General features: G+C 35.5%; 1 protein-coding gene across 1 annotated transcript; it reads left to right on the top strand.

The window, feature by feature from the left end:
* The first annotated feature begins 11,108 nt into the window (after nt 1-11,108).
* LOC123666165 lies at nt 11,109-49,275 on the top strand. The gene is made up of 4 exons (XM_045600370.1): nt 11,109-11,277; nt 29,000-29,140; nt 47,409-47,579; nt 49,117-49,275. The coding sequence occupies exons 1-4, from the start codon at nt 11,109-11,111 to the stop codon at nt 49,188-49,190; spliced, it is 555 nt and encodes a 184-aa protein (XP_045456326.1). The 3' UTR covers nt 49,191-49,275.
* The last annotated feature ends 8,627 nt before the right edge of the window (nt 49,276-57,902 follow it).

Raw genomic sequence — 57,902 nt, 5'->3', positions numbered from 1 at the left:
ACATCTATTTTTCATACCCCTAAGTTATAAGGCGGGGGGGGGGGGGGGTTTAAGAGGGTTAATAAAATATTATGAAATTTGGTGTGCATATCGGGTAGGTCTGAGAATCGGCCAACATCTATTTTTCATTCTCCTAAGTTATAACTTATAAGAGGGGGGGGGGGGATTGAGAAGTTTAATAAAATATATGGCAAAACAACGTTTGCGGGGTCAGCTAGTTATAATATAAAAACAATATTTACATAGCAAATATTGTATAATCGAATTAATAAATTTTAAAATACAAATTATGAAAAAGAATACAGAATACCAATTCTTTTCATCTATCAAAAAAATTTGTTTATAAAAAATATCAAAACATAAAAAGTTTGTATATCTGTGGACGCCACAGATGTCTAGTGACAGTTTCAAATTCACAGTTGCGGATATAAATATATGACAGATAAAGTTTAGTTTGATTATTAAATAAATATCTGTCGGATTCCGTCATATATCAGATATCTTTAACGCCAACCGGCGGAATCTATGTTTACAAATTATCATCAATGGTCAAACATGTGATCTATTCAAAAGATAATTTTATTATTTTCAATATGTTTACATAAAACCTATAATAATGTATGACAATACAAATGATAACATTACATTAATATTAATGTGGCTACCATTCTTGATAAAATCAAGTTAGAAATAGGTCTGTCAATGTTTAGTTTGTCAGCGCTTTTTAACCGACTTCCAAAAAAGGAGGAGGTTCTCAATTCGACTGTATTTTTTTTTTTATGTATGTTACATCAGAACTTTTGACCGTGTGGACCGATTTCGACATTTTTTTTTTAATCGAAAGGTGGTGTGTGCCAATTGGTCCCATTTAAATTTATTTGAGATCTAACAACTATTTTTCGAGTTATATCTAATAATGCGTTTTTACTTGACGCTTTTTTCGTTGACCTATGTTGTATTATACCGCATAACTTTCTACTGGATGTACCGATTTTGATAATTCTTTTTTTGTTAGAAAGGAGATATACCTAGTTTAGTACCATGATAAGGAAACCAGGATCTGATTATGGTATCTCAGAGAAATCGAAGGAAACTCTTGAAAATCCGCAATAACTTTTTACTGGGTGTACCGATTTTGATAATTTTTAATTTAATCGAAAGCTGATGTTTGTCATGTGGTCACATATAAATTTTATTGAGATCTGATAACTACTTTTTGAGTAATCTTTGATAACGCGCAGTTACTTGACTATTTTTTCGTCGATCTACGTTGTGTTACTCGTCGATGTAATTGAGGTCGGTTTTTTTCGTTTGCGAGCAAACACAATTATAAGTCAAATAATAATAATAATAATAATAATTTTATTTCAGACAAAGTCCATACAATTAAACAGCAGTATACAAACATAATTAAGAAACGGAGAAAAAACCAAAATAAAACATAGTAAAATAATAGAACATAGGATAATTATATCAAAATACACACACATATACAATATTCATAACCGATTAAATAAAATTCATGTCAATAATTTATTAATGCCAATAATAAGCAAAGTCAACCTATTAAATTAAATAATTAATTAACAAAAAAAAAAAAAAAAATCAGCAACTAAGCTTATTTTCATAAAAGAATTTTAACATTTGATTGATTTATTTATTTAATTTTTGTTTCGGCTCTATTTTTAACCGACTTCCAAAAAAGGAGGAGTTACGTTGTAATATACCACATAACTTTTTACTAGATGTACCGATTTTGATAATTCTTTTTTGTTGAAAAGGAGATATCCCTAGTTTGGTACCATGATGAGGAAACCAGGATTTGATCATGGGATCCCAGAGAAATCGAGGGAAACTCTCGAAAATCCGCATAACTTCTAACTTCGTTTGCGAGCAAATACAATTATGTGTGTCATAATTTTTAATTATTTGCACCGACTTTTATTATTTTGCCATCGAAAGCTGGCGCAACACACGACAGTCTGTTGATCGAGACCAGAGAAATACTTTTTGAGTTATGTCTAATAACGCGTACTTGCTTGACTAGTTTTTCGTATGCTTACGTTGTATCAGTTATCAATGTAATTGAAAACGGTATTTACCGTTTTTGAGCAACATAAATATCAAGAAAATTTGTTATAAAAGAAGTCGCTCAAATTTCAAATGGAACCACACGACAAGTACCAACTTTCGATTAAAAAAATTGGTTGTCTGTAAAGTTGGTTTACGGACGATAGTTTAACGTGACAATGTCATAACAAAACATCTCCTCGGACGTATATCGTAGGTCAATCGAATGGAAGAGAGTTAGATGAGGCGCAAGCGTACAATGAGCGTAACGGGACAATGAGTCATCCTTTTTCGTGCATGCAGCCGGCGTTAATCGATTTATTAGACGTTGTCACGTCAAAAAGTCTAATCAAAATTGATACACCCAGTAGAAAGTTCTAAGCTAATACACATTAAAAAATACAGTCAAATCAATAACATCATTTTTATAAATAGTAGAAGTTGTAACATGAAAACTACAAAACAAGTACAAAACACAGTACCCTCTAGCCACGAGTCGGTTAAGAACATAATCACGCGAATTCCGACAAGGCAAGCTTTATTTTTTGCCCACGTCCTGTTCGTTGCATTACATTATAGCGATAATTTGATTCAAGCTACAGAGTGTTCCGACTTGTTCATACGTATTTAATTTTATTTAATCACTTTAACCGGGTAGTTGTTGTTATTGTTTTTGCAGTTTCATCATTACAGTCTATACAGTCCACTGCTGGACATAGGCCTCCACAAGTTTACGCACAGGTGTTTTGCCCATAGTCACCACGGTGGGCAGGCGGGTTGGTGACCGCAGTATTGGCTTTGTCGCACCGAAGATGCTGCTGCCCGTCTTCAGCCTGTGTATTTCAAAGCCAGCAGTTGGATGGTTATCCCGCCATCGGTCGGCTTCTTAAGTTCCAAGATGGTTGTGGAACCTTATTATCCCTTAGTCGCCTCTTACGACACCCACGGGAAGAAAGGGGGTGGCTAAATTCTTTAGTGCCGTAGCCACACAGCACAACACATTTTTGCAATTTACTCTTTAAGAATTGATTTTCATATAAGGCCCCCGGTATGAAAAAAATATGAGGAGTTAAATCTACTGAACGAATAACCTCATTACGTTTTTGTGCGTCATCTATCGGAACGCTATAGTTTTAAAATTTTTTAACGATTTATTGCACGTACAGATTATCCTAAAACTTCCAGTGCACCGCGGTTTCGCCAGCGTTAAGCGTGTAAAAATGAACTAAAATTTTATATAGTCCAGCGGATTCCTCGGTAAATGAACGATACAACACAATAATAACTTTCGAATCTTTTATGGATGAAGGATCAGAGCTTAATCGACCACGCTACTCTGATGCGGGTTGACGGATACATTCCCTACTATGACTAACGATCGCTATCGGGTGTACATGATAACAAACGGGGCTGCACAAACACCCAGACTAAGGCAAACATCTGTATGGCCAATACAAATTTTTATCATGTGCGAGGATCGAACCCACAACCACCTTCTTTCTTCTTTTCTTTTATTCTTATATTTTAATCACTACATAGTATAAAACAAGGTCACTTCCCGCTGTCTGTATGCTTAGATCTTTAAAACTACGCGACGGATTTTGATGAGGTTTTCTTTAATAAATAGAGTGATTCAAGAGGAAGGTTTATATGTATAATACATGCATAATATAGTAGAGGAACACTAATAGTTTCAGAGGTTTCTAATGTGATGTCGTAAATAAACACATTTTTTTGCGGTTACATTGTAAATATTTATTTTATATAGTATCAGCATTGCACCCGTGCGAAGTCAGAGGGGGTCGCTAGTATTTAATAAAAGTACTTATTCATTTTATTTACACTTTCGCACACCAATACAAGGTTTTAACAGTATTACATGATATATAAAAATAGAATTTGCATCAGTTGCAACAGGCGGCCTTATAGCTAATACAGCGATCTCTTCCAGGCAAACTTTGGGCAGGGGACTAAATAAAGAGTATGGGATGTGGCGTTAAAACGTTATGTAATATATACATGAACATATTATACTCATATACGTACATGTACACCACATACATATACATACATATACATACACAAATACATATATATCTATAAAAAATACTGCTGTAACTATCAACACTGCCCGACCTTGAAGACACGGCTTAAATGAAACACACTGTATTCTAAGAAAGCCCCGCGGCACAGAAGGCCCCGCACTTCAGTACCTCGCGAGACTCCGTAGCTACGCCAGGACACCAACAGTAACTACCATAGAATATAATACACAGTGCCTAAACTAATACATTTAAAAAAAAAACTAATTAAATACAATATTTTATTAATTTAATTAAGGTATAAAGCAAATTATAATAATCGATTGAATAACCACGCGGAACACGCTTTATTTTATAAATCAATCTCGATTTGTTGTCTTTTTTTATTTAATTATGAATTGATTTATTAAAATTGATTTATTAAATTAATAAATAGTATTTCTATAAATATGTATTTTATAAAAAAAGACAATGGATTTATTATATTTTATTTTCAAATGACACGCAAGCTTATGTACACATAATCATGATTCATTTGTAATTTTTTTATTTTTACTTTAAGTACTATAAACTTTTTTAACAAATAATTATGACTTATATCCATACTACTGTTTGAACGCGCTAATCAGAAACAAGTGGTTCGAATTGAAAGATTATTTTTGTGTTGAATAGCCCATTCCGAATAAGGCTAACAACATCTAAGTACGTTTTTTCCTCAAATGAATCCGGTCAAAACCGCAGGGTGCTGCTAGTTCCATCAATTAATTTGAGTATTTATTGTGATTTTAATTATTTTGGTAATAATATAAATGCGTATTGATGGCAAATGTTTATATTTATTAATACTAATTGTAATGAAACGCGGTATGTAGACAGCTGAAGATCGACGTTCCAATGAAATCCCGTAGGGCAGTGATAGTATGAATATATCCCATCAACTTATGTTATCCTGGTAACGCAGAATAAATAGTTATGTAGCTGAAACTTAGGATTTTTTGAATGTATGTTTCCTAATAATCAATCAATATATACCAATAATAAAAATGTAAATGTATGTTTGTACACGCTAATCTCAAAAACGGCTTATCGGGTTTACATGCGATCACAAATATAGTGTGGTAAGCTTCACTTAACATTTAGTGTTTGTTTTATGTCAATGGGTTCATAAATAAAAAAGTTGTGCCAATTCAAAGAATCACGTTAGACATTCCAAAAGATTTATCCTAAAAATGCTGTTCAAAGTCACTATTCCACGCGGATGAAGTCGAGGGCACACCTTGTATTTCTGATAACAATGAAATTCACAATAATCTAAAATTGAGTAATATTTAATTATTTATATTTGTAATTTTTTGGTAAAAATCCGTCAATTTTCATCTCCACTTTTTTTAATTCTTTTAACCGATTACCATAAAAAAATTGACTGGGTGGATCGATCCCGATGGTTTTTTTTTATCGAAAGTAGTCCCGTTTAAATTTAATTAATATCTAACGATTACTTTTCGAGTTATATCTAATAATGCGTATTTACTTGACTATTTTTTCGTCTACCTACGTCGTGTTACTTGTCGGTGTAATTGAAGTCGATTTTTTTTTTCATTACGATCAAACACAATTATACACTCTAAAAATACTTAAAAATTTGTTATTTTTTTATAACTTTCTAATATATTCTAATATATCTAATAATCTGTAAGAGAGTTTATATGTTTTTCTAATATTTTTATATTATTTTGTTTTCCTAGTCATAATTCTTAATAATTTTTTGTTAAGTGTCTATCTGTCGTACTTGTTTCTATTACAATTTTACTTATTAAAATCATTTTCTTAATGAATTATAAATAAATAAAATCAGACACAAAAATAATTTTAAAATCAAAATAAAAAACGACTTGATTCAATTACTCCTAAATCGTCATTTTACAAATTAAAATAATATAATTATGGTCAAAAGTGAAGCTACCACCGATTCGGAATGTAGATCCTGCAGAGAAGAATCGACAAGAAACTCCGCAGTTACTCTTTTGAAAGTATTTTATTTAAAAATAGATTCCAATTTAATATATAACAAGTCAGAAGGTTTAGAAGTTCAGAGTTGTCGGAACATGTCCGTCGCTTGGATAAGGTCAAAGCAATTTTGAATCGAACTACACAATTATAATTATATCGTTTTATTACTAAAGACTTATAAATATTCTGAAACTAAGCTTAGAATAATGTAAACGATACTTTTTCCAATAAATTATGTGATTTAATTTTATGTGAATAATGTTGTAATTTGAGTATATGTGTATATGTGAAGGGGTCCCGTGGGTGTCGTAAGAGGCGACTAAGGGATAACACAGTTCCACTGCCACTTTGGGACTTAAAAAGCCGACCGATGGCGGGATAACCATCCAGCTGCTGGCTTTAAATTAAATTTTAAATTTTAAATACACAGGCCGAAGACGAGCAGCAGCGTATACGGTGCGACAAAGCCAGCCCTGCGGTCACCAATCCACCTGCCCGGCGTGGTGACTATGGGCAAAACACATGAGTTGGCAAAAATGGCGTGAACTTGTGGAGGCCTATGTCCAGCAGGGGACTGTGATAGGCTGAAATGAAGATTATTACCTTTACCATGAACGGAACCAGTTTATCAATGTAGCTCGTCTATGTAAACAAAGTTTTCTTTCACTTGGAACGTGGTAACACGTACAGAACTCAAGACTAGTAAACCGTTCCTCAAAACAACCAGAAATCGTCTTAGATTCGAATCGAATTAAAATATTACACCGACATTATGTTTTTCATGTTTTTTTTTTTGTTTTTAATCCCCAACATCAATCACATTCAGCCTAAACGCACGAAATTAAGTTTTTTTTGACGAAAAAGTGTTTATATCAACTGTGTTATGTAGTAAAATATCATATATTCAGTGAAATCATATTTTTCAAATTCTGAGTATATTATATTTTCTATTAAATGTAATTATATTATGCATATTATAAAAAATAAAATTAAGAAGAAAAAAAACAAAAAAGTTCTTATAATGTGCGTTTTGTAATTGCCGTTCCAAATTCAAATAATAAAAAAAACAAGATGTGGATTTTTAGTTTTAATTTTAATTAAATATAAATTCTGGTAACTATTTTTCTTTTTTTAAAGTATTTATAGAAATTTTAAGGCAGCACTTATATTTAACTAGCAATGTGTAATAAGTTTGTTTAAAAAATATAATATGTTGTTTTTATATGTAAAAGTAGTTACCAGAAGAAAATTATGTATTATTGCATCTTACATACCTAATTACAAAATACACATATTAGTAAAAAATCCAAAAAAAATGTATCCTAAAGAAATTTTCATATATTTTTGATATTATCATTTTAGTTGTATTTGCGTTTTTAATTCGGCCTCAAAGAAAAAAAAATAATAGACTTCTTTTAATCCTAAGATCGGTAATAATTAAAAAAAAAGCTGTCAAAATCGTTTGTTCATGAACTATTAATTATGTAACTTTGGTCCAAAATTAATGAATCTAATCATTTCTGTTTTATTGTTTTTATAACAATGAAAATCAATAACAGTAACACAATTTCATATAACAACTTCACACTCATTACTCAATTATAAAAACAAAATGGCGCCGACCGCCATCACGCACTCACACGGAACAATAAAAATATATTATTTATAAAAAAAAAACTGTTGAAATCATTAGTGCAAATATTATTAAAATTTTTAGAATTAATTTTAATAATTAGTATAAAGTTTTTATATTCAAGAAAGTGCGTATTTTTTATCGAGTTTCAAATTACAACAATTCTAGAGAACGTTGCTTATAATTGAATATAAAATCATCATATCAAAAATTTCGACCTAGCCGGTACATCGTTCCACAGCTTAACTGACCAAAACACCGACACAGTAAGTCCGAGATGCAGGTTCGATCCCCGCTGAAAACGGATTTTTGATATGATATTTAAAAAAAATGTGTCCCTAATGTGTAGTTATAGAAGTTTCAATTCAAAACATTTGTAAGGTTATGATTGTTAGTCTTTTAAAATTAAAACATCGATTATAATAATCTAAAACTAAATAAATAATAAAAATAAATTATTTTGAACTTTTTTACATACATATAAATTTTGTTATATTAATTTAAAAAAAAAAACAGAAAAAAATACAGTGTATTACAATTAGACGTCGCGTTGGCGCAATGGTCACAGCACTGTTTTATGGCTATTGTGCTGGCGGTTGCGGGTTCGATCCCCGCACATGACAATCATTTGTATTACCCATGCAGATGTTTGCCGTCGTCTGGGTGTTTGTGCAGTCCTTGTGAGTCTCCCCACCGTGCCTCGAAGAGCATATTAAGCCGTCGTTCCCGGTTGTTATCATGTAAACCCGATAGCGATCGTTACTCATAGTAGGGAATATATCCGAGAACCCGCATTGGAGCAGCGTGGTGGATTAAGCTCTGACCCTTATCCTACATGGGGAAAGAGGTCTATGCCCAGCAGTGGGATATTATATGCTAAAGCGTACAAGCGTAGCGTATTATTCGACAAAATAAAGGTTATATTTTATAATAGTATATTCAGTAATTTAAATATGAAACTGTTTGTACATTCGAAGATTTAAATTTTTTTTATTGATTTTTTATTGAAATTAATTAAGAGTGATGTATATACCTGTAATTGGCATGCATATTATCTTAATATTGTGAATTATAGAGTATTGTATTGTAATGTTTGTAATGCTGTTGGTGTGTCTATAAATAAATAAATAAATAAGAATTCCACATAACGGTCATATGTAAAAGTTATCAATATTAAATTAATAAATTTGCACTAATAATTTCAACATCCAAAACCAAAATCCAAAAAAAAAACAAAAAAAAAATCAAAATCAAAAAAGCAGGCAACAAAACAAAAATGTGGACCCGCAAGCTGGTGGTGTTGCTATCGACAATAATTCTCTTTAAAATCATGAAATGTAACGGCTTCGGTATATCTTCGTTCGGGAAAGCGAACACCGAACCCCCTCCACCGCCCCCCACCACTCCACCACCGGGTAAGACTACCTTCTATTTAGGTGTTTAGCTTCCATAGCCAGATACATAGTACCAAATAGGAGTCAATGTGTACTTCAATCGAGAATGACTCTAAAGGTTGTTATGATTTTGAAGGTGATATGGAAAAGGAAAAAGGTTACGAAATTTTTATTTTTTACAAAAAAGTTTATTTTGGATATAAGATGTTGGCAACAACTAATTACTACAATATTTGGATTTACAACTTGCGAATAGAAATGGGTAAAGATATTTCAAATGTTACTAGATCTATTAAGTTGGAATTTATCGCTAAGGTAGTCGTCAGTTAGTGAAGTCAGCTGAGAGAGGATTTCAGAAAATCAATTCCATGGAGGGGAGAATGCTTGCACGGAACTTTATTATTATTGGACTCAGAAGAACAAAAATTTGTATTTTAAAAGTTCACAAAAGTCAAACAAGGTCTGCTTCAACGTTTTTTCAATTACCAGGTTTAGGGGTTACAATGGGGATGAAATTTTTATACAGAAATTAAAGGTATAATTTAAACTTAAATAATTAAGAATTGGTATGTAGTGTTAGACAAGTTAAAATGAAGTAAGCGATAGTTTAATGCAGTACCTATTTCGTACTATGTATCCAATGTCAAACACATGCAACACATACATGTGCAAGCACACGAACATCATATACATACATCACTCACACGCAAGCGGTGCTATACAAGTTGTAACATGATTGACCATGTTTTATGTTAAATATTACCATGTTTGTTATTAGTCGTTGAGTGTCCGTAACCATGAAGCTTCAAATAATATCAAAAAATTGAAATTTTTTATTATACAACTATGCTGGCAAGCAAGCATCCACCCGGTAAGCGGTTACATCCGACCCTCCCCGGGAGCCTTCTACTTTACTCACCACACTGCTTGAAAGCAGTGTTATTTAGCTGTGATTTCCTGTAAGGTTGAGGTACTTTTCAAGTCGGGCCGCTCCAGATTTTGTGCAGGATATTTCCTACTGTGCCACATCCCAATTGAAACTATGGGTAACAAAAATATGATACATATTCTATTTTATATAAAAATCATAATGGCATAAGTGTCAATTTTCAAATTAAGATTTCGAAATTAAGAAAGTATAAGCTCTAATCCTTTTCCTTCATAGAGAAAGAGGCCAGCAGTGGAATATTGAATTAAACTAAAACTGTATTAATTAATTTTTTCAATTTTTTTCCAAAAAGAAAACATTAGTTTCTACAATTTTCTATGATTTTAATTATCGTTATTATCAGTTTATTTTTATTTTTTACAGTAAAACCTAATACAAATAACTACATAATAATCGCTATTATTTGTTTAAATGTAAATTTACTAAATTATTACTTTAAAAAAAAAATTATGTTCTGTTTGTACGCGTCTTTTATTGTTCATAGACAATAGAGTGACCTTCAGACGTACACAAAAGATTGTGATTTGACATTTCCTATTCAAAAGAAATACATTTTAAAATATTATTTCCAATTTCAGTTATTATTGTTCTTTAATCATTTTAGAAACATTAATTTCTATGCTTATTTTTGTAATATCTAAGTAAAAAATTTAAAAAAACATCAAAGTTTTAATAACGTAAAATTAGTATTAAAAATAAAACTACGCCACATCTTGTACGATACAATTTGACTTTGGATTGGCAACTTACTTTTTTGAAATAAAAAAAAAATAAAAAAAATTGGCACCTCACTTATTAGTCATTATACATCTGTGCGTTACACATACAAAGATACATTTAGACAGATACAGAATATATTACAAAAAAAAAAAACAGTTAAAATATTTTTTTAAAAGCAGGCAAACGTCTAACAACGTGAAGCCTAATTTTTTTTTTTAAAGTGCAATTTGATCGAGTGAGCTGTCAACTGTAATCATAGAGTACAAATTTAATAGCGCTAGTGCTACACTATGCATGTCTTTTCGCGAGTCGAGATGTGGTGCAGGCGTCAGGCAGCGGCGGCCATTTTGCCGTTGCTGTTAGCTGGATGGTTGACCGGAGAGTCCTCTGAGGCATTGACGACGTTCGGAAAGAGCAATACCGACCCCCCCAAGGAGGTAGCACCGACACCCCCACCAGGTAGGTATTTAAAAACAATTGTTTTGTGTAAACTTTATTCCAAATTTTCGTATAACACTATTGAAAAATATGACTTTTTAAAAATTAATTTAAACTCTGTATAACAGAATTATAGATGATAATTAACTTTCTCGATTACTTAAAAAGTGAATTAAAATAATATTAAATATGAATTACTTAATAAGTAAAAAATAAACATATAATGATTCATATTTCATATCATAGAATAAGCTTAGCATTGCTTCATTCACTTGACTGAAAAAAAATGTGAAAAGGAACCATGACATCTGTCATCTGTCAAATAGAAACGTCATTTAGTTGTCAAACACACAAACACAATTGCACATTATCTGTGACCTGTCACTGCACCTCTATAGCACCTGTGGTAAGTACCTGTTTATATTAATAGTTCTTTATATAATAAGTTAAAAATATAAATATACATATTTTAAGCCCTTAGACCTCTTTAACTCGGCCCTATTAAACGTTTAATAACTATATATATAACTATATATATAACTATATATATATATATATATATATATATATATATATAAGAACTTGAACTATTGCTTCTGTGACTGATGCTATGTGTATAATATATATCTTATAAATGGTTTGTAGTGTGTGTGGTTTAGTGCCTCTATCTTGTATATGTATGTGTATAAAATGGGCGTATGTTTGTATGTATGTTAGTGTATGTGAATTTTATAGTAAAGTTATGAATGTACTATTTGAGTGGATACTTAATTAAAAAACTGTAATTTTGAATGTGTTAATTATACGATGTGTAATTGTCATCTTATATATGCATGTAAGTAAAATGAGTTACATAAATGTACGAGATGGTTGTCATTTTGTGTCCATTATTGACAAGGTAGATTTGTAATAAAGAAATTCAAAATGAAAAAAAAGTTGTATGGTATCATGAGACCACGTTTGAAACTTTACAGCCATATCGGCTAAGGCTGTTCTGTCGAGTATCAATCAATGTTACGACATCCATTAGATAGATCGAAAAAATTTAATCATATGAATAAAAGTTATACTTTAAAAAAAAAAAAAAATATTAACAAAAGAAATATACGGCATATGTATATCATGGTTAGTAGTATGTAGTATAAAATCGACACCCCTGACTACCCCGGGGGTCGTCCCGGTCGCCCCTCTAGCTCCGGGCCTGACATTTACCAAATGCCTGCTAGAAGTGTTGTGTCATCCATTACGCGTGTGACACGCTAACAGTTAATTTTCAATTGTAACGAAATATTACAGTCCATAATACGTTGACAAGTGATTGATTATAATCAATCGACGTAGTTACTGTATTACCAATTAATACATATATCATATATAAAAAACAATTACTGGTCGTTTGTCTTGCTAAAATTCGATAGTGGCTGGATCGATTTGACTAATTTTGATCTTGAAATATTTGTGAAAGTTCAGGGAAGATTTGAAAGACGATAAACATAAAAAATAATAATTAAAAACAAAACAAAAAACCCGCCTGCGTGAAGAACAACTAATAGAAAATCAACTGAAAAAGCTGGAACAAGATAAAAAATTCAATATGCACACAAAGTCAGCGAAATAAATAGAAACAATATCAAACATTTTGTGCTGTACATTTAAAATATATTAATACGGTAGTCCTTCGAAACTTTATGCAACGTCGAGCAGTCTCATGCACAAAGAGAGAATGATTTGACTTATCCTTCAATTTCATGCCTCCGACTGCATATTATCTACGACGTTGCATAAAGTTTCGAAGGACTACCGTATTAATATATTTTAAATGTACAGCACAAAATGTTTGATATTGTTTCTATTTATTTCGCTGACTTTGTGTGCATATTGAATTTTTTATCTTGTTCCAGCTTTTTCAGTTGATTTTCTATTAGTTGTTCTTCACGCAGGCGGGTTTTTTGTTTTTTTTTATTATTATTTTATTTATGTCTTTTTAGTCAGACATATTACGTAATCGGTTCAATTCATTAAAACAGTTTACATCATGTGGTTGATTAAGTAATTTTTTAGGGTCAAGAGAACTGATAGCAAGCCCGGAGAAAGATCTCACTCTGCTCAAAGCAACGTAAGCCTGACCTTTAGCAAATAGGTGACTGCTTAAGTCAACAACTATTAGTTTTAATATAATGAAATTATTATGAAAATTATTTGTTTGTATTTGGTATTATGTATTTGTTATTGATTTTATTAATATAATTGTAAATTGGTGTGACATTATTTTATTAATTTTTATTTGTAATTTTAATTGTGTTTTTTTAACCATTGTATTTTATTAGAAAGGCTACACCCCGAAGTTGATCGTCGCCTAGGAGGCGAGTTTGGCATGGTATAGGCGTGGGAAAGAGCAAAGTCCACATTTTTTAAACTTTAATATTGTATTTCTTTATTAGTGTTGCGGTAATAATAATCATGATATACCTTTTTAAAATCCTTGTATTGTGCTCTTCAATTTGATACCCATATTGTAGTATTCGAGAAAAAAATTTTTTTTTCATTAACTACAATGGCTTCGCGCAGCCGCCATGTTTGATTTTTTTTTAATGTCACCTATCCAAAAACACTTGGGCAGCTAAGACGAACCTAACGATACCTCAATTATGTAAATCCGTTCAGTGGTTCTGGAAATATGAGGTAGTAAAGAATATTACATACAAATATACATACATACATACAAGATACGCGCGAAAAACATAACCCTTCCTTGGCAGTCGGGTAATAATAAGTAATGGAAAATTTTCCAATACAAAATGTTCCTAGCTGTGAAACATTAGATGTCTTTTGTCAAAAAGAATTGTCACTTGATTGTCAAATATTTGTACTGTGTGGCTACGGCACTAAAGAATATAGCCACCCCCTTTCTTCCCGTGGGTGTCATAAGAGGCAACTAAGGGATAACACAGTTCCACTACCACCTTGGAATTAAAAAAGCCGACCGGTGGCGGGATAACCATCTAACTGCTGGCTTTGAAATACACAGGCCGAAGACGGGCAGCAGCGTCTTCGGTGCGACAAAGCCAGTACTGCGGTCACCAACCCGCCTGCCCAGCGTGGTGACTATGGGCAAAACACATGAGTTCACGTTATTTTTGGCGTAAACTTGTGGAGGCCTATGTCCAGCAGTGGACTGTATAGGCTGTAATGATGATGATGATGTCAAATATTTATAGGTGCGTTCAGAAAGTGTTTTGTCCATATTTTTCCCAAACATATGTATGTGATCGAATTTAACCGGGATATCTAGTGAGAAGTAAAATTGTAGCTGCTTAATGTATGTACAAGAGATGTTTAGGATAAAGTAATTATAACTTTCTGAGTCTAGAAGTGTGCTTATTGAAGTGAAACTTCTGTAGAGTAGTTGTGGTATGAAACTCGATGAAACGAAAAATTCGTCACGATAAAGAAACAAAAGACAAATACATATAATGAGAATGAATACATTTGAGAATGAGAAATGAGAATTGAGAATGAGATGGAATACATTTTTGGTCAAAATGAGTATTGCATGGCGGTTACGACCATTTTCCACGAGACCGGCCTATCTTCTCACGACTTTTCATAAGTTTCATTTCAGCTGTGTGCGAATTGCACACACGTAAACTTATCTTGCATGTACAGATTTGTTTTGACGCCGCGTTGGCGCAACGGTTACAACCATGGATTGTACCTGTTGCGCTGGCGGTTGCGGGTTCGATCCCCGCTCATGAAAAACGTTTGTATTGGCCATACAGGTGTTTGCCGTGCTCTGGGTGCTTGTGCAGTCCTTGTGGGTCTCCCCACCGTGCCTCGGAGAGCACGTTAAGCCGTCGGTCTCGGTTGTTATCATGTGCACCTGATAGCGATCGTTAGTCATAGTAGGGAATATATCCGCCAACCCGCATTGGAGCAGCGTGGTGGATTAAGCTCTGATCCTTCTCCTACGTGGGGAAAGAGGCCTATGCCCAGTAGTGGGATATTACGGGCTGAAGCGTAATGTAGGGATTTGTATCCCCAAAGTAATATTCCCGAATTATATCCCCCATATATTGGAGACCCCAAGACTTACAATAAATATCCCCGTCTAATATAATAAAGAACATTACTCAACCCTTCAAACTTTGACGGAATAATTACAGCGGCCGCGTTGCGTACAATTTATATTTAGAATTAATTGCGGTCGATAGGCTGAAACCCTGAATATAAAGTAGTAATTAGATGTTTGATAACCTTACGGTAGCTACGTGGGGTATAAAGTCAACCCTTCTTTTGACCACTTCATGTATTTTATTTAACTGCAGGTTTTTTTTATTATTTTGCATTGTTTTATTATTTTATACTTTATTTTACACCAAAAAAGAAATAAAATAAACAAGCAACATTAACAATAATTAATAGAAAAATGTACAAGAGGCGGCCTTATTGCTAAAAAGCAATCTCTTCCAGGCAACCTTAGGGCAAATGAGATGATATATTGAAGGTGTAGGTGTACAGTTCCATGTTATAGAAAGTAATATGAAACAAATCAATACATACATACATATATAGATAGATTTTTTACACATACACATTTCTCACTCTGAATCAAAATTAAAAATTACTTTTTTCAAGTAGGTAAAAAGACTTTTGAAGTAAAAGTAAATTAATTTAAAAGTAATTTAATTATATTTACAAAAAAAAATAGTCAAGTTATAAAAAGATGATAAAAACCAAAAATAACAACAACAAAAAAAAACGCGATTTTAATAATGGTGTACTATTTTTTTTTTCTGTCACTAGGTCGGCAAACAAGCGTACGGCTCACCTGATGGTAAGCGATTACCGTAGCTTATAGACGCCTGCAACACCAGAAGCATCGCAAGCGCGTTGCCGACCCAATCCCCAATCCCCCCAGGAGCTCTGGTCACCTTACTCACCAACAGGAACACAATACTGCTTGAAAACAGTATTATTTTGCTGTGATCTTCTGTAAGGTCGAGGTACTACCCCAGTCGGACTGCTCCATATTTTGAGCAGAAAATTCCTGCTGTGCCCTACCTCTGTTATAGACATAAGCATATACTAGGCTTATGTATCATATAATTACGTACTGCATTACGCCTAGTGAGTTATTCAATCATATATTGTAATTTCAGCGCCATTATAATCTCATAGAACTAGAAATAGCGGCCATTTTGTTACCGGAAGTGTCGGAGCGTTAAAATGTCTGACGGAAAGCGTGTTTCGTAAATTATATGTGGCACAGAATAAAAATCCACTTTTTTGCGTTTCTATAGTAACTCTTTGCTAGCTGTTTTCCTGTGACTTCTTTAATAACTAACATCAAAATCATGTCTGTAACGTGAAGAATTCCAGTTTAATGTGAGCTGTGCGTTCAAAGTTTTCAGTATATTATAGGTTTCAAGTTTTTAATTTAGGTAATTTCTGAAGTGATGTATCAAAAATTTAATATATAAAATTCTCGTGTCGCGGTGTTTGTAGTTAAACTCCTCCGAAACGGCTTGACCGATTCTCATGAAATTTTGTGTGCATATTGGATAGGTCTGAGAATCGAAAAACATCTATTTTCATCCCCCTAAATGTTAAGTAGGGGTAGTAAATCCCTAAATTTTGTCTTTTTAATTTTTAGATAAATTATTCATTCTCTATTTTATTATGATTTGGCGTTGAAAAATACATACAACCCTAAATTTTCACCCTTCTACCACGAACCCCTATTTTTAAATAGCGTTTAGCGGCGAGACAACGTTTGCCGAGTCAGCTAGTCTAGCTATTGATATATTTTCGACTTTAGGATATCTCCTTTTTGAAATAGAATAATAAATAAAATTAGTCTAATTCTAGTTTACGTACAAGGTATAAAGTTTATAAAAATATTGAAAAGATTGTATGAGTGAATGTTAATTATTATTTCACGTAATAATAGTTTTTGTACTCATAAAGCAATTTTTATTTGTATCGACAAGTAACACTGAACAGATTGTCAGTTATAACTCAAAATCCATGCGTCATATCAATTTCAATATAATAATATGATCAATACGACAAGAATCAGCTTTCATAATTATGTTTGGTCGCAAACGAAAAAAAAATCTACTTCAATTATATCGACAATTAATACAACGTAGTAGACGAAAAGATTACACAAAAAGTAGTTATCAGACCTCAATTAGATTCAATTGAAACTACGTGACAAGTATCAGCGTTCGATTAAAACATGAATCATAAAAATCGGTTGACCTAATAAAAAGTTACGCGGTATAATACAGCGTAAGTCAATGAAAAAATAGTCAAATACGCGTTATTAGATATAACTCTAAAAGTACTTGTCAGATCTCAATTAAATTTGAATGGAACCACATGACATACACCAACATTTGAATGCAGTACAATCGAGAACCTTCTGACCTTCCTTCCTTGAACCTTCTGAGAGTGGTGACTATTGGGCAACACACATGAGTTCACGCATTTTTGGCGCGAACTTGTGGAGGCCTATGTCCAGCAGTGGACTGCAATAGACTGGAATGATGATGATGATGATGAGAACCTTCTCCTTTTTAACCGACTTCCAAAAAAGGAGGAGGTTCTCAATTCGACTGTATTTTTTATTTTATTTTTTATGTATGTTACATCAGAACTTTTGACTGGGTAGAGCGATTTCGACAAATTTTCTTTTAATCGAAAGGTGGTGTGTACCAATTGGTCCCATTTAAATTTATTTGAGATCTAACAACTACTTTTCGAGCTATATCTAATAATGCGTTTTTACTTGACGCTTTTTTCGTCGACCTACCTTGTATTATACCGCATAACTTTCTAGTGGATGTACCGATGTTGATAATTCTTTTTTTGTTGGAAAGGAGATATCCCAAGCTTAGTACCATGATTAGAAAACCAGGATCTGATGATGGGATCCCAGAGGAATTGATGGAAATTCTTGAAAATCCGCAACAACTTTTTACTGGGTGTACCGATTTTGATAATTATTAATTTAATCGAAAGCTGATGTTTGTCATGTAGTCACAAATAAATTTTATTGAGATTTGATAACTACTTTTTGAGTAATCTTATCTTATCTTAATCTTATCTTCTTTATCTTTGATAACGCGCAGTTACTTGACTATTTTTTCGTCGATCTACGTTGTATTACTCGTCGATGTAATTGAAGTCGGTTTTTTTTTCGTTTGCGAGCAAACACAATTATTGAAAGGTGCTTTTAAGGTTTCCATATTTTTTTTGTCTTAAATTCAGCCTTAGTATAAAAAGCCGTATCTTAACTGTCTGAGGTCTTATGTAATTCAGTCAGTTCAAGCAAATACGCATTATTAGATACAACTCGAAAAGTACTAGTTAGATCTCAATTGAACTCTAACAGGACCACATGACATGCAACACCTTTTGTTAAAAAAAAGAACCATCGAAATCCGTCCACTCAGTAAAAAGTTCTGAGGTGCATACATAAAAAAATATACAGTCAAATTGAATACGTCCTCATTCTTTGGAAGTCGGTTGATAAAAAAAAGAATAATCAAAATCACAGGCGTACCCAGTAAAGATTTATAAGTATTTTTACTTATAAATCTTAATAAGTTGTCTGACAACTTTTTTTTACCTACAAACGAAATCGATGTTAACCAGCCATAGCAAGTAACCTCACTGTAATTAAATAAAACACAGACATACAGATAGACATTGACGTTAAACTTACAACTACACTCTTTATACGTAAGTGGTTACAAAAGTATATTATTAAAGTTGATCTGATCTAAATCATCGCACAGAGCCCCGCGGTGCCGCGCCGTGGCATGTCGACACTCGTTCTGTTCAAGGAACGCGATAAATATTCAAATTCAAATTCAAATATGTTAAAACGAAGGAAAAAACAAATATGGTCAGCAGAAATTCGCAAAGAGAATTATTGGTAGCTAACTATTGCCCGTTATTTTGTTTGAGGAAGTCTATCCCACGGGATTCATTTTTCCGGGATAAGTTTATCCTATCCGCGTGCTACAAATTATATCTGTGTCTTTTATCCAGATCAATTAATTTGTTCTGTTGAATTATTTGGAGTTTAATACTTAAGAAAATCATCATCATCATCATCATCACTTCAGTCCATCGCAGTCCACTGCTGGACATAGGCCTCCCCAAGTTCGTGCCACACATCCCGGTCTTCCGCAATCCTCATCCAGCCTACATCGGCAATCTTACGTAGATCGTCGGTCCAACGGGCCGGAGGATGTCCCACACTGCGTTTGCCAAGACGCGGTCTCCACTCCACTCCACTTAAGAAAATGGTTGAAGTCAATCGTATGAAATGAACATGGGGAATGAAATTTCGTGAAACAGTGACGCTGTGACTGACGAGTGACTCTGAGAGTGACATTATGCGCAACGTGTGTTACCAGAAGGAAGCGTGTGTCAGCGTCGTAACGCGACTGGAGTTAACTTAAAAACAATTACCGTTATATTTTAAAATATAGTTCTCTTCGGTCATTTGTTTCATTGCTGAAGGTCGTGTCCACTCTACCCAGGATCTGGGCCACGATTTCTGTGAATTTTCTCCAGTCCGCCCTATCGTCTGCTTTCCTCAGGGCTGCGGTCACTTAGAGACCAGTACGGTTGGTAACTTGGTCCGACCGTGGGCAGCGGCCACTTGGTCGTTTCCTTTGCTAAGCACTATCAGCTTGTCTAAGCTGTTAGGCTGCCTTCGCGCTAAATGACCAAAATATAGCTATCCATTTGTAAAGTGGAGCTTAGAAACGATATCTGGCTCTCTAATCATTTTCAGTAAAAACCAAAAAAATCAAGTTTGGCAACTTTATTTGACGACTAGCTGTGCGCCACGGTTTTTTCCCACTTACTAAAAAATTATTTAGCCTAAGGTCTTCCTCTGGTATTATCGCACACAAAATAATATAAACTCGAACCAGTAATGTCTGATATTAGTTTTCTTACATTAACAAAGAAATAAACAATCCCCTGGACAGGCCCGGAAGTAGGGTCGACAACACGCTTGCGATGCTTCTGGTGTTGCAGGCGTCTATAAGCTACGGTAATCGCTTACCATCAGGTGAGCCGTACAATTGTTTGCCGACCTAGTTGTATAAAGGAAAAACTTTTCAACTATATAAAATTACTAGCTGTGCCCGCGGCTTCACCCGCGTTGAAATTAGTGTGTCACAAAGTTTTCCCAGCAAAATTATAGCGAAACTCTCATCAACATCGGCTTAGCGGTTCCGTAAACCTTCCTCTTAGCCCTCTCTCCAAAGGTGAAACCGCATGAAAATCCGTTCAGTAGATTTTGAGCGAATCGATCACATACACTTTTGGGGACTTTGTTTTATAATACACTAACTGCCCGCGATTACATCCGCGTGGTTATGAAGATATGCATTACTATTAAGATGTTTAACGCATTTTTTTTTATTTCAGTCACTTGAAATGCTTATCACACTGAGTAAATTTTTAAAAGGCACAATTTAGTATAATTTAATACTTGTTTTTATAAAACCTCTCTATACACCACATTTTTAGTTTTATTTTCAGGCTGTATATGTTTCATACAAACTATCAACCCCAATTAAACCCCCTTAGCGGTGGAATATCGCTAAATCTCTCTACTCTACTACTATTATCTACTAACTATAATCTACCTCCCTGCCAAATTTCATCTTTATCCATCCTAGATGGATGGACGTTCCAGCTGTTTTTGGGTTCTCTTCTTTCGTTCGTTCTTTCTCTTTTATATATATAGATTACGATGTATTATTTGGACACCTCCTCACCATCTATAGACCATATATTTTAAATTTCAAGTCTCTTACTTCAAAGACATAGAACTTTCATACAAATTTCCAACCCCCGTTTTATCCCCTTAGGGGTCGAGTTTCGTAAAATTTATTCTTAGCGGATGTTTACGCTCTATAAGGAACCTACCTATCAAACGTCAAATTTGTAGCTGTTATAGTTTCGGGGATTTCGTGATGAATGAGTCAATGTACCATCCCCCGTTTTAACCCCAAAAGGGACCCCAAAGGGAGTTGATTTCTAAAGATACATTGTTGAAAGACCTCCTCACCATCTATGGAGCATACATTTTAAATTTCAAGTCTCTTACTTCAAAAACATAGGACTTTCATACAAACTTCCATCCCCCGTTTTACCCCTTTAAGGGTCGAGTTTCGTAAAATCAGTTCTTAGTAGATGTTTACGCCTTATAAGAAACCTACCTGTCAAATATCAAATTTGTAGCTCTTATAGTTTCGCAGATTTCGTGATCAGTGAGTCAAGCTACGAACTCCCGTTTTAACCCCAAAAAGGAGTTAATTTCTAAATATACATTATTTGGACACCTCCTCACCATCTATAGAGCATACACTTTTAATTTCAAGTCTCTCACTTCAAAAACATAGGACTTTCGTACAAACTTCCAACCCCCGTTTTATCCCCTTAGGTGTCGAGTTTCGTAAAATTTGTTCTTAGCAGATGTTTACGCTCTATAAGGAACCTACCTATCAAACGTCAAATTTGTAGCTGTTATAGTTTCGGAGATTTCGTGATGAATGAGTCAATGTACCATCCCCCGTTTTAACCCCGAAAGGGAGTTGATTTCTAAAGATATATTACTTAAAGACCTCCTCACTATCTATGGAGCATACATTTTAAATTTCAAGTCGTTTACTTCAAAAACATAGGACTTTCATACAAACTTCCAACCTCCGTTTTACCCCTCTAGGGATCGAATTTCGTAAAACCCGTTCTTAGCAAATGTTTACGCCCTATAAGGAGCCTATCTGCCAAATTTCAAGTTTTTAGGTTTTACAGTTTCGGAGATTTCGTGGTGAGTGAGTAAACCTACCATCCCCCGCTTTAACCCCAAAAGGGAGTTGATTTCTAAAGGTAGATTATTTGGACTCCTAATCATTATCTATAAGGCATACATTTTAAATTTCAAGTCTCTTACTTCAAAATCATAGGACGTTCCTACAAACTTGCAACCCCCATTTCACCCCCTTAGGGGTCGAGTTTCGTAAAATCCGTTCTTAGCGGATGCCTACGTCTTATAAGGAGCCTACCTGCCAAATTTCAAGTTCGTAGGTGTTATAGTTTCGGAGATTTCGTGATGAGTGAGTAAACCTACCATCCCCCGTTTTAACCCCAAAAGGGAGTTGATTTCTAAAGATACATTATTTGGACACCTTCTCATCATCTATAAGGTATACATTTTAAATTTCAAGTCTCTTACTTCAAAAACATGGGACTTTCACACAAACTTCCAACCCCCGTTTTACCCCCTTAAGGCTCGAATTTCATAAAATCCGTTCTTAGCGGATGTCTACGCCCTACAAGGAGCCTTTCTGTCAAGTTTCAAGTTTGTAACTGTTATAGTTTCGGAGATTTCGTGATCAGTGAGCCAACATACTATCCCCCGTTTTAACCCCAAAAAGGAGTTGATTTCTAAAGATACATTATTTGAACACCTTCTCACCATCTAAAGAGCAAACATTTTAAATTTTAAGTCTCCTACTTTAAAAAACATAGGACTTTCATACAAACTTCCAACCCCCGTTTTACCCCCTTAGGGGTCGATTTTCGTAAAATCCGTTCTTAGCGGATGTCTACGTCTTATAAGGAGTCTATCTGCCAAATTTCAAGTTTGTAGGTGTTATAGTTTCGGAGATTTCGTGATGAGTGAGTGACCTTTCGCTTTTATATATATTATATTATAGATTATAGATACGATGAAATATACTTGTTACATAAATCATTTATCCATATAATCTGTATCTTGTTCGCGGCACTCGACGGCACGGCTCATCAAATATTTACAGATACAATGACGGCCGTAAGAGCTTTGACATTTCTGTGACCTTTTTATGTAGTCTGATATTTCCGTAAATAAATTCGAAGTACATGTTAAAAACTGTTTTAAATGGGTATATGTATATAATTATACATAGAAAAAAATAGGTTTAAAAAAAGTATACATATATAGAGTTAGGGCAAAAAAAATCTCTAGTAATACCAGCTGACCCCGCAAACGTTGTTTTGTCATGTGTCAGGGGTATGAAAAATAGATGTTGGCCGATTTTCAGACCTACCCGATATGCACACAAAAGTTCATAAAAATTTGTCCACCCGCTTTGGAGGAGTGGGTTGACTAAGATTGTGACACGAGAATTTTATATAATTACTAGTTGACTCGGCAAACGTTGTCTTGCCGCTAAACGCTATTTAAAAATAGGTGTTGGTGGTGTAGAAGGGTGAATATTTAGGGTTGTATGTATTTTTCAACGCCAAATCATAATAAAATAAAGAATAAATAATTTATCTAAAAATTAAAAAAAAATTGGAGTGGACTACCCTTTACATTTAGGGGGATGAAAAATAGATGTTGTTCGATTCTCAGACCTACTTAATATGCACACAAAATTTCATGAGAATCGATCAAGCCGTTTCGAAGGAGTTTAACTACAAACACCGCGACACGAGAATTTTATATATTAGAAGAAAAAAAAACCTTGGCGTATATGTGATGGTGATGATACACCAATTTATAAGTTCTCCAGATGTCCAGGACTATTACTGAAAAATACATACAATTAAATAGAAATATTATTCCATCTTCTATAGCTCTTCCAAAAACTTTACTGATAGTTTTCTAAAAGTTTCTCTTGTTCTTTCGATTTGTACAAATATTTAATTCCGGTCTGGTTTTGTCCTTATGGGTCTCCCCACCGTGCCTTGGAGAGCACGTTAAGTGATCGTTCCCAGTTGTTATCATACACACCCGATAGCGATCGTTACTCATAGTAGGGAATATATCCGCCAACCCGCATTGGAGCAGCGTGGTTGGTGGTCTGACCCTTCTTCTACGTGGAGAGAGACCACAAATATCATGGTGACAGACTACAAATATATTTTTGTTTAATATTCTCTCATACAAACCATTTGTTAGAAAAGAATAATGAACAATTATGTGCTTGTAAATAAATAAATAAATATCTACACAGTACACACACGGTCGTCTGTTCCCAAAGTAAGCAACTTAATGCTTGTGTTATAGGTAACAGCCGACTGGTATAGCTACATTTTTTTTTTCGATAAACATACTTGTAAATAATACATATATGAATATATAAATAAATATTTATATTACACCCAGACTCGGGCTGAGAATCGAACCCACAACCCTCGGTGCAGAAAGCAGGGTCACTACAAACTGCGCCAACGGGCTAGGCGGCTTGTGTTCGGACACGTACACGCGTACATACATTTCTGCGATCAATTTTATTTATATATGCTGACAAAGTTTTGTTGAGTTGTTGAGTAAGCTGGTGAAAGCGTGACGAGAGCGTTACGGAAAGTGTGATCGGGCGAGGCGAACGGAAGTTGAGAGCGAGATAGAAGCTAGATGGAGCTAAATAACTTTTACTTCAGTCGTGTGGTCACTTTACAGTTAGTTTTGACCAGAAATAGCAACAAAATATCAATAAACCGAAATTGGAACAACTCGCCTTATCGTAGACCAAAACAAAAACCAATTTTAGACAAATATAAACCTTAGTGTACTTACTTTACGGTAGATTTTTGGCTAAATTTAAGAAACTTGGTAAAATTTAAATATAAAGATAGACCTGTTGAGGGAATATCGTCCTTATCTTATAGTCTTAGAGCCGTGTTTGCTATGGGGTTGTTTTCTGATAAAATTCCCGTAGATACCGCCGCAGGCCTCCAGAGCGGAAACCGACTGAATTATATTAGACCTCAGACAGTTAAGGTACGGCTTCTATACTAAGACTGATTTGACGACAAAAAATTTTTTGTCGCAGCTTTAAAGACAATTTTAAACTGACTTAAATAAAAGAAGGTTCTCATTTTCTGATGTTTGTGTTGGAACTATTTCTAATAATGCATATTGTACTACACTTGTCAATGTAAAATCGTTTTTTATTCATTTGCTAGTAAATAGACTTATTTCTTCTTTAAAAGCTTTTATTCAACTTGCAATGTATTGGCCAACTTAGATTTAATGATTTCCTGCATTCTGGGTATCAAATGAAAGAACTTAAGGAGAATACCAGACCACGAAACCTGGTCGGTGATAACTAATTTCGTTAACTGACTTCAGCACATGACAAACATTTGTATTGGCCATACAGGTGTTTGCCGTGGTCTGGGTGTTTGTACGGTCCTTGTGGGTCTCCCCACCGTGCCTTGGTCCACGTTAAGCCCTCGGTCCCGGTTGTTATCATGTACACCTGATAGCGATTGTTACTCGTATATCCGCCTACCCGCATTGGAGCAGCGTGGTGGATTAAGCTCTGATCCTTCTCCTACATGAGGAAAGAGGCCTGCAGGCACAGCAGGAAATTTCCGTGTCGAGTTAGAAGCTTGTGAGAGCCAGACAGTGCGAGCCGTCTCGTCTCTGCGACGTTTAACATAATTTACCTGAATGTATGGATATTTGTATGTGTATGTATTTATATTGAATTTATCAAACACTATCAAACACACATGAGTTCCCGCCATTTCTGGCGCGAACTTGTGAAGGCCTATGTCCAGCAGTGGGCTGCGATACGCTAAAGTCATGGTGGTGATGATATTTTTATTATCTGGGAGAAATCGCTCTTTAGCGATAAGTTTGCCTTTGTACATCTTTATTTTTATTTGCTAAAGTGTTTGTGCTTTGGTGTTCGATGTAAAATATTAAATTAGTTGTTTTTTGTGGGACATTCGTTTTATTACAGAAATTTTATTTTTCTTATTAGTATACTACATAAAATATACATATTCTTTTATATATATATATATATATATATATATATATATATATATATATATATATATATATATATATATATATATATATATATATATATATATATATATATATATATATATATATATATATATATATGTTAATATGTATTTGGATAAATAAACTAAGAAAACGTTATTTTTTTTAATTATATTAATTCAAAATTCGCTTAAACGTCTCAGCAGCGGAAACGCAGCTTAACCGGAAGTCCGTAGTAAAATGGCGGCCGGCGTAAAACTGATGTGCTTCCGAACCGTATCTCCACCATCTTTACTGAAAGTAGGTTACGGAGCTTATTAAGCTATTTTAAATTTACACAACTTGGAGTAAAAGTTCTTGGAAGTTTAAGCTTTAAATAAATTTATATTTTAAAGCATAAATAAATAATTAAAGCTGCATTGGCTTATTATATTCGGGGATAACTTCGTCGTTTATAAACCGATTTTGATAATTCTTTTTTTGTTGGAAAGGAGATAGCCCAGGGTAGGTACCGTGATAAGGAAACTAGGATCTGGTGATGGAATCCTAGAGAAATCGAGGAGAGTCTTCGAAAATCGTAGTGACGACTAGTGCGTTTGTTAATTTTTAACCGACTTCCAAAAAAGGAGGAGGTTCTCAATTCGACTGTATTTTTTTTTTTTTTTTTTTTTTATGTATGTTGTTACATCAGAACTTTTGACCGGGTGGACCGATTTCGACAAATTTAGTTTTAATCGAAAGGTGGTGTGTGCCAATTGGTCCCATTTAAATTTATTTGAAATCTAACAACTACTTTTCGAGTTATATCTAATAATGCGTTTTTACTTGACGCTTTTTTCGTCGACCTACGTTGTATTATACTGCATAACTTTCTACTGGATGTACCGATTTTGATAATTCTTTTTTTTGTTGGAAAGGAGATATCCCTAATTTGGTACCATGATAAGGAAACCAGGATCTGATGATGGGATCCCAGAGAAATCGAGGGAAACTTTTCGAGAATCCGCAATAACTTTTTACTGGGTGTATCAATTTTGATAATTTTTAATTTAATCGAAAGCTGGTGTTTATCATGTGGTCACATATAAATTTTATCGAGATCTGATAACTACTTTTTGAGTAATCTTTGATAACGCGTAGTTGCTTGACTATTTTTTCGTCGATCTACGTTGTATTACTTGTCGATGTAATTGAAGTCGGTTTTTTTTTCGTTTGTGAGCAAACACAATTATTTTCGTCAACTTACGTTGTATTATTTGTCGATGTAATTGAAGTCAGTTTTTTTTTTCGTTTGTGGGAAAACACAATTATTGGATCAATATTTTTCTATGATTGATTTCCTCATTACGATCCATTTTGAATATTTTCCAGCCTTGTGTATCTGAAGCCTTTAATTTTTTTTTTCAAATGCTGAAATAAATTAAAAGTGTACGCATAATACTAAGCATCAGTATCTACAGAAGAGACGCGAATGTAGGTGCGTTTGTACGTCGCGCGTGACAGAATAATGTGAGAGAATTACATAAGGTAGTACCTACTTCCCCAGTCAGGAGGCTCCAGATTTTAAGGATACTTTGTCTACCTCACTTGTATTAGTTGCTCTATTTTACTGAATATATGTCCTGCTGTACCCTGTTTTTTTAACTTGGGTAAAATCCATCATAGATACCCTCCGGCGCGGGGACGCCAGAAGGTTATGTCAGACTCCTACTGACTAAAAAACCACCACGTGTGAGCAGTCGTCCGCCTGGGTGGGGCGAGGTGGGGTCGCGCTAGCATTCGCCACCTCGCCCCGGGTCCTGCTGTACCCTACCTCAACTAACTTTTCTAAGTCTTATTAGCAACTACATTTTATACAACATATGTCCAGCTGTACCCTACTGTACTTTTATCTTTCATAAACCTCGTGTATCCTCTACCTCAATCCTTCTACCACCTACCTAACTATTACTCAATCAATATCTGACCCTGCTCATGCAGCCGGCATCACTCCTCCCACCGCAACAAGCGTTTCTAAATCATACTTGTAACATGTGATTATTCTAATATTGTATGTATGTCTGTGTGCATGTATGGTGGTGTATGTAAAAATTGAAATAAAAATAATAAATCCATCAGCGCCAGACCACGTCCTAGCTTAACTGGGTCTAGTTCGAATGATAAATCATCTGTGGTATTATAATGAATTGATGTTCAGCAATAGGCATGGGCATTTAAAGCTCGTGGATGTAAATTTTAAATAAATTAAAAAAAAAATCTTGTGATTGATAGACTGTGACCAAGATATGTCCAGCTTTATCTAACAACTCTCTCTAACTAACATCTAAATCATAAACTGTTTTAAACATTTTTGAATATCATATCAAAACTTGACCGCTCCAGCGGGGTTCGAACCCGCGTCTCCGACTGACCGTGTCGGTCACACGGTCGATCGGATGCCGACACGGTCAGTTGGAGACGCGGGTTCGAACCCCGCTGGAGCGGTCAAGTTTTGATATAATATACAAAAATGTTTAGAATTCCTAATGTGTCGGTCACACGGTCGATCGGATGCCGACACGGTCAGTTGGAGACGCGGGTTCGAACCCCGCTGGAGCGGTCAAGTTTATATATAATATACAAAAATGTTTAGAATATTTAATGTGTGTGTAACACAAAAATAAAATCGTTGATATCATAAACTGTTTTTTAATCTTTACGCAAATTTCACTCATTAGATGAAACAACTTTTTCGGATGTTATAGCGGCTTATTAAGCTTTTTAAATGCCCAATATTAAGAATACTTTACAGCAACTATAGTCACGGAACGAACCGTCGGGCATTTAAAAATACTTAACCACGAAAAAATCTGAAGAAATTGTTTCATTACAATCGAGATATTCAAGATCATACTTATAGCCGATGTGTCCCTCCAGCTCGCTCCTGCAGTCGGCAGGCGGAGTGCGCCGGCATCAGCAGTTCCTCGTGTGTGAGGACACACTACGACCCCGTGACACGCTGCCTCTGTGGCGACAACCTGCCCCCCATCAACGGACAGTGCGAGGCGGTCACCAAACGTGAGTACTTACCGACTTATTATGAATACTAGTGGTTGAAATATGACCATCATCATTACAGCCTATACAGTCCACTGCTGGACATAGGCCTCCACAAAGTTTACGCCAAAAATAACGTGAACTCAAGTGCTTTGCCCATAGTCACCACGCTAGGCGGGCGGGTTGGTGACCGCAGTACTGGCTTTGTCGATAGGGATATATTCCCTACTATGAGTAATATATCAGGTATTTATGATAACAACTGGGACCGGCAGCTTTACGTACTCTCTGAAGCAAGGCGAGGAGACCCACTAGGAGTGACATCCAAACTTAAAGAAAATATTTGTTAACCACACGCCTCCAAGGAGAAGCTTACTCTTAAGCCTCGATATTTTTATATACACAATATATTTTAATACACAAACAAACACAACACAAACACACACAAGTAATACAACGTAGGTAGACAGTGAAATAGTCAAAAAAAATACGCATTATCGAAGATTACTCAAAAAACACTCGTCAGATTTCAATCAAATTTAAACAAGACCAGAAAACAACAGCTTTCGATTAAAATATGATTCATCAAAATCAGTTCACTCAGTAAAAAGTTCTGAGGTAACATACATAAAAAATATAGTCGAATTGATAACCTCCTCCTTTTTTGGTAGTCAGTTTAAAATAAAAAATGGTGATTTATAATTAGTTATAGGAATATATAATATCACTTCAGCCTATCGCAGTCCACTGCTGGACAAAGGCCTCCACGAGTTCGCGCCAAAAATATCGCGAACTCAATGGGTGTTGCCCATAGTCACCACGCTGGGCAGGCGGGTTGATGATCGTGGGGCTGGCTTTGTCGCACCGAAGATGCTGCTGCCCGTCTTCGTTCTGTGTATTTCAAAGCCAGAAGTTGGATGGTTATCCCTTAGTCGCCTCTTACGACAGCCATGGGAAGAGAAGGGGTGGCTATATTATTTACTGTCGTAGCCACCTAGCTTGGTTTTTTCATTAATATATAATATAGAACCATACTAACTGTTTCACACACACAAGCCCGCGAAACCGCGACCTCTGGCCGACCTTTCTTCCGTTCTGCCTAAAATGAATATTTGAAAAGGTCAGCCAGTTTATCTATCACTTCAATTTTTTGCTTTTATTTTATTGCGACTGACAAAACTAACTTATATAAACTAATTTTAACCGACTTGATGTTTGAACGGGTGTTGATAATTGCTTTTTTTAACCGACTTCAAAAAAGGAGGAGGTTCTCAATTCGACTGTATTTTTTTTTTTTTTTTTTTTTTTTTTTTTTTTTTTTTTTTTTTTTTATGTATGTTACATCAGAACTTTTGACCGGGTAGACCGATTTCGACAAATTTTGTTTTAATCGAAAGGTGGTGTGTGTCAATTGGTCCCATTTTAATTTATTTGAGATCTAACAACTACTTTTCGAGTTATATCTAATAATGCGTTTTTACTTGACGCTTTTTTCGTCGACCTACGTTGTATTATACCACATAACTTTCTACTGGATGTCCCGATTTTGATAATTCTTTTTTTGTTGCAAAGAGGATATCCCTAGTTTGGTACCATGGTCAGGAAAACAGGATCTGATGATGTAATCCTAGAGAAATCGAGGGAAACTCTCAAAAATTCGCAATAACTTTTTACTGGGTGTACCGATTTTGATAATTTTTAATTTAATCGAAAGCTGATGTTTATCATGTGGTTACATATAAATTTTATCGAGATCTGATAAGTACTTTTTGATTAATCTTTGATAACGCGTATTTACTTGACATTATTTTCGTCACCTACGTTGTATTATACGTTATATCTTTTTACTGGGTGCACTGATTTTGATCTTTTTTGTATAAATCAAAAGCTAATACTTGTCATGTCGTCCGTTTTAAATATGATTGAGATATAATGAGCAATTTTTGAGTAATCTTTGATGACACGTATTTACATGACGATGTTAAGACTTCCTGCACACGATGCCGTCACCGCGCCGTCGCCGCGCCGACGCCGCGCAATTACACTGTAGATACGAGTCGCGCGAAGCCCGCCACCGCGTCGCCGCCGCGCCGCCACCGCGCGCGTTCCCCTCCCTCCTTGTTTGTTTGATTCATTCCATTACCGGCCGCGTCGTGCACGTGCGTGAACTTGTTAATTAATTACCATGGATAGTTTTGATTACGAAACGTTTATAAGTTTAGTGGAGGACAGAGAAGTGTTATGGGACAAAACTTTGGAAATATATAAAGACAAGCGTAAAAGTTTAAAAGCTTGGTTTGAGATCTGCCATATAATGAATGAGAACTTTGCAGACCTACCCGATACGGAGAAAAATAAATACGGTAAGTATCTTTTTACAAAATTTTATTTATTCTTGTTAATGTATTTCTATCTAGTGAGGCCAAACGAAAAAATATATAAGTAGCTGACTTAAAGGAAGTTTGGGACAAGACACGATCAGTATGTTTTTTATTTAAATCGTAATGCAACAGTGTATTATATAGTGTGTGGATAGTATATCTCGTAAGCAATTTCGTGTGGTAGGTACCTACATTAAACAAGCAATCACTTGCTACTAGTAGTTAGTGATGGGACTCGAGCCGTGTTTCACTCGAGTTACTCGAGTAGTTTTGTTTTTACTCCCACTCGAGTCATATTTTTGATGACTCGGATTACGTGTGACTCGAATGATTCACTCGAAAAAAAAAATACTCGAGTCTCATCTTTACTCGAGTGACACTCGAGTAAATCGGTTTTCACTGGCGAGTGACTTGAGTGAAAAAAAGTCACTCGAGTCCCATCACTACTAGTAGTAGCTTGAGTATTCCCGCTAGATAGAAACATGTTTCGCATACATATTAACAATAATTATTTTGCCATGGTACACTGCCATATTCAGAATTAAAATACTCCTTATATTTGTCACGTATTTCATTAGCTGTTGTAGGAACCATTTCTGTTGAATCAAATGGCAAAAACTCCTCTAATTCACACCCGCTTAGAGATTCTTGGACCCCTTTTACGCCCTCCTCTTTGTGTATAAAATTTTGCAGTAAACAACAAGCTTTCACAACATCAACAGCCAAATCCAATGACACATTTAAAGGTCGATGAAAAATTCGCCACTTATTGGCCAGTATCCCAAAGGTGCATTCTACATATCGTCTCGCTCTTGTTAACCGATAATTAAAAACGGATTTTTCTGCATCAAGCATTTGACTATTATATGGGCGCAGTAAATTCTGATGTAATGCAAATGCTTCATCACCTACGAATACATATGGCAAGGCAATGTTGGTATTAGGTAAGGAAGTAGGTCCTGGCAAGTTCAAAGTATTGTTAATCATGTTGTGCCAGAAAGCTGTGTCTTTAAAAACACCTGAATCACAATCCTTTCCATAAGCACCGACACTGATATAAATAAAGTTGTAGTCACTATCGGCGACTGCCATTAATAGAATCGAGAAGTAATGTTTGTAGTTCAAAAACATCGATCCACTTTTATTTGGTTTTATTACTCTGATGTGCTTTCCATCTACAGCACCGACACAATGAGGGAAATTAGCAGACACTTCAAATTTATTTGCTATTTCTAGCCAATCGTTTATACATGGCATTTTCATATATTTTGGGTAAAGTTCAGACCATATTAGAGAACACACTTCTCGTATGATTACGCTTAAAGTTGATTTTCCCATTCTAAAACGATATTCAAGATCGGCTAATGAAGTTCCGGTTGCTAAATACCTGCAATCGAAAAAAACATTACAATAATAAAATGGATTATTAATATTAATTATTTCAGGTAAACTAATATCTCAGAAATGGAAGAATATAAGGGATGCGTGGATGAAATGCGACAAAAAGATACGTGAATCGAAATCTGGATCAGGTGCAAAACCAGTACATAAATATCAATATTATGATAATTTACAATTTTTGAAAAAAATTACCCCACAGCCAACCCAATCTGGATCAAACATGCCGGAAGAAAACAAATCTGAAGTTACTAATGTCAACAAAAGAAAGAAAAACGAAGAATTAAATCCTGTAGATAAGAAAATGATTAAGTTTATGGAAACGTTAGAAAAAGATGACGATAGTAGAATGATGTCTTTTTTTAAAGGTATAGCTCCTACCGTGGAACGCTTCAAAGACGAAGATATTGTTGAATTCCAGTACCAAGTATTGAATATTATAAGAAATATCCAATATAAAAATAGTTATAGCGCTCCACATCATTCACGCACAGCAGGCGCAATGGACACCCCGGCACACTACGGTTACAATACTAATGCTGGACCCAGTACGAGAGTTCAATCACAGGCTTCGAATTATAGCATTGAAAACGATTCATTACAAAGCATTCCAAGTCCATCTACTTCAAGCTTGATTGATTTTGATTTTTCTACATTACATCAGAATAATTAAATATATATTATATTTATTTTATTTACCTCAATGTAACAACCAATCTCTCCTTAGCAGATATACTTGCTCGCATATTTGTATTTGTGTGTTGCAGTTTATTCTTAAATAAATCTAATAATTTATCAAATGTCTTGTAATTCATTCGAAAATAATCACAAAATTTGGCCTCGTCTTTTCGGAGATCTTCGTAAAGTGTATGAAATTCACCAAATTGCTCCCGTGCCGACAGCATAGGATGAACCCACAACTTTCTAACTCGACGTTCTTTTTGCCATTTTCTATACATATAGTAGGCAAGCACAAATTTCTTTTTTTTCATTATATAAGACATGTTTGCGTCACGTGCGATCTCGCGGCGTGCACGTTCGTACGCGGCCGGTAATGGAATGAATCAAACAAACAAGGAGTTAGGGGAACGCGCGCGGTGGCGGCGCGGCGGCGACGCGGTGGCGGGCTTCGCGCGACTCGTATCTACAGTGTAATTGCGCGGCGTCGGCGCGGCGACGGCGCGGTGACGGCATCGTGTGCAGGAACGCTAAGACGACTGTGGTCATGTTCAATACTTTGCCACAACGCCATCTATCAAAATTTAATGAAATTACTTCGTTCACTATCGATCAAATTACAATATTCCACTAGAGTAGAGAGTAGCAGTTTATTCGTTATAAATATATTTGAGCTTTTAATTTTTAAGTTATCGCTAATATTGGGTATTTACTTGGCTATTTTACGTCGACCAACGTTATATTAACCTCATTACTATTTTACTGGGTGGACCGATATCGATGATTCTTTTTTTAGTCGATAGGTGGTGCTTGTCATGTGGTCCCATTTAAATATAATTGAGATTTGACTCGAACTTTTTGAGCTATAATTGATATGGCGTATTTACTTGACTGTTTTTGGAGTTTTCTCCTTAAGAATTGATTTTCATTTAAGGCCCCGGAATGAAAAAATGTGAACAGTAAAATCTACTGAACGAATGACCTTATAAGAGATGGCGTTCAGACGTTTTCTAATAACGCAATTCGGTTCCGCTAGATGGCGTTATTAGATTCATTTATTTACAATTTGATATAGTATTAATATATTTCTTAGACTAGTAAGCCTTTTTTGTGCCTATTTAGACAGTTGATATGAAGGGGTAAACTCCAGTCGTGCATCGGAGCTGTGTGAAAACATGAACATTACATATTTTTAATAAAAAAGACATAAGCCGTAATTCAATTTAAATCCGCTTCAACTAAAAAACCCGCCGTAATAAGCGATATCAGCGCTTCGCGCGAATCGACGACGGGCCTTTTATGAAATTTCTGCCTACAATCGCTAACAAAATGTTAGAAATAACAGTAGAACATTATATAATTCTACAATTTTATAATGTCGCGTTATATGGAATACGAACAAAGTATTACTATTTTTTCGTCGATCTACGTTGTATTACTCTTCGATGTAATTGAAGTCGGTTTTTTTTTCGTTTGCGAGCAAACACAATTATTATTGGAAAGGATCCAAAAATGGCACCATGATAAGGACACCACGATCTGATGATGGCATCTCAGAGAAATCGATGGGAGCGTTCAAAAATCGCAGTGACGACTAGTGCGTTTGTTAATTTTTTAACCGACTTCCAAAAAAGGAGGAGGTTCTCAATTCGACTGTATTTTTTTTTTTTTTTTTTTTATGTATGTTACATCAGAACTTTTGACCGGGTAGACCGATTTCGACAAATTTTGTTTTAATCGAAAGGTGGTGTGTGCCAATTGGTCCCATTTAAATTTATTTGAGATCTAACAACTACTTTTCGAGTTATATCTAATAATGCGTTTTTACTTGACGCTTTTTTCATCGACCTACGTTGTATTATACCGCATAACTTTCTACTGGATGTACCGATTTTAATAATTCTTTTTTTGTTGGAAAGGGGATATCCCTAGTTTGGTATCGTGATAAGGAAACCAGGATCTGATGATGGGATCCCAGATAAATCGAGGGAAACTCTCGAAAATCCGTAATAACTTTTTACTGCGTGTACCGATTTTGATATTTTTTAATTTAATCGAAAGCTGCTGTTTATCGTGTGGTCACATATAAATTTTATCGAGATCTGATAACTACTTTTTGAGTAATCTTAGATAACGCGTAGTTGCTTGACAATTTTTTCGTCGATCTACGTTGTATTACTTGTCGATGTAATTGAAGTCGGTTTTTTTTTCGTTTGCGAGAAAACACAATTATTTTATCTACTTACGTTGTATTACTTGTCGATGTAATTGGTCGGTTTTTTTCGTTTGCCAGCAAACACAATTATTATTAAAACACCGTCGCAACACAAAGTCCGCAATCGGGAACGTACCTAGTCTTGACAAAGCTCGAAATTAATCACAGGTCATCGCAAAAGAATACCGATTTCAACCAAGGATGATCCGTGAGGCTATTTATATTAAAAAACACCCATATTTCAATAGAGTTGAGAGATAGATGGCTTTCCATTACCACCGACTTAGGATCCTATCCATACATATAATAAAATGGTAGGAAAGTCAAAACTGTACATTGAATATTTTTTTAAGGAATACTCGGGGTGTGATCTACAATCGATACCGAAGCCAAAAATATAGTTTTTAAAATTTTTCTCTGTTTGTCTGTTTGTATGTATGTACGTCCGGGATAAACTCAAAAAGTACTGCATGGATTTACTTCAAATTTGGCACGAATATTATTAAGAAGTCGGGTCAACATATAGGCTACATATTATCACGCTATCACCTACGGGGAACGAGCAGTGAACCTTTATTTCCTCAACGCATTCTATAACAACGTGTAATCTAACGACGCATATTTGAATGTTGTTGTTATTATGTTAATGACCATGCTATAAGCTAGCTTCACACTACAAATAAAGACATTCTTTAGTATATTTAGTATCAGCATAGCACCCGTGCGAAGCCGGGGTGGGTCGCTAGTTATTAAAATAATTAAATCAAAGTCCAAGCATGGCATGCCACAGATTAAGCACTCAGATAACTTTCTGCGTAGAAAGGGGTAATTAAAATATTGATGTAACATAGGGCTGTTTCAAATAACTTTGTAGCGTTAGGACATCTAATACTACCTAATAATACCGCAGTCCTCCCGTAACCATGGTTGCTGTAAAGTATCCGAAACTTCGGGAATGTAAAAAACATAATAACCTACGATAATACGGCCTATAGTTGGCTGGTAGAGAACGCTTTTACCATTAAGCCCGCCTTAGTAATAAATTAATAAATAATATGCGAAACAGTTGTTTCTGTACAAAATGAATGAATGAATATTTCATTTTGTCGTTTCATGATTGAAATTCGTGTAAATATTAGAATACAATATGAAAAAGCTAATAACCCAAATAAAAAACATTATCTTAGTTTTTTATTCTATACAACTAGGTCGGCAAACAAGCGTACGGCTCATCTGATGGTAAGCGATTACCGTAGCCTATAGACGTCTGCAACACCAGAAGCATCGCAAGCGCGTTGCCGTCCCTATCCCCCATTCCCCAGGAGCTCTGGTCACCTTACTCACCAACAGGAACACAACACTGTTTGAAAGCAGTATTATTTAGCTGTGATATTCTGTAAGGTCGAGGTACTACCCCAGTCGCGCTGCTCCATATTTTGTACAGGTCACACAGGATTTTGTTCATTTTTATTCAACGCTAGCTTATATTTTAATTTTCATTCTCTATAGAATAAAAAGATTACTGTTTTCTCTTATCAAAGAGGTCTATTTTTTTTCTTTCTCTTCTTTATAATGCATATTTCCAAACATGTGTTGACTTAGCCTATAATTGCAATGTATCACTCACTCACTTACTCATTTCAGCCTATCGCAGTCCACTGCTGGACATAGGCCTCCACAAGTTCGCGTCGAAAATGGCGACAACTTGTTTTGTGTCATTGCAATGTGTAATACAAGCAATGATTATACGCTTCAGCCCGATTAAAAGCCGATTTAACCCTTTAACGCATATGGGACACATTTGTCCCCGTACGTTTTTTCAGTTTCCTGCGATACGTATTAGTTTAAATCAATTTAAAAGTTTGTATTTATAAATTTAAAAGTACGTTTAACGATATTTTAGCTGAGATCACTGAACAAGACGGATTAGAAAAGAAATAAATAGGCGCGAATTTGTGAGTTTTTCGTCGGCTGAAGTTGTGTTTTAGATTTTAATTTTTATGATATTTCTTCAGTTTTGTGTTGCTATTTTTTTAATAATTCTATTCTTTGGTTAGTATTTTGCAAGTTTCATCTGTTTTTCTAATGTTTTCATTAGTAAATATGGTTTTTTTTACGAAAAATTGAAAAGGGACACGGGTGTCCCAGTGTGCGTCAACGGTGCCTTTTGTCATATGTTTGACTACCCTCTAAATTTACTATATTTAAGTCATTATTCTTGTAAGTCAATGTAAATTTTGATTCAGTAGTTCAAAAACATGTCTACGCGAAGGACAAAGGAGTTTTCGTTAACAGGCAGTGAGATTTTGGAATATTTAGTAGCTGATAATAGCGGCGACGAGGATGGACTTCTTTTGGACGAAGAAGATCAACAATTTCTGGCGCAATACATTGATGAAGGTCTTTCCAACGTTGACATTGAACCAGGCAGTCCTCCGGGTGTTAGCGAAATTATACAGAATAAAGAATATAGACAATTGTAACAAGAAATTCCACGAAAAAGCACAGAAACTTTACCCTCGTTCAACTGGAGAAAAAACTCCTACATACCGCATCAATTTCATGATCAAGAAGGCTACAAATATGGCGAAGTTAATATTTTGGATAGTCTTACTAGTTCAAATTTCTCTCCTATAAATATTTTCAATGCTGTTACAAATTTCGATCAATTAATAGACGACATTATTGTACCTAAATTGGAACAATACACATTGCAAAATGGAAGGTCTTGTACTCTCTCTAGTGTTGAGGCCAAGGTTTATCTTGGAATGAACTACGTAATGGGATATCATGTTTATATATTATATTTATATAAAGAAAATTAAAGGTACACTGCTTTCATGCCTAGAACGTCGCCAAGATGTAAGTCGTTCCGTAATTGCTGATTTTTCGTCTCGTCGGAGAAGTTTTCCATCTTCAGTAACCACAAATAAGTGGATAAGTCATACTCCAAAACGGGAATAGCCTTCTCACTTTATGGTAAAGGCAAATATAAGGCAGAAATGTGTCCGATGTGCCAAATTTCATGTTGAGAATCGAACAAACAATACATGTTCAACGTGTAATGTACATTTATATTTTACTTCTAAAAGAAATTGTTTTGCAGAATACCACTAACATTTTTTTCTTTTAGATTATAATTTTCAGTTGATATAATAAAAACGTTAATTTTTACTATATTAGTGATTTTTTTTTTGCGAAATAACGATATGAAAAACGTGTGTGAAATTGGTACATTTTGCAACCGTTGACGCACATTGGGACACATATGTCCCAGCCTGAAAAACACATGAAAAATAATAAACTATTATTTTTTTCATTGTTTTATGTTTAATTAGCTCTTAATAAACCGTTATGACTAGTAAACAATTTCGTTTAATTTCTCTAAACCTTATGTGCGTGAAAGGGTTAAAGAATCGTAATAAGTTTCATACGAGTGTGATATCGCTTCAGCCTATAATATCTCACTACTGGGCATAGGCCTCTTTCCCCATGTAGGAGAAGGGTCAGAGTTTAATCCACCACGCTGTTCGAATGCGGGTTGGCGGATTAAATACATAACTTTGGTATTATACTTTTAATTTTTTATAAAAAAAAATTTAAAGTTAAACTTGTGATGGCTTCCCATATAATATAAAAATATAAATGTGTCTGCTTGCATACGGAAAAAAACCAACTTCAATATTATGTAGACTAGGTATACAACGTAGGTAGACGAAAAATTAAACAAGTAAATGCGCGTTATCAAAGATAGTAATTTTCATCAAAAATCCCCTATTAGATATCAATCTAATTTAGATGAGACTACAAGACAAGCACTCGCTTTCGATCGAAACAAAAATCATCAAAATCGGTACACCCAGTAAAAAGCTATGAGGTATAATACAACGTAGGTTGACAAATAAAATAGTCAAGTAAATACGCATTATTAGAACTCAAAAAGTACTTGTCAGATCTCAATTATGAGACCACGTGACACGCACCACCTTTCGACTTAAAAGAATCATCGAAATCGGTCCATACAGTCAAAAGTTCTGACGTAACATACGTAGAAAAAAATACAATCAAATTGAGAACCTCCTTTCTGGATGTCGGTTAAAAAAAAAACAAGTAAATAAAAAATAGTAATTTATTTCGGTTTATTTAGGTACTAGCTGCTGCCCGCGACGTCGTCTGCGTGAACGCTATACAGCACCAAAAATACCTACGATTATACCTTTTAAAATATAATAACATTCATTTACCCGTTTCTTCTTTATATTTCATATCTATAGAAAGTGCAGTAACAGTGGGAGATTGTCTTTTGTAAAATTGACCTTCAAAAAGTGCTTATTTTTAGCCTGCTTTGAATAAATGACTTTATGGCGATTCTGCTGAATTATTAAGTTATAAGTTGTGACTGAAGCAGATGGAGAAAATAATGAATATATGTGGCTAAAAAAAAATTACATGGCGCTGGTTTAAAATTGTATTGATACTACTTATATTCATTTAATTATGTTTATCGGCCTAAGTTACTTATATTGCGTGATATTTATAGTGTGAAGCTAGCTTATATAGCATGGTTGTTAACATAATAACAACAACATTCAAATATGCGTCGTTAGATTACGCGTTGTTACAGAATGCGTTGAGGACATAAAGGTTCACTGCTCGTTCCCCGTAGGTGATAGCGTGATAATATGAAGCCTATATGTTGACCCGACTTCTTAATAATATTCGTGCCAAATTTGAAGCAAATCCATGCAGTACTTTTTGAGTTTATCCCGGACATACATACTGACAAACAGACAAAAATTCTAAAAACTATATTTTTCACTTCGGTATCGATTGTAGATCACACCCCAAGTATTCTTTAAATAATAAATAAATGTACAGTTTTGACTTTCCCACCATTTTATTATATGTATAGATATGTATATAGATGATTGATAGTATAATCCGTGTTTTGTAGAAATGTTTTTTCTTCTAGGTACATTATATACAGACAGACAAAATATTAATAATTATAGCATATATAGTTTAGTACCTAAGAACAAGTCATTATGTGACCCCACAGAGCCGTGGCGCTGTTGTAATTAATTGCGGCAGTTAAACTTGTACCTTATAAATAAACGGTAAAGGCCAGGCGACCCCCCCTCCACCCCCACCGCAGGGGGCAGGGGGTCACAATTATAGTATACGATGTAATCATTTCCTTGGGTTAAGTCGTTAGTGATATTAACATTTCTTTTCTTATTAGCCATTAGGGTTCATTAGGTTACGGTATTTTTGTTCAAATACTTTGAAATGCATGTATATTTTTAACCGACTTTTACCGATTATGTATGTTCGGGGATAACTTCGTCGTTTATGAACCGATTTTGATAATTCTTTTTTTTTTTTTGTTGGAAAGGAGATATCCAAAGTGTAGTATCGTGATAAAGGAACGACGATCTGATGATGGAATTCGAGAGAAATCGAGGGAAACTCGAAAATCCGCATAACTTTTTACTGGGTGTACCGATTTTGATGATTTTTAATTTAATCGAAAGCCGATGTTTATCATGTGGTCACATTTAAATTTCATCGAGATTTAATTATAACTTTCTGAGTAATCCTTGATAACGCGTATTTACTTGACTAATTTTTCGTCTACTTACGTTGTATTACTTATAGATGTAATTGAAGTCGGCTTTTTCGTTTGCGAGCAAACACAATTATTATAAATTAAAATATATTTAACTTGCAATGTATGTAAGTACGAGTTACCGATATAGATAAACAAGGGAAAACAATAATTTGATCTAGATAAACGTTTTAAATTTTACTATTTTCAAACTAACTTAATACAAGTACCTAAATCTTGCGACAAGCTTATTATCAGAGAAATCATGTAATGTTGATAATAAAAGTCTTAAAGGAAAAGTTCATTTTTGAAGTTATACGATACGGTTTGATCCCCGCTGGAGCGGTCAATTTTTGATATGATATTCAAAAATGTTTAGAATTCCTAATGTGTGGGTAACACAAAAATAAAAATCGTAGATATTACAAAATAGTACGGTGTCGTCTCTTGTCAAAGATTTTCATTGTAATATGAAACTTTGAATAGTTACGGGTCTCTGTAAAGAGCTCACTATAGACGGCGCCACGGTTCGCTTAAACCGAATATAAAAATCATCATATCAAAAATTTCGATCCAGCGGGTACATCGTTCCTTAGCTTAATTGGCTAAAGCGCCGACACGGTCAGTCCGAGACGCGGGTTCGAACCCCGCTGGAGCGGTCAATATTTGATATTATTAATTTATGATATTCAAAAATGTTTAGTTATACTTCTTTTGGCGCGCTAAGGATAAATTATGAGTGTAAATTATTACGATGCGCGCGCACACCGTTACGAAAAAAACTGACACCCTGAAGTTAGCTAGTCAACGAAGAAGTTAGCAACGTATAACTTCTTACTACGTGCGTACATAAGTACGCACACACATATTTATTTCATTTCAATTTATTCACACAAAACAAGAAATGTGGCGACATCTATCGCGCAACATACTAACTACATAATAAGAGTAAACTGACGTATGCTACATCGCGCTATCAGTTTTCAAAGTGATTGAATATATATACATAAACCCGACAACAACCGTTGGGTGACGAGGTCCCCCGCGTTAGGACGGCTCGGATACGCTTAGGCGCATCCGTCCACAACTCGCCGCAGCGCTCCGCATAGCGCCTCCTCCATCCCGACGACGTTCTAAGCCGAGGTGCGATCTCGCTTGGAGACACCCTTATGACGAACGTCACCCCCGTGCCCTCCAAAAAAGGCCCACATCTTCCTTCGCGGCCAGTGTCTTCAGTACCCGGCCCCTCTCACCGGTGACGTTGTAAAGGCCAGTAGGGCCAAGAGCAACAATCATTTCGAAAAAAAGAAATAACCGTTGGGGGCAGTAGCCCGCCAGACACAACATCCGTCTTTGCGATGGCGGACGAGATTCTTCACACCTCGTTCCTCGCACCCTCAAAAGAACAAATAATAATACAAGTGAATCTGCGTTTTTCGTATAGTTTAATCTCTGAACCCATTACAATCGTGTTGTGGAACAGTTTCGTATAAAACATGCTCTTTTGATATCGATAAAAACCAACGATAAACAAAATAATATATAAAAATAAAAGCTAAATTCTTATAAACGAGCGCGGCGCCATTATCGCGCGATCTCGCACGAACGGCGAAATTATTAACTGTTAGGAATCGAGGAAGTGGACACGAGAGTCGCGCACGATTGCTCAGCTATCGCTTGCTAATTGCTGCTGCTTGACTTAAGTGAAGTGCTACCGTATCGTAGTCCTTTGTAACAGCCTTTTCACAGTCTTTTGTATCTAATAGGTATACTTACCTTAATGTGATGGAACTTAAAAAGCCGACCGATGGCGGGATAACCATCCAACTGCTGGCTTTGAAATACACAGGCCGAAGACGGGCAGCAGCGTCTTCGGTGTGACAAAGCCAGCCCTGCGGTCACCAACCCGCCTGCCCAGCGTGGTCTTTGGGCAACACACATGAGGTCACGCCATTTTTAACGCGAACTTGTGGAGGCCTATGTCCAGCAGTGGACTGTATTAGGCTGAAGTGAGTAAGAGTGAGAGATATATTTACCTAAATTCATGTAAAACTATGATAGATTTAAAATTTAAAAAATATGAGAGAAGTTATCCTTCATTGGCTACCACGTTACTAACTTCTTCTTCGTTGACAAGCTAACTTCAGGATGGCGGTTTTTTTATTGTCTCGGGAGTTACGAATCGCGTCGAGCTTGTAAGGCAATCGCTAGCGGTATCGCGAAAGTGCAACTGCGTCCCCGTGATTCCGCCCAGGCGTGTTGAAGGAACACCCCAGAGGTTTTAGTCCGTGTGATTCGGACATACCCTCCAGCTCCCCCGGGCTGTAGGCTTCCGTTAGGTTAGGTTCCTCTGGGTAAAAAAAAGGATGTCGGTTTTTTGTGACGGTGTGCGTGAATGGTAAATATTTACTGTCATCATTTTTACCTAACGTCGAAAGAAGTATAACTTCAATAAATTCCTAAGCAAATTATAATAATTACATTTTAAGCTGGCAGAGCAATAAGGCCGCCTTTTGTACATTTTTTTTCTTCAAATTGTTAATGTTGCTTGTTTATTTTATTTGTTTGGTGTACAATAAAGTGTAAAATAAATAAATAAATAAATAAATAAATAGCTGTAAATGCCTTACGTCATTTTGGAAAGCTGATACTCTTCAGACTGCTAGATTTAATTTTACCAAACATAGCTGAGGACTGCCTCAAACTCGAAACCGCTTTAGTGTAAAAAAACCGCAACGGAATCCATCCATCTAACGACCGTCCGACGTACAGACAAACAAATAGAAAGACATTGGTGTCAAACTTAAAAGACCCTTGTTACCATAATGCTGGTTTGGTTGGTTTGGTTTTTTTATATACAACTAGGTCGGCAAACAAGCGCACGGCTCACCTGATGGTAAGCGATTACCGTAGCTTATAGACGTCTGCAACACCAGAAGCAATGCAAGTACTTTGCTGACCCTATCCTCAGTTCCCCCCAGGAGATCTGACCTTACTCACCAACAGAATCAAAACACTGCTTGAAAGTAGTATTATTTAGCTGTGATCTTCTGTAAGGTCGGGGTACTTAACCAGTCGGGCTGCTCCATATTTTGAGCAGGATGTTTCCTACTGTGCCCTGCCTCAGTTAAGCCTCATCTACTCAGTATTAAATTTCCTAACAAACATCGCCAGTTACTGATAAAACTTATCCCACAGATTAGTTACTGGTAGTCATTATAAGCAAAGGTTCACACGTTCTTAGGTTTTGTTTCGCCATTAATAAACTATAACTTAGATTGCGCATAGACATCTAAAGGATTAGAAGGAAAGGAGTCGTTATTGCAGAAATGAACAAAAATATTAACCATGAACTTTTATTTATTGGATACCGTTATTCATTAGATAGCTTTATTAGCATAGGGTGAAGACAATAAAGCTCATACGATTTGCTCACAAACGAAAAAATACCAACTTCAATTACATCGACAAGTAATACAACGTAGGTAGACGAAAAAATAATCAAGTAAATACGCATTATCAAAGATTACTCAAAAATTACTTGACCGATCTCGATAAAATTTGAATGGAACCACATGGCACTCACCACCTTTCGATTAAAAAAGAATCATCGAAATCGGTGCACCCAATAAGTAGGTGTATCTCTTTTTTTGAAGTCGGCCAAACCGTGTTAAATGCTTAACGGCTACTTGTGTTAGAGTATTAAAAATATAAATCAATTATCAAAACATTTATTTTAAGGTTTAGCAACACTATCATTTTAATATCAGTAAATTCGGTTAATTACAAAACCTTTGATAACTCGTTTGTCATGGCAACACAGTTGACACTTAAAAAAAAAAATAGAACGGACGGGAATTAATTTTTAGTTTTGGCGGTGGCAGATCAAAAAGGAGAGAGAATATATACTGACTACGGATCAGACGTAAAAGGCGGTCTCGATACTACTTAGTGGCGTTAAGTACTGATGTGTTAATTAATAAACTTTATAATAGTGCATATTGAGTTTTTCTAACACTTGAATAGAGAAATTTTTGATTTTAATTCCTTGGTACGATAATTTGTGACCTTGGAAACAAAGCGGCGACCTTCGAAGTTCATTATAGTTTTACGAGTGTTCTCAAAAGAGGGGGAGTGAGTTGTTAACCTTTCGTGACGTAAGTACAGGGTCGGAATAAGTGACGCAGCGTGACGATAATGAGGGAACTATAAGTAATATGAGCGTGACGTCACGACAGGCCCTAATACGTTTATGGAGCGATCGATCGCGCGATGACCGCGCGTTTATTGCGTACTGGCTGGCTGGTTACCGGCAGCTATAGCCTTCTTTAACTGATTTCTGTGTTAAATATCAAGCTATTACTGAATGTATTCACATGAATAATTGTGTTTGCTGGCAAACGAAAACAAATCGACTTTAATTACATCGACATATACGCGTTATCAAACATTACTCAAAAAGTTGTTATCAGATCTAGATGAAATTTAAATGTGACCACATGACAAATATCACACACACACACACACACACACACACACTTCAAGCCTATCGCAGTCCACTGCTGGACATAGGCCGCCTCTAGTTCGCGCCAGACATCCCGGTCTTCCGCAATCCTCATGCAGCCTACACCGGCAATCTTACGTAGATCGTCGGTCCAACGGGCCGGAGGACGTCCCACACTGCGTTTGCCAAGACGCGGTCTGCACTCTAGGACCCGTCTACTCCAACGGCCATCGGTCCTGCGACACAGATGACCAGCCCACTGCCACTTCAGCTTTCTATTAAATAAAAAAATCATCACAATCGGTACACCTAGTAAAAAGTTATGCGGTATTGAGCTATTTGGTATAAAACAACTATGGTGGTTTGACAGTCAGTAGATGTATAACGTCGAAGTATGAAAAAAAATATTTTTTATCAGCCGGTTCGGTCCGATCCTTTTAAAATACACGAAAGGATATTCTCGAAGAAATTGTTTAACAATAATTGTGTTTGCTTGCAAACGAAAAAAAGCCAACTTCAATTACATCGACGAGTAATACAACGTAGATCGACGAAAAAATAGTCAAGTAACTGCGCGTTATCAAAGATTACTCAAAAAGTTGTAATTAGATCTCGATGAAATTAAAATGTCATCACATGATAAACATCGGCGTTTGATTAAATTAAAAATCATTAAAATCGGTACAACCAGTATAAAGTTATGCCGATTTTCAAGAGTTTCCCTCGATTTCTCTGGGATCACATCATCAGATCCTGGTTTCCTTATCATGGTAGTAAACTAGGGATATTTTCTTTCCAACAAAAAAAGAATTATCAAAATCGGTACATCCAGTAGAAAGTTATGCGGTATAATACAACGTAGGTCGTCAAAAAAAGCGTCAAGTAAAAACGCATTATTAGATATAACTCGAAAAGTAGTTGTTAGATCTCAAATAAATTTAAATGGGACCAATTGACACACACCACCATTCGATTAAAAAAAAAAATTGTCGAAATCGGACCACACGGTCAAAAGTTCTGATGTAACATACATAAAAAAAAGACAGTCGAATTGAGAACCTCCTCCTTTTTTGGAAGTCGGATAAAAAAAAGCGAGTTTATATTATAAATATGTTACTTAACATATTTCTTATGATATTTATTTCCGTTTATTTTTTCCAATGTATCATGTAATTTAGGATAGATTATAAATTAATTAATTATGGTCGACTTTCGACTACTGGGCAACCACTAATATAGATAAATTTCTGACGAACCAGAACCTTATAAAAAATAAATAAATAAATCACTACAATGAAACAACCTTTTCGGATTTTATCGCGGCTTATTAAGTTTTCTAGATGCCCGTCGTTTCAGATACTTTACAGCAACCATGGTCACGTGACCGAATCCGAAAAAGTTGTTTCATTATTAAAAAAATAATAATAAAGAAATTTAAAAAAAAAGTTTAAAAAATTCTTTTTTATTAATCCGCGTAATCATTAGAAAATAAATTCCATTTCCAGTGCTGTACCACGTGTGCTCGAACAGCGACGAATGCAACGACGGCCTCATCTGCGGGACGCCCAACATCACCGGCCTGCCGCCCGCCCACCTGCGCGTGCAGCCGCCCGACACCAAGATCTGTCTCTGTGACACCGAGAACGGGTATCGAGAGAGGGAACATACGTGCAGCGGTATGTCCTTAATTACTTACCTTTGTATAATATTAAGTCGGTAAATAAGCGTCGTCCATCTGATGGTAAGCCGTCTTGTAGCTTATTCCTTTCATTCATTGGCCTTAGTCCGTCTATTGCAGACGATTTAGACAGTATCAGACAGACACTCCTGGGGGGATTGGGGATTGAGTCGGTAATGCGCTTGCGATGCTTCTGGTGTTGCAGACGTCTATAAGCTACGGTAATCGCTTACCGTCAGGTGAGCCGTACGCTTGTTTGCCGACCTAGTAACATAAAAAAAAGACACTGGTCGCCTAGGTCAGTACACTCTTCAGGAAAACGCAGAGTTGCCTAAGCTCTGCGTCACCCTCTCGACCTCACTGGCTAGGCCCACAGGAACGACGAGTCGATACGTGTGGAGCCAGTTCGGCTGCAGGAGTCTTTCGCATTTTAGAGCTATGCCACGAATGCTTGAAGGAGACGCCATTCCAGGTTTCAAATGAAGTTTTCCTTCCTTGCTATTCTACTCGGCTGGCACCACACGGCAACAATGTAACTTATAGACGCCTGCAAAACCAGAAGCATGGAAAGCGCATTTTCTACCCTGCCCCTAATCCCCCCAAGGACACTGCTTGAGAGAAGTTTTATTTAGCTGTGATCTTCTGTGAGGTCAAGGTACAACCCCAGTCGGGCTGCTCCATATTTGAAGCAACATATCTCCTGATGTGTCCTCACCTCTACCACAACAACAATTTTGTTCGTTTGACTATGATGAAAAAACTATCATTATCATCATTACAGCCTATACAATCCACTGCTGGATATAGGCCTCCACAAGTTTACGCCAAAAATAACGTGAACTCGTGTGTTTTGCCCATAGTCACCACGCTGGGCAGGCGGGTTGGTGACCGCAGTGCTGGCTTTGTCGCACCGAAGACGCTGCTGCCCGTCTTCGGCCTGTGTATTTCTATACTGTGTGGCTACGGTACTAAAGAATTTAGCCACCCCCTCTCTTCCCGTGGGTGTCGTAAGAGGCGACTAAGGGATAACACAGTTCCACTACCACATTGGAACTTAAAAAGCCGACCGGTGGCGGGATAACCATCCAACTGCTAGCTTTGAAATACTATCATTATAAAATTTACAAAATAATATGAGTTGAAATGAAACGACTGACGCACACATACTTTTTTTTAATAGTAAATAGTAAAGTATAGTAGTCAACTTACAGACATTCTAATTGGGACAATGGGGACTGACTAAAAATGGAAAAATACTCAAAGATAAAATAAAACGAGTGTGCTTTAGACCACACGACTGAAGTAAAATTTCTGCACAATAGACCTGCATTGTGTATTAGATACACGAAACGTAAGGCTATGAGAGAAGGAGAGAAAGAAAATGTGCGTTCGCAAATCTCTCTCATGCTCCGTTCATCTGGCCCGATTACATTTATCGTAACGCTCTCGTCACGCATTCACCAGCTCACTCCCCAAATCAAGCGTGCGGTAAGCAGTTTTACTTCAATAATCTTATCATTAATCCTTCATTCCAGACGCCGACATCCTGAAGACCTCGCTCCTGGCCGTCGTCCTCGTGACCTGTTTGAGGAAGCTCCTCGTCAACTAACCGAAGATCTCTGCACCTACTAACGATTAGTTAAGAGATGGGACATAAAACACGACAAAACTATACAAGGATGATTTTACTTTGGTACTTATAAGTACTCAATAACGAGAGAAGTAACGCTTTTTAAGTGAAAACTTCTTTTGGCGCACCGCACACACATCTTTTCCTAGATAGTAAGTTAGGCTGATCCGTCACGCTCTGAGGTGAAAGGCTCAATCGGGTGAACTCGGGACCGCCGAGTGTGCCCGAGCGAGAAAGATACAGTCTCTTCGCAGCTGATCGGGTGAACTCGTGACTTATTGCGTTATCGCTTGATTGCGATGGCCAATGAAGTTTTCACTTCTGCTTAAGAACACACTCCATTTATTATATTAACAACATCCACGGTCTCTTAGTTGCGCCTTTGTACTACATAAAATATTTGTTTTACTATCGGCGTGCGTTGCTTACAATAGTTTAACTTCAGACCTGCAGTTCTAAAACTGTCTAGAGTCGCTAGGATGGTTCGACACTGAAGCTTTTTGTTGTGATAAAGATATTCAATATGAAATATACCTAAGACATATATATTTGTACAGACACATATTGCAAATGACGCTAAAACAAAATAGTTGTATGTTTATAACATATAATAATAGTTTATAATATTAGTTTACCTTTCAATTCTATTCAAATCATTACCAAGCACGACGTCGTTATACTCAAGAACGAAAAAAAAACTGACTTCGATCACACCGTAAAACAACGTGGGTACACGAAGAATAGTCAACTAAATACGCATTATTAGATATAACTAAAAAAGTATTTGTCAGATATCAATTAAATTTAAATGGGACACGACAAACACCACCTTTCAATTAAAAAAATAGATACACAGATACGTAATAAAAATACAATCGAATGATGAGAACCTCCTCTTTTTTTGGAAGTCGGTTAAAAATTAAACAAAACTCAAGTACAGCATGGTCCCGTCCCATCGATATGTGTTTAGCTTAATCAATCGAGTTCGTCGTTCATGTGTGTTCCATCTCTTACGGCTCCATCATCAATACGTTTTCATCAAAATTACTAAAACATCGCCTTCGCTCAGTCGTCTTATTCGTTTAACATAGTGATAAATATAAATTATAATGTATTTTTTTTATATATGTAACTAGGTCGACAAACCAGCGTACGTCTCACCTGATGGTAAACGGTTCCCTTATAGATTAGACCAGAAGCAACGCAGCGTGTTGCCAACCCTACCCCCAATCCCCCCCCCCCCTCCAGGAGCTCTGGTCACCTTACCACAGGAACACAACACAGCTGGAAAGCAGTATAGCGGCCGACCTCAGTTAAAAAAATTATTATTTATTAACAGTAACAAAATAATTAATTTACTTTTAAAACTAACTTCAGTTGAAACGAGTCTGTTTCTGTATTTACTTGCAAAGCAGGAAATGTCTTGCTCAAAATCCGGAGCAGTTCGAATGAAGTACCTCAACCTTACAGAGGACTCTCGAATAATCCTCTCAAATAGCGTTGTGTCTTTGACAGTGGTCTACTAAGTAGACCATTGGTCTACTGAGTAGACTGTTGGTCTACTGAGTAGACCATTGGTCTGTTGACCGTGATAGAATATGATAGCTTATTACCACTGCTCTAAAGTAGTGTTGTGCTCCTGTGGTGAGTAAGGTGGTCAGAGTAATGATGCGGTATGGTAGTCGCTTACCATCAGATGAACTGTACGCTTGTTTTCCATCATAGCGGCATTCAAGAAAAACTCAAGTATTTTTAGATAAGTACAGAAAAACTTAAATTATTTATTTCATATCATACAAACAGACGTATTGATTTTGGAGGCAAGGTTATTATTTAGCAAAATGGCGTTTTAATACCATTTAATAATAATAAAAAACAAAATTAGAATTAGTTCACATATTAATATTGTAAGAGACACTTTTAAATGATTTTTATATTATTATTAATTATTATTAACTAATTTTTAAATTATAACCGATGACAACACCTGGCTTCGCTTATATTATTACAATAAATTTTATTAAATAATTGAAAGATTTATAGATTTTTAAAAATAATAAATTTATATTTTGCTTCATAATAGTACATTTAAGAATCGTCCACTTAACACTTGTACATATTTTAAATCTCTGTCCACAGTAATACATACATATCTATAATTTTGAATGTATTATATTATGTACGGACTTTTTATTATTATGTATGATAATCTGTACACTGAAGAAGAATAATAAATTTTATGATATCAAACTCTGCCTTGTGCTTTGAGAAATACGACGTTAAACTTATTTCCTAAAACACAGGTCTTAGTGTGTCTTAGGAACAGATATACAGATATTGTGAACACTTTGGATGTTCAACTTGGCTTAAAAAGTAGCTTGGATTTTTTATACAACTAAGTCGGCAAACAAGCGTACGGCTCACCTGATGATTACCGTAGCTTACAGACTTCTGCAACACTACAAGCATCGCAAGCGCGTTGCCGACTTTACCCCCAATCCCCCCTCCTCCTGGAGTTCTGATCACCTTACCACAGTAACAGTAAGTATTTACATATCTTGATGTGATCCTCAGTTAAGCCTTAGTAACAGACAATCGTGTGTCACATTGTTCAGTTTACGTACATAATGTACAATTATTTATCATAGTGTACACAAATACAAAGTCCGTAGATGATATGAAAAGCTTAAATTATGTAAATAGAATTAGATTCTGCACATTTTGACGTTTCGCTAAAGATGAATGTTTAGAAATAACTAAAATATACGAGAGGAAAATTTAATATAAAACTTGTTACTTCAACTCCTTCATATTTTATTAATTAAACATTAAAACGCTATTATGGTAAAAATCTCATACAACACGGACAAATGACGACCAAATCCTCATACCGAGTTATGACTTTTAAGAGGCAATGGGATATATGAGAATTGCGTATGAATTTGTCCATGGTTTTATGAGGTTTATGAGATTTTTTCCTTACAATAATATTAAATAAATTTTGTAATTTTATCGCAAATTCACATTTATTACAATTAAGTAATAAGACATTCTAATTTCATTATTTTTGTTGTAAGATTAGACGTGTAGCTGAGTGTGTTTTTCTTGTTTAAATAAAAGTAATCACACGGCCATCTTGTTTTATTTAAAACTAGCTGTTCATACGCGGTTTAACTTATGACAAACACCACTTTTTGATTAAGAAAAAGTGTGTGTGTCAGCTCCCAAGCACGACTGGAGTTTATTTACTCAACAGATCGACTGTCTAAATTGGAAAAAAAAATGCTTACTAGTCTAAAAAAAAGATTAATATCATATCGAATGGTAAATAGATGGTAATCGGATCGGAACCCAATAGAGTTCAACCGGGAACTGCTGCCGGCATTCTTGGTACAATTCCACGCGGACATGATTTTTTTTTTATATCACTACGTCGGCAAACAAGCGTACGGCTCACCTGATGGTAAGCGATTACCGTAGCTCATAGACGCCAGCAACACCAGAGGCATCGCAAGCGCGTTGCCGACTCAATCCCCAATCCCCCAGGAGCTCTAGTCACCTTACTCACCAACAGGAACACAATACTGCTTGAAAACCGTATTATTTAGCTGTGGTCTTCTGTAAGGTCAAGGTACTTCCCCAATCGGGCTGCTCCAGATTTTGAGCAGGAAATTCCTGCTGTGTCCTACCTCAGTTATACCAAAACTATCTGTAAATATTTAGTTCTTAAATTGTGAATTGTAAATATGTGTAATGTTTAAAAAACTATTGTTATTTTTTATAGAGTTCCGATAGATGGCGTTACGAGAATATTTTTTTTTCATATCGGGAGCCTTATATGAGACTCGATTCTTAAGGGGTAAACTTTAAGAAGAATTGTCGAAATCGGTCCTCTCAGTAAAAAGCTATGCGGTACAATACGACGACAAAATAGTTAATTAAAAACGCATTATTAGCGATAACACAAAAAGTACTAATCAGATCTCAATTAAATTAAAACTAAACCATGTGGCGAGCATCACCTTCCATTTGAAAAAAGAATCATCGAAATCGGTCCACCCAGTCAAAACTCTGCCTTGTGCTTTGAGTAATACGACGTTAAACTTATTTCCTAAAACACAGGTCTTAGTGTGTCTTAGGAACAGATATACAGATATTGTGAACACTTTGGATGTTCAACTTGGCTTAAAAAGTAGCTTGGATTTTTTATACAACTAAGTCGGCAAACAAGCGTACGGCTCACCTGATGATTACCGTAGCTTACAGACTTCTGCAACACTACAAGCATCGCAAGCGCGTTGCCGACTTTACCCCCAATCCCCCCTCCTCCTGGAGTTCTGATCACCTTACCACAGTAACAGTAAGTATTTACATATCTTGATGTGATCCTCAGTTAAGCCTTAGTAACAGACAATCGTGTGTCACATTGTTCAGTTTACGTACATAATGTACAATTATTTATCATAGTGTACACAAATACAAAGTCCGTAGATGATATGAAAAGCTTAAATTATGTAAATAGAATTAGATTCTGCACATTTTGACGTTTCGCTAAAGATGAATGTTTAGAAATAACTAAAATATACGAGAGGATAATTTAATATAAAACTTGTTACTTCAACTCCTTCATATTTTATTAATTAAACATTAAAACGCTATTATGGTAAAAATCTCATACAACACGGACAAATGAAGACCAAATCGTCATACCGAGTTATGACTTTAAGAGGCGATGAAATATATGAGAATTGCGTATGAATTTGTCCATGGTTTTATGAGGTTTATGAGATTTTTTCCTTACAATAATATTAAATAAATTTTGAAATTTTATCTCAAATTCACATTTATTACAATTAAGTAATGAGACATTCTAATTTCATTATTTTAGTTGTAAGATTAGACGTGTAGCTGAGTGTGTTTTTCTTGTTTAAATAAAAGTAATCACACGGCCATCTTGTTTTATTTAAAACTAGCTGTTCATACGCGGTTTAACTTATGACAAACACCACTTTTTAACCGACTTCCAAAAAAGGAGGAGGTTCTCAATTCGACTGTATTTTTTTTTAACCGACTTCCAAAAAAGGAGGAGGTTCTCAATTTGACTGTATTTTTTTTTTTTTTTTTTTTTTTTTTTTTTTTTTTTTTTTTTTTTTTTTTTATGTATGTTACATCAGAGCTTTTGACCAGGTAGACCGATTTCGACAAATTTTGTTTTAATCGAAAGGTGGTGTGTGCCGATTGGTCCCATTTAAATTTATTTGAGATCTAACAACTACTTTTCGAATTATATCTAATAATGCGTTTTTACTTGACGCTTTTTTCGTCGACCTACATTGTATTATACCACATAACTTTCTACTGGGTGTACCGATTTTGATAATTCTTTTTTTGTTGGAAAGGGGATATCCCTAGTTTGGTACCATGATAAGGAAACCAGGATCTGATGATGGGATCCCAGAGAAATCGAGAGAAACTCTTGAAAATCCGCAATAACTTTTTACTGGTTGTATCGATTTTGATAATTTTTACTTTAATCGAAAGCTGATGTTTATCATGTGGTCACATATAAATTTTATTGAGAACTGATAACTACTTTTTGATTAATCTTTGATAACGCGTATTTACTTGACATTATTTTCGTCACCTTACGTTGTATTATACCTCATAACTTTTTACTGGGTGCACCGATTTTGACGTTTCTTATATAAATTAAAAGCTACTATTCGTCACGTGGTCCTATTCAAATTTAATTGAGATTTGATTCGTAATTTGTGAGTTATATCTAATATTGCGTATTTACTTGACGGTTTTTTCGTCACCCTACGTTGTATTATACGTTATATCTTTTTACTGGGTGCACTGATTTTAATCTTTTTTGTATAAATCAAAAGCTAATACTTGTCATGTCGTCCGTTTTAAATATGATTGAGATATAATGAGCAATTTTTGAGTAATCTTTGATGACACGTATTTACATGACGATGTTAAGACGACTGTGGTCATGTTCAATACTTTGCCACAACGCCATCTATCAAAATGTAATGAAATTACTTCGTTCACTATCGATCAAATTACAATATTCCACTAGAATAGAGAGTAGCAGTTTATTCGTTATAAATATATTTGAGCTTTTAATTTTTGAGTTATCGCTAATACTGGGTATTTACTTGGCTATTTTACGTCGACCAACGTTATATTAACCTCATTACTATTTTACTGGGTGGACCGATATCGATGATTCTTTTTTTAATCGATAGGTGGTGCTTGTCATGTGGTCCCATTTAAATATAATTGAGATTTGACTCGAACTTTTTGAGCTATATCTGATATGGCGTATTTACTTGACTGTTTTTGGAGTTTTCTCCTTAAGAATCGATTTTCATTTAAGGCCCTGGAATGAAAAAATTGAACAGTAAAATCTACTGAACGAATGACCTTGTTAGAGATGGCGTTCAGACGTTTTCTAATAACGCAATTAGGTTCCGATAGATGGCGTTATTGCATTCATTTATTTACAATTTGATATAGTAATAATATATTTCTTAGACTAGTAAGCCTTTTTGTGCCTATTTAGACAGTTGATCTGAAGGGGTAAAGTCCAGTCGTGCATCGGAGCTGTGTGAAAACATGAACATTACATATTTTTAATAAAAAAGACATAAACCGTAATTCAATATAAATCCGCTTCAACTAAAAAACCCGCCGTAATAAGCGATGTCAGCGCTTCGCGCGAATCGACGACGGGCCTTTTATGAAATTTCTGCCTACAATCGCTAACAAAATGTTAGAAATAACAGTAGAACATTATATAATTCTACAATTTTATAATGTTGCGTTATATGGAATACGAACAAAGTATTACTATTTTTTCGTCGATCTACGTTGTATTACTCTTCGATGTAATTGAAGTCGGTTTTTTTTTCGTTTGCGAGCAAACACAATTATTTATGTATGTTACATCAGAACTTTTGACCGGGTAGACCAATTTCGACAAATTTTGTTTTAATCCAAAGGTGGTGTGTGTCAATTGGTCCCATTTAAATTTATTTGAGATCTAACAACTACTTTTCGAGTTATATCTAATAATGCGTTTTTACTTGACGCTTTTTTCGTCGACCTACGTTGTATTATACCGCATAACTTTCTACTGGATGTACCGATTTTGATAATTCTTTTTTTGTTCGAAAGAAAATATCCCTAGTTTAGTACTATGATAAGGAAACCAGGATCTGATGATGGGATCCCAGAGAAATCGAGGGAAACTCTCGGAAATCCACAATAACTTTTTACTGGGTGTACCGATTTTGATAATTTTTAAGTTAATCGAAAGCTGATGTTTATCATGTAGTTACATATAAATTTTGTCGAGATCTGATAATTACTTTTTGAGCAATCTTTGATAACGCGTAGTTACTTGACTATTTTTTATATCGTCGATCTACGTTGTATTACTCGTCGATATAATTGAAGTCGGTTTTTTTTTCGTTTGCGAGCAAACACAATTATTGATTAAGAAAAAGTATGTGTGTCAGCTCCCAAGCACGACTGGAGTTTATTTACTCAACAGATCGACTGTCTAAATCGAAAAAAAAATGATTACGAGTCTAAAAAAAAGATTAATATCATATCTAATGGTAAATAGATGGTAATCAGATAGGAACCCAATAGAGTTCAACCGGGAATTGCTGCTAGCATTCTTGGTACAATTCCACGCGGATATGATTTTTTTTTATATCACTAGGTCGGCAAACAAGCGTACGGCTCACCTGATGGTAAGAGATTACCGTAGCTTATAGACGCCAGCAACACCAGAGGCATCGCAAGCGCGTTGCCGACTCAATCCCCAATCCCCCCAGGAGCTCTGGTCACCTTACTCACCAACAGGAACACAATACTGCTTGAAAACAGTATTATTTAGCTGTGATCTTCTATAAGGTCGAGGTACTTCCCCAGTCGGGCTGCTCCAGATTTTGAGCAGGAAATTCATGCTGTGCCCTTCCTCAGTTTACTAATCTTATCATTATTAAAATAAAATTAAACAGTTTTCGCATTGTCACGCGGAACGCTAAACTGGTAATTCCAAAAAGATTATGTTTAACATATACTTATGTTTATCGAAAAAATAATATGTAGCTATACCAGTCGGCTGTTACCTATAACACAAGCATTAAGTTGCTTACTTTAGGACAGATGACCGTGTGTGTATTGTGTAGATATTTATTTATGCCTGAAACGCGAATAAAGTAATTACTAACGTATAACTCGACCACTGCACCTGAGGGATATCACATATCCATTACTCTTACATTTTTAACCACTTATCAGATAAGCGGATGCCTGTATCGTGTAAGCAGCGAAATTCATATTATGGAAAAAATATTTTAGTCGACTTTGTTATCTACGCGAAACGATTAGATTGCTCGAAATAGGAACAGATGACCGCGGGCGTATGTTCAGAATGTATATCTATACGAAACGCGTGAACGAAACGTGAAAAATACCTACGATTATACTTTTTTAAAATAACATTTAAAAACAACTATTAACCTCGCCAACATGATCAAATTTAAATTATTTATATCCAAAAAGGGATTGATGATGATGTTTTTGAAATCTCATAGATGGCGCTGCTTTAAAATTGTCTTGATACTTACATTCATTTAATTATGTTTATTGGCCTAAGTTACTCAT

This window comes from Melitaea cinxia, chromosome 25 (assembly GCF_905220565.1).
Source record: "Melitaea cinxia chromosome 25, ilMelCinx1.1, whole genome shotgun sequence".
Lineage (NCBI taxonomy): Eukaryota > Metazoa > Arthropoda > Insecta > Lepidoptera > Nymphalidae > Melitaea > Melitaea cinxia.
The sequence above is the reverse complement of the archived record's forward strand: the minus strand, read 5'-3'. Positions and strand labels throughout refer to the sequence as shown.

Bases quoted from the DNA above. Each gene is read 5' to 3' on its own strand.
- LOC123666165 (XM_045600370.1), top strand. From the start codon at position 11,109: ATGCATGTCTTTTCGCGAGTCGAGATGTGGTGCAGGCGTCAGGCAGCG. The intron at 11,278-28,999 runs GTAGGTATTTAA...GTGTCCCTCCAG, and splicing joins AGCACCGACACCCCCACCAG to CTCGCTCCTGCAGTCGGCAG. The intron at 29,141-47,408 runs GTGAGTACTTAC...TTCCATTTCCAG, and splicing joins GTGCGAGGCGGTCACCAAAC to TGCTGTACCACGTGTGCTCG.